This window comes from Equus quagga, chromosome 2 (assembly GCF_021613505.1).
Source record: "Equus quagga isolate Etosha38 chromosome 2, UCLA_HA_Equagga_1.0, whole genome shotgun sequence".
NCBI lineage: Eukaryota > Metazoa > Chordata > Mammalia > Perissodactyla > Equidae > Equus > Equus quagga.
Window position 1 is genome coordinate 19473629 of NC_060268.1, and position 72089 is coordinate 19545717.

Here is a 72089-nt window from a genome sequence, read left to right on the forward strand (position 1 = left end):
AATCATTCATTAGCAAATATTTTTGTCTTCAATAGCCAGGCACTGTTCTAAGATAAAACAGTAAAAGAAGTGTCAAATATTCTTGCCCTCATGGAGTTTACGTTCTCATATGGGAATGCAGACACACTCCAGATAAATAAGCAACATATATGTTATGTTAGATATTTATAAGTTATAAAAATACAAATAAAACAGAGAAGAGAGACTGTAAATGTTGGTGTGAGTTGAGATTTTAGATAGGATTGCCTGAGAAGTCCTAACTGAGAAAGTGTCATTAGAGCAAAGTTCTAACGGAAGTAAGAGTGTGAACTCTAGATATCTGGGGAAGAACATTCCAGGTAGGGGGAACAGGACTTTTCCTGAGATAGGAGAATGACTGATGTGTTCAGGAAATAAGCAATCCAGTATGAACAGAGCAAGCAAAAGAAAAATTAGCAGAAGAAGTTGAAAAGAAACATGAGTCTGTTCATGTCAGCCACGTAAAGACACTAGCTTTGACTCAGATGAAGAGCCATTGAAGAGTTTTGTGAGAGGAATGGCATGATCTGACATATTCTAGCAAGATCACATTTGCTGTTGTGTTGAGAATAGACTAAAGGAGTGCAACTGTGGAAGAGGAAGACAAGTGTCGAGTGAGAGGTTCTCGTCACTAAGACAAGGGTGGTAGTGATGGAGGAAGTAACACACGGTTATATTCTTGGGTATATTTTGAAGGTAGCGCCTACAGAATGTCATGTCAAATAGAATGAAGACTTTAAATGTATACTGGTTCTGCAAGAAAGCTACTGGTGTGATATCCTGTTAGATCTCAATATTATTTTAAACCCTTCTAATTTGAAGCACAAAGTAGTTGGCTCAAAGTGGAAGGATATATCACATTAGTTCTGCAATCATGTGTCATGATACAGAGAAATTGCTCTCCAGATTATTCCACCATTTACTGGAAAAATATTATTAGCTGCCAAGTGATGTATTGTATAAAAATTTCTTATGTGCATAGAAATTGCTTTATCCTTGCTCAGATTCCATCTCTTTGACATCTGTAATGACTTCTTCTGTATGTACTAAAAGTTTGTACATACCTCTATTTTCAATTATATCATTGTAGCTATTTCTTGACATGCATTTTGCCTGCATCTCACTGTGAATATTACATCATTCATTTTCATGATTTCCTGACCCTAATCCACTGTTTCGCCCTAGATATTGTTTGGTTAATTTTCAACTGACTGAGCCAGTTTTTGAAACATTTAACATTAGGGTAATTCAGTCCATATACTATTTTAAAACTTAAACTAGAACTCAGAGAAGATCTAGTTTGATGATTTTCAATGCCCTAGCGCTGTCACTCTCAAATTCTAGTTTGCATCAGAATACTTTGGAGAGCTTGCTAAAAAGACAGATTTTTGGATCTCATTCACAGAATTTATGATTCAATTGATTCAGTGGGTATGGGGTTGGTCTTAAGAATTTGTACTTCTGACACATTTTCAGGTGATGTTGATGTGGCTGTTCCAGAAGCCGTACTTTAAGGACCACTGCCCTAAGGGGTTCCATAGGACTGTTTCTGGAATAAGAATTGGAATAGTGAGTGAGCAGAATTATGCCAAATGAAGTGTCACTATTTTCAATTTCCTGATTTATAGGCACCACTAAGGTTTTCTGTGTTAAATGGCTTTGATCGTGAGAGAAAAGATAATCATATAGGTTATGCTAGGAAGAAAAAAGTTAACTGTAATAAGTTATTACTTGTGTATTTTAGAACAGGAGAGGTAGTGAGATTCATGGCAGCCCAAGAAACTGCTCTTTCCTTCTCTCTTTTGCTTTCCCTTGATCTACTAGTCACTTTTTCATAAACCATTCTGTCTTTTATTTGATTCTTGATTCATTCTCCCTATACTGTTTGTCCATTTATCTTTGTCTTCTCCAGTCCAAATCCAAGAGACATATTGTCTAATTAGCTCAGCTTATTGTCATCAAATGACCAGAGAGGTTCTTTCCATAGGCAACATCAGGGCTGGGCAAGTGGAGCCCTGTTGATCCATGCATAAAGTCTCACCTTGCTCCTTCCCTGAGCAGAGGTCCACAGGCAGGGCCATACCTGCTAAAAAGAATGTTGGGCATTTTGGAGCTTGTGGCAGACATGTCCAGTGGAGTCTTACTAAAATCCAGATTTTAGGGAGAAAGAAAAGCAAGCAGGAAGCTTCTTGTCCAATTAATGAGAGATGTGGATCTGAAAAGAGATGTCACAGTTCTTGGAAAAGGGATAAAAAAAACAAAAGATGTTCAACTTTATAGTATTTCCTAGTCTTGACGATCACAATTTTCTCTGACTCTATTTACAACATAAATGACATTGGAGTACAGAGGCAGCCTGTGGATCTTTTGAACTCACTTGAAAGTCACATGAGGAAGCACTAGTAATGTGAAGGAAAAAGAAACTTATGAGGAGCCAGATGCTGTTGGAGGATGTATTTGCCTAGTGGGACTTCAGAATGTGGACCCCTAGCAAACTTGGCTCTAGAATGTTAGTCTCTTTTTCTTTGCAAGTGTAAATCATGCTTATGATTCCTGCTGAGAAAAACTGACTGTGATTAGTTGATCTCTTTCTTTAAAAAAGGAAAAATATTTAAGGACAGAAAATAAGTTTCTGCTGTCTTTGTAGGTGGGCTATTACAGATTCCATTGTGTGTTAGGATGCTGGGAAAGAGAGCTGATTATACTCATTATGGATATTTTTTTTCATAGGAGACAGCTGCAAGAGGACAGGTGGCAGTCTGCTAAGGGAGCTCTAGCATATTTTTCTGTTTTTTAGAAAGATAGCGGTTGGTTATTTTAAAACATTCTGTGTACTATACTCTTAGCCAAGTCTGTGATCAGATTTGAACTTAGTGTCCACTACTTGAATAGAACAGGACTTTTGATTTTCTTTCACCTGTCTGAATAGTTTTGATTTAATGTCGAGAATAAAAGACAAATTGAATGAATCTTGCTGCTTCTCTCTCTTGGAATCAATTACCTCTGCTCAAATAACTTACTTCAGGAAGCTTTAGGGCATCTGGTAAATTCATTTACATACTCTCAAGAAATGATTAGCATCCTGGTGGAGTAATGGAGCACAGATGACTGATTTACCTCACTGTTTCTTTCCTTGTGGCTATTTGACCAAATATAAGAGTTCATATATGTCGAACTGGGACCACTGGTCTCTTGCGGTATGTGGAAAGAAAACTTGCTGAGTTAATGAACTGTGGCTAAGCAGCAAAGACAATAAGGCTGGCATAATGAATGAAGCTACGAATCTTTATTCCTCTCTTTAAGTCACCTCTTTACCCTGAGACCACTCAGACTCATCTAGGCCAGGACCCAGAGAGAGTACACTGCTTCTGTTTAATTAGTATAGGTCAGGCTCATAGTATTTTCTTTTGAACCTGTGGCTCCTCATGAAAAGATGAGCTGACCACAGTGTAGCCCTCTGGATATGAAATAGAGCATAATTATTTCAGATATTCCAAACATGTGCAACTTCTGCTTTGATTTTACACTTACTTTGTCCTTTTTTTCCACTTAATTTTCTAGTACACTGCACAGCTATGCTAATTTGGCACGGATGCTAAATATAAGGTCAGAGCATCTCACTTTGGTCTTTACTTGATTGCTTATCACCTTTCCTGAATGCCATTTCTATTTACTCTGTGCATCTGATCTCATGTCGGCACTGCATCCCCTTGGCAGGCTGGTGTTCTTGTTTTTCTCTCTTTCCAAGCAGCTGTTCAATAATTTCACATGACATAATGTAAATGTATTTTCTATTCATGAGGGAAGAAAGTGAGTCCCCATAATCTCAGACCATCTTCCATCACAGATTTCTTTTATCCAAAGATCAGAACAGGTTCTGTAGTTTTTGCATTTATAATCAGTTATATAAGCATTTTAAGGAGAATTATGCAAATATTTATATTCTCTTTTTTTCATCACATGGTAAACTCACAATATATTTTACAAGTCATTTCAATATTTATTATAAACCAATGGACCCATTCCCTGGCTTCTCATTCATTGACACCTGCAAATAATCAGTGAAGATAATTAGGCACATGAATAGACATAGTGCTACAGAAATTAGTTTGGAAGCATCCTTCTATGGGGTAGACTTGGAATAATTATGTTTCTATGCGTAACTTTTATGTGAAGGGAAAAAACCTCCCTGGCTCTTAATACAATTCTTGGTTTGTGCAGTTGATTAAAAAAAATAGAGTAAAAGTCAACTATTAAGATGCTTTGGCTTCAGTTTTTGGCACACAAAGAAATCTCCATGGTCCCCGAATGGAGAACAACATTAACCAGCATGCTCTGATTCTGTCTATACAATTTCTAACACTACTTTGACTTGAGGTTTTAAATACCATATGGCAAATTCATAAACACTCTGAGTGAGCAGGTTTTTCTGAGAAATAATATGAGATTACCACCTACCTGAGACTTAGGGAAATCAAAAAAAACATGCATTTTCTGAATGCCTGGATTCTGTTAGTGATTTTAGGAAATTCTGCCAGGAGCTATTTAAGAATTCTCACATTGGTGCCTGGTAAACAAGAACCATACAGAATGTGGGCAATATATGTTTCCTAAAGAAGTAATATATAATTCTAAGGATGGATTTGATAATTTTATTTATTACTTTCTATTAAGTTAAGAAAAAATATCATAAATCTATTGAAATGATAATCTATTAATTGTACTATTTTCAGAGTTGTATTTCTAGAATACAATTATGATCTGGTAACATCTCTGATTAAAACATAATTTCCTACACAGAAAATTCTAATCTCTTTTCTTGCCATCCAGTTCTTAATGTCCTGGTCCCAAACCATTTTAGAATTTTGTTTTCTATATTTTATCTGGTTTTGGTCATATATCTTATATTACAAATTATTTTCTAGTCCCTAAGGTGGTCATTATCATTGTGGTTTCTTTTCTCTTTCCTCAATCTGGATCTCATATTTATAATTATAGCCCAGTTAAAAACAACACAACAAAAACTATCGAAATATCTTTCATCCACCTCCTAAACTATGAGTTATACACTTAAAGATAATTAATATATTATGTCTTTAAATCCATCTACCAGTGCTCTCCAAGATTCAGGCACATAGTAGAATCTCAATATACGGCTGCTTGACAAAGAATAAATGGATGAATTAATGGTATTTAGCCTAGTCTTCATGTGTAGACATTTCATTTCCAGAGAAAAGTTTGTCAAACGCTAAATAATTTCCAAATACACTAACTTCTGACTTACTCAGAGGTCAGATTTTGAGTAATCCCCCAGGAGCATCTAACATTATGAAACTATTTTTGCACTAGCATTATCTTATATGCCTTAAAAGAAACCCTTATACTTTTAACCCAGAGCTAAATTTACTTTTATTTAGTATACATGACATCAAACATTTGGATGTAGTTTTCATAGTCCAACGTATATACAAAGCCAGCAAACTTGAACGACAGAGCAGGGACAAATGAAGAGGGATTAAAAAATGACAGCTGAGACTATTAAAGCAAAGCATGCTTTGTTTAAAATATACATTTTAGAGCAATAATTAAAATTCACAATGGATGTTCTGAGTCATCGAGAAAAACCTTGTGTAGATCCTTCATTTAGGGAGGAAAGAAACAAATACATTATAAAACTGTACCATAATTATGGTTAAGGTAAGCAAAGTCGGCATGCCTGAATTTTAAATTTTAAATGCTTTTCTCGACAATTTATGTGAAATATCTCATTGTTCAAAGATACCAGAGATGTTGGGAAAATATAAACTGGGAGTTGCAGAAATGACTAACCAGGTATTGCTGGAATGTCCTGAAGCACAGATGCTTCTGAACTTTTATTGGATTCAAGAAGCCACAGGAACTCTGAACTTATAATGGATCCAGAAAGCTGGTAAGGCAGATTTGTGAAAGTTTTCAACTCAGAACCAGGTTTAACTACTGCGTGAGCTAATAAAGCTCAATATGGAAAAAATCCTAGCTCTGGCCATGATATGACAGAAAAAACAATTACGTGAATGCAGATGGCTCCGTCAATAGGACTATGGCACAAAGCTCTGTAACAGTGAAGCAATGGAAATATCTTTATGAATAACTACATACATAACTTGAAATGCGCATTTTTGTGTTCTCTAACTGGATCTGAGGCACTTTAGGGGCAAGACTTCTGTACCATTTGTTCAGTGCAATGCAGACCTAATGCCAAGCACAGGACCTTGCACAAGGTAGGTTCTAAGTAAATATCTGTTGAGTGAATAAATAAATGAATGACTTATACAAATATGTTAAAGTTATACATTGTTTTTACTGTAAACTGTTTTATCACTGATGGTATTATAAACTCAAAACACATTGTTCAAAGACAATTTTACTCTGTTAGACTAATGAAAGATAAGTATAAAGATGAGAAGAGTTTGTGAGCTTAATTGGAGCTCACATTTGTTTAAGTTATTTCCATAAGCAATCTTTTCTTTTTTCTTAATAAGATAACTTTAAAAAAGGAGAAATAGCCATTTACATCTTTTTTTTTACATCTGTATAATAATACAAATAGCAAAAGGCATATTTAGAGATGTTTGTAGGGTTATAGAAGCCAAAATGGCAAAGACTGAAGGTAGTAATTTACTCCATTACTGGAGGAGTAATTTGCTCCAGGGTTACTATCAGAACTATTACAGAGCTTTTGCTGCATTAGCGCAACATTTCCCTAATAAAGAACCCTTTTACAGAAGCTGAAGTTTCAAAGCATTCTGTTAGCAAATCCAATTACTTTATTCAAAAGAGAAGCTCACTGTACACTTAAAAAATTAGTCATCCGTGTTTCTCAGAGAAAATTTTGAAAATGATGAAAAACGGGAGACATTACCATAAACCTGCTACTTAAACACTACTATTATCACATTGCAGTATATTTTCTTTCTTATCTTTATCTTTCTCTATCCGCATGTAAGCATGTGTTTCTTGATTTTTGTACTTTTTAGTACAGTCATGCATTGCTTAATGATAGGATACGTTCTGAGAAATGTGTCATTAGGCAATTTCATCATTGTACGAACATCATGGAGTGTACTTACGCAAACTTAGATGGTATAGCCTAGTACACACCTGGGCTATATGGTGCTAATCTTATGGGACCACTGTTGTATAGGCAGTCTGTCATTGACTGAGACCTCATTATGTGATGCATGACTGTATATTAACAGATTTTTTCTTGCCTGTATATAATCAGTTACTTAAAGAGTTGTTTAACAGTGACTCTGCTTCTGGCCAAAATGGAGTAACAGGACTAGATACACCATCCCTCCCAAAACAATAAAAAAAAGGACACAATGTATTGAACAGTGATTTTCAAGACACAGGACTTAGGCAATAAAAGACAGTTATTTGTGAGAGACTGGAAACAAATGAGATAATCTCGAAGATTTCTTTACCTTACTGCCTTGAGAAAACTTCCTGTCTGTGGCACAGGGAGGGAGAAACACACAGATCCTGGCTGACTCCCTGACTTGAGGAGATGGACCACAGAGACTGGGAAGACCAAATGCAGCTAGAGTTCTCAGGCAAAAGTAGCAGATAGGAGAGAGCTTCAGAGATAGCACTGCAGAGTGCAGAGAGCTACAGAGTATTCTTGTTAAATATTTAACTAAGTGCTGATCAGTACATGTGTGAGGGACATGTGTTAGGAGATCACATGTGTGAGCTTAGAGAAAGAACCACCCAAAAGCTTTAGAGGAGAAAAATCAACCAATTAAAACTGACCCAGAACTGAAAGAAATGTTAGAATTAGCAACATATTGACCCCTTTATTATGTTCTAGCATATTCCTTTTGTTCTAAAAATTGAGGGACATATATATATATATAATCTCTGTCTATATATACAACTGGATAGACCTCTAAAGATGAAAACATCAAAGTCTGAGATGAAAAAATACAGTGGATGAATAACAGCAGATCAGACAAGGCAGAAGAAAATATTAGTGAATTTGAAGACATAGTAATAGAAACTACCCAAAATGAAACACCAAAGGGAAAAGATTGAAAAAATAAAGAGAAGATTGGTAAGCTGAGGAGACAACTCTAAGTAACCCAGTATACATGGAATTGGAGTCCCAAATGAACAAAAAACAGAGAGGAGGTCATAAAAATATATTTAAAGACATAATGGCTAAAAAAATTTCCAAATTTGATTAAAAGTATACCCCAGTTCTAAGATGGCTAATAAACCCCAATCATAAGAAAAATAAAGAAAACTAGATCGTCACATTATAATCAATATATCCACAATGAGTAATAAGGAAAAATTTTTAATAAGAGACAGAGAAAAAACAATTTATGTTACACACAAAGGAGCAAAGATAGGTCTCTCAGCAGATATCTCATTGAAAAGAATGGAGCAAACAGCATCTTTAAATTACTAGGAAAAATTGTTATTGTAGAGTTCTTTAATCAGCAAAAATGGAGAGAAAATAAATATGTTTTCAGATACACAAAAGGCAAGAAAATTGATACTCAAAGACCACACTATAAGATATATTAAGAACATTCATCAGGCAATAGAAAAATAATTCTAGATGGAAATATGGACCATCATAAAGAACAAAGAGTCTCAGAAACGGTAACTACATATTTAAATATGAAGGATATATTTATTATTTTTTAAAGTTTTTTAAAAGATAATGGACTATTTAGAGTGATACCCTCAATAAAAGTACACTCAACAAAAGGAAAAAATAGGTAAATTGAGATATATGCATAACAGGATTAGTGTCCTTATGAGAAGAGGAAGAGAAACCAGAGACGTATCTCTCTCTCCATGCAAGCACAGAGGAAAGGCCATGTGAGGATATGGAAAGAAGCTGTCTACAAGCCAGGAAGAGAATCTTCACTAGATACTGAGTTTGCTACCACCTTGATTGAGGACTTATAGCCTCCAGAACTGTGAGGACATAAACATGTGTTGTTTAACCCACCCAGGCTGTGGTATTTGTAATGGCTGCCTTAGCAGAATAATACACTCCCTAAAATCAAGAACAATACCAGAATGTCTGCTCTTGCCACTTCTATTCAAGATTATACTGGAAGTTTTAGCCAGAAAAATTAGGCAAGAAAAGAAATAAAAGGCATCTGGATTGAACAGGAAGAAGCAAAACTATCTCTATTCACAGATGACACGATCTCATAGATAGAAAACCCTAAAAAGAAATGCCAAAAATCCTATTAGAGCTAATAAACAACATCAGCAAGATTGCAGGATACAATATCAAAATAGAAAAATTAATTGAATTTCTGTACATTTTCAATGAACAATCCTAAAATGAAACTGAGAGCCACTAAAATTAATGAAACATTTCTAACAGCATCAAAAAGAATAAAATAATTAACAATTTAACCAATCAAGTGCAAGACTTGCACACTGAGCACTACAAAATATTGTTGTGTGAAATTAAAGAAGATCTAAATGAATAGAAAGACATACAGTGTTCATGGACCGGAAAACAAAATTGTTAAGATGGCAAGACTACCCAATGCAATGTGAAGATTCAATGCAGTCTCTATGCAAATTCCAACTGTCTTTTTTTGGAGAAGTGAACAAGCCGATTCCAAAATTTATATAAAATGACAAGGGAGCATGAACAGTAAAACAACCTTGGAAAAGGAGAGCAAATGTGGAATAGTCAAACTTCCTGATTTTAAACTGACTACAGATCTACAGTAATCAACACATTGTGGTACTGGTATAAGATAGACATAGAGATCAATGGAATAGAATTAGAGTACAGTATAAATCCATATATAATAATTATATATATTATATACTATATATAGCCTGCTTTTTCAGTTTAGAAAGCACAAGAAGATGATAAATAAAAGGTAAATGAGGGGCTGGCCCCATGGCCTATTGGTTAAGGTCAGCATGCTCTGCTTCAGTGGCCTGGGTTCATGGGTTCAGATCCCAGGTGTGGACCTACACCACGCATCAGCCATGCTGTGGTAGTGACCCATATATAAAATAGAGGATTGGCACAGACGTTAGCTCAAGGCTAATCTTCCTCAGCAAAAGCAAAATGCAATTAACTCATGTCTGGGAGCACTGTGAAAGTGGAAGGGCTGACAACAAAAAGTAAAGAAGTAGAGAAGCTTAGAAATATAACACTATTCTTATAAATTCCACAGAGTATTTAACTATGCAGCATATTTCTAAGGAACCTGTTCCATTTTATGCTTAGAATATTTTGTGGTAGCAGGATGCAGCAATCGAACATCTATCTTACGAAAGTGGCATGCCTGCTAGGTGGTGAGACAGTGGTAGCTCATTTAAAAAAAGAAAAGAAAAGTAGGAGAAAACTGACTTTTCTACAGGAATATAGATATTTGAAAGCTATCAAAACAGCTAAGCTTTTAATGTGGGTGGGAATAAGGAGATAAAATAGTTGGTCTGAGATACTTACACTCCCTTTACTGGAGGCATGCCTCAGGGAAAAGAAAAGAAGGTATGTGACCTAGCAATTTTTCTTGTCAATTGGATGTCTGGGTAAATAGATGACTGATATTTTGAAGAAGCAAGAGAGCTTATCTCTGAATGCCCTTAGAAATATGTGTAATAAATAGAACCAAGGATCTGTGATGCATAGCTATGTGGAGAATGTTTAAGCTTTATAACATTCTGAGGGTATAGAATGAGGAAGCTGCTTATGCAACTGCTCCCATTGAGTTAGGCAGTTCCATGAAGATGTGTGTCTGACGATGGAAGATGGGACCTGGGATGTTCTCTTCAGTGGTCCAGACCTTTCTCTGTTTTGTCAGTGCCTACGGACTGTCTGTATTCTTGAAATTATTAGTAGAGCTTGATACTGGGTCAGAACTCTGATTCATGTGAGTCTGACATGCCAATTCGATCCTGGGGTAGGTCAGGTGAAAGAACAACAAAAATGTATAATTGGACTTTTAATTCTATGTACTGTAGGTTTATTTTCAAGGTCATTTTCTCATAGGAAAATCACATTAGATTAGTCGAACTTCAGAAACATCTTTTTATTTTAACTTTTTCCTAAATTTTTACTTATTTATTTATTCATTCATTATTTCAAAAAAATAACAAACAAAAAATGACACTAATTTCTCCTTCAAGGATCTCATAAGTGTGAAAAATAAATTAATGAACAATTTTATATTTTGATAAGTTCTTGATTGTGAGGTATGTATTGTACAAACTATTATTCACATGTAGTTATCTACTCTTCAGAGTGGTAATCATCAAAAAGAATTGCCTAGCCGCTTCTGTATCCAACAGGCAATCTTAATTCTTGGAGAAATTAAGAATTCATTCAGAAAAACAAAAATGAAGACTGCTTTTTCAAAATATCTGTGGATCCCATGATTATAACTAATCAGTGAAATATGCTCTCAAAAAAGTTGAAGATTTTTAATGTGTTTTAACATGTTGTCATTAGAAAATAGCATCCAGGGAGATCTCGTCAAGATGGCGCTGTGAGCAGATGTTGAACTTGCCTCCTCCCATAAACACAACCAGGTTACAACAATTTTGGGAAGAATCACCCTGGATTGAAAACTGAAAACTGGAAAAAAAGAACCCCCACGACAAGGGGCAATCCTGATGAAAGCAGAAGAGGCAGTAAGTCCAGCTGGAGAGGAAAAAAGCCACCTTTGGAAGCAGTGGAGCTTCTCAGCTGGCCAGGCAGGAGCCATTCTAAGGTACGAGCCCTCCCTGGAGGAGTGAGGTCCGGAGCAGGGGCAATACTGCTATAGCCATCCTTCGGACTCAGCCCAACTGAGGTGTGGGTCTTACTGTCTGGCTTTGCTGGCTATTAACTGCAGTGAGGACACCCCCAGAAAAGCTATTGGCAGAAAGCCAAAAAGATCCACGTCTTAAAGGGCCCACGCACAAACTCACTCATTGCAGCAACCTAAAATCACCAGAGAGAAGGCTGACTGTCCTTTGGTGAAACAAGACTCACCTGGTGGGCTGTGGGGGCATCTTGGTGAGAGGAGGGTCCTCCCCAGAGACTGAGACATGGGTGGGGGCCATTGTTCTGAGCTGGTCCAGGCGTGCTGATATGGACACCCAAGGGTGAAGGCCATTGAGGTGCATCCCTTGGGCTGTTAGCCCAGGGGTCTGCCACACCCACTAGAGCACAGATTTAATCCAGTTCAGCCAGGGCAGGCAACCCTCCCTAGGGACTGGCCCCACCTAACAGCAAGCCCTCAGGCTACTTTTCAGCCTGCATTGACTGAGTGCCTTGATCCTCTACAGGAAGGCAAGGGTGTCTGCCTCTGTGGCGCAGGGCCTGTGTGAGGAGCAGGTGAACTGTGGGGGGTATTGGGGCAGAGGTGGAGGCCTCTGCAGTGTGGTGTTGGGGTATGCTCCAGGGGGTTGAGAAGTGTGCACGGACCAGGACTATGTTGACAGTCTATGTGGTCTAGTGGGGAGTGAGGCTTATCAGTGCAGAAGACTTGTGCTTCACAAATAGCCATAAAAAGGATCAGCCCCACCTTCCAAAGCCTGAAACAATTGAGTGCCCCCATGCCAAGGGCTAGCCTCACTCAGCTGCACTCCTAAGAGAACTGACATCAGCCTTGTTGGCCTCAGGCCTATCACAACTGTATGCCCCTGAGCCTAGCAACCAGCCACACTGGGAACCAACCCAATTAAGAGGACAATTGCAATAAGAGTGTGTTGATAGACTTTGTAGCCAACACTGCTGAGGCCCCCCCAAACCGGATTTGCAAACAGCTGGCCAGGGAAGGAAAGATCAGACTCCCTGTGTACCTGCAGTGGGAGCAACCCTGCCACAACAGAAGAGCACAAGTAGCCCACAAAGGGGTCATTCCTGGTTCTTATGGTCTGGTGATGAGAGGGAGCACACTGCTGGGCCTCATAAGGCATCTCATACATAAGGCCACTTCTCCAAGATCAGGAGACATAGCCGACTCACCTAGTACAGAGAAAATAGCACAGAGAAAGAGCCATAATGAGGAGGCAAAGGAATATTTTTGAAGCAAGGGAACAGTACAAAATCCCAGAAAAAGAACCAAGTGAAACAGAAATGAGTGACTTCCTTGACAAAGAATTCAAACAAAATAGAAGGAGGATGCTCACAGATATGCAGAGAAGAATGGATGAACACAGTGAGCACATCAGCAAAGAACTGGAAGATATAAAAAAGAACCAATCAGAAATGAAGAATACAATACTTGAAATGAGAAATTCACTATAGGGACTCAATAGCAGAGTAGAGGAAGCAGAAGAATGGATCAGCGAGCTAGACGAAAGACTAGAGGAAATCACCCAAGCAGAACAGAAAAGAGAAAAAAGAATTAGAATGAGAACAGTGTAAGGGAACTCTGGGACAATATCAAGCATGTTAACATTCGGATTATAGGGGTCCCAGAAGGAGAAGAGAGAGACAAAGGGGCAGAAAATTTATTTGTCGAAATAATAAAGGAAAATTTTTCTAACCTGAGGAAGGAAACAGACATCCGTGTTCAGGAAGCACAGAGAGCTCCAAACAAGAGAAGCCCAAAGAGGCCCACACCAAGACATATTATAATCAAAATGTCTAAAATTAAAGACAAAGAGAGAATCCTAAAAGCAGCAAGAGAAAGGCCACAAGTGACAGATAAAGGGAAGCCCATCAGGCTATCAGTGGACTTCTCAGTCGAGACTCTACAGGCGAGAAGAGAATGGCATGACATATTTAAAGTGCTAAAAGGAAAAAACCTACAACCAAGAATACTCTATCCATCAAGGCTGTCATTCAGAATGGAAGGAGAGATAAAGAGCTTCCCAGACAAGCAAAAATTAAAGGAGTTTATCACCAAGAAACCAGTTCTATAAGAAATGCTGAAGGGACTTATTTAAGTGGGAAAGCAATGACCACAAATAGAGTTAAAAAATTATCAAAAAACCCCAAAACAACAACAACAACAACAACAAAAAACAGGCAATAAAATCACTTGTAAGGTAAAAGTATAATAAAGGCAGCAGATCAACTACCTGTGAAGATAATATGAAGGTTAAAAGACAGATGTACTAAAATCACCTATTTCAATGATAAGAGGGTAATGGATAGACACACACTAAACAAAAGACTATATATGATGTGAAAAACATATAATGTGGGAGGAGGGGAGTGAAAAAGTAGAGCTTTTAGAAAGAGGTCAAGCTAAAGAGTCTATCTACTCAGTATAGACTGTTATATGCATAGTATATTAAATAGGATCCTCATGGTAACCACAAACCAGAAACCTATAACAAGCAGGAAAAAAAGTAAGACAAAAGAAATCAAACATATTACTAAAGATAGCCATCAAACCACAAGGGAAGAGAGAAAGAGAAAAAGAAAGGAACTGAGAAGAACTACTAAAACACCTCAAAAAAAGAAAAAGTGACAAAATGCCAATAAATACATATTTATCAATAGCTACTTTAAATGTCAATGGACTAAATGCTCCAATCAAATGCCGTAGGGTGGCCAACTGGATAAAAAAACAAGATCCATGTATGTGCTGCATGCAAGAGACACACTTCAGACCTACAGACACTCACAAACTGAAAGTGAAAGTATGGAAAAAGATATTCCATGCAAATGGCAAAGAAAAGAAAGCGGGGGTAGCAAGACTTATATCAGACAAAATAGACTTTAAATCAAAAGCTGTAATAAGAGACAAAGATAGGTACTACATAATGATAAAGGGAACAATCCAACAAGAAAATATAACACTCGTAAATATCTACGCACCCAACATAGGAGCACCTAAATATATAAAGCAATTATTAACATACATAAGAGGAGAAATAGACAGTAACACAATAATAGTAGGGGACTTTAACACTCCACTTACACCAATGGATAGATGATCCAAACAGAAGATCAATAAGGAAACACTCACCTTAAAGGACACATTAGACCAGATGGACTTGGTAGATATATACAGAACATTCCATCCAAAAACCACAGAATACACATTCTTTTCAAATGCCTGTGGAACATTCTCCAGGGATTGATCACACATTAGGCCACAGAACAGGTCTCAATAAATTTAAGAAGATCGAAATAATACCATGCATCTTTTCTGGCCACAAAGGTATGAAACTGGAAATCAGCTACAGAAAGAAAACCAGAAAAGCCACAAAAATGTGGAGATTGAACAAAATGCTACTGAACAATGATTGGGTCAATGAAGAAATCAAAGAAGAAATAAAAAAATTCCTGGAGACAAATGAAAATGAAAACACGACATGCCAAAATCTGTGGGATACAGCAAAGCGGTTCCACTAGGGAAGTTTATAGAAATTCAGGCCTACCTCAACAAAGAAGAAAAATCCCAAATAGACAATCTAAAAGTGCACCTAAAGGTACTGGAAAAAGAACAACAAAGTCCCAAATCAGCAGAAGGAAGGAAGTAATAAAAATCAGAGAAGAAATAAACGAAATCAAGACTAAAAAAAAAAATAGAAAAAATTAATGAAACCAAGAGCTGGTTCTTCGAAAAGATAAACAAAATTGACAAACCCTTAGCTAGACTCACCAAGAAAAAAAAGACAGAAGGCTCAAAGAAATAAAATCGGAAATGAAAGAGGAGAGATTACAACAGACACCTCAGAAATACAAAAGATAATAGAATACTATGAAAAGCTATACGCCAACAAATTGGATAATCTAGAAGAAATGGATAAATTCTTAGAAACATACAACCTTCCAAAACTAGACGAAGAAGATGTAGAAAATTTGAATAGACCCATCACCAGTAAGGAGATCGAAACAGCAATCAAAAACCTCCCAAAAAATACAAGTCCAGGACCAGATGGCTTCCCTGGTGAATTCTACCAAACATTCAAAGAAGACTTAATAGCTATCCTTCTCAAACTCTTCCAAAAAATTGAAGAGGAGGGGAGGCTTCCTAACTCCTTCTATGAAGCAAACATTATCCTGATACCAAAACCAGACAAGGACAACACAAAAAAAGAAAATTACAAGCCAATATCACTGATGAACATCGATGCAAAAATCCTCAACAAAATGCTAGCAAATCGAATACAACAATACGTTAAAATGACCATACAACATGATCAAGTGGTTTTCATTCTAGGGATGTGGGGATGGTTCAACATCCGCAAATGTATCAATGTGATACACCACATTAACAAAATGAAGAATAAAAATCACATGATCATCTCAACAGATGCAGAGAAAGCATTTGACAAGATACAGCATCCATTTATGATAAAAAGTCTAAAAAAATGGGTATAGAAGGAAAATACCTCAACATAATAAAGGCCATATATGACAAACCCACAGCAAATATCATTCTCAATGGAGAAAAACTGAAAGCTATCCCTCTAAGAACAGGAAACAGACAAGGATGCCCACTGTCACCACTCTTATTTAACATAGTATTGGAAGTCCTAGCCAGAGCAATCAGGCAAGAAAAAGAAATAAAAGGGATCCACATTGGAAAAGAAGAAGTGAAACTGTCACACTTTGCAGACGACATGATTTTATATCTAGAAAACCCTAAAGAGTCCACTAAAAGACTTTTAGAACTAATAAAGGAATACAGTCAAGTCGCGGGATACAAAACCAATGTACAAAAATTGGTTGCGTTTCTATACACTAACAACGAAGTAGCAGAAAGAGAAATTAAGAATACAATCCCATTTACCATTGCAACAAAAAGAATAAAATACCTAGGAATAAACTGAATGAAAGAGGTGAAAGATCTGTACACCGAAAACTATAAAACATTGTTGAAAGAAATCGAAGAAGACATAAAGAAATGGAAAGATATTCCGTGCTCTTGGATTGGAAGAATTAACACTGTTAAAATGTCCATACTTCCTAAAGCAATCTATAGATTCAACGCAATCCCTATCAAAGCTCCAACAACATTTTTTACAGAAATAGAACAAAGAATCCTAAAATTTATATGGAACAACAAAAGACCCCGAATAGCCAAAGGATTCCTGAGAAAAAGAACAAAGCTGGAGTTATCACACTCCCTGATTTCAAATTATACTACAAAGCCATAGTAACCAAAACAGCATGGTACTGGCACAAAAACAGACACACAGATCAATGGAACAAAATTGAGAGCCGAGAAGTAAACCCACACGTTTATGGACAGCTAATATTCGACACGGGAGCCAAGAGCATACGATGGAAAAAGGAGAGTCTCTTCAATAAATGGTGTTGGGAAAACTGGACAGCCACATGCAAAAGAATGAAAGTAGACCATTCCCTTACACCATGCACAAAAATCAACTCAAAATAGATTAAAGACTTGAATGTAAGACCTGAAACCATGAGACTTCTAGAAGAAAACATAGGCAGTATGCTCTATGACATCGGTCTGAGCAGCATATTTTCAAGTCCCATGTCTGACCGGGCAAGGGAAACAAAAGAAAAAATGAACAAATGGGACTACATCAAACTAAAAAGCTTCTGCACAGCAAAGGAAACCATCAACAAAATGAAAAGAAAACCTAACAATTGGGAGAAGATATTTGCAAACCACATGTCAGATAAGGGGTTAATATCCAAAATATACAAAGAACTCATACAGCTCAACAGCAAAAAAAACCAGCAATCCAATTAGAAAATGGGCAAAAGATCTGAACAGAGGTTTCTCCAAAGAAGATATACAGATGGCCAACAGGGATATGAAGATGCTCTACATCATTAGCTATCAGGGAAATGCAAATCAAAACTACAATGAGGTATCACCTCACTCCAGTTTGATTGGCTATAATTAACAAGACAGGAAACAATAAATGTTGGAGAGGGTGTGGAGAGAAGGGAACCCTTGTCCACTGCTGGTGGCAGTGCAAACTGGTGCAGCCACTATGTAAAGCAGTATGGAGTATCCTCAGAAAATTAAGGATAGATCTACCATATGATCCAGCTATTCCACTGCGGGGTATTTATCCAAAGACCTTGAAAACACAAAGGCATAAAGATATTTGCACCCCTGTGTTCATTGTGGCATTATACACAGTAGCCAAGACTTGGAATCAACTTTGGTGCCCATCAAGGGACGAATGGATAAAGAAGATGTGGTATTTATACACCATGGACTGCTACTCAGCCATGAGAAATGACGAAATCCGGCCATTTGCGACAACATGGATGGACCTTGAGGGTATTATGCTGAGTGAAATAAGTCAGAAGGAGAATGTCAAATACCATATGTTCTCACTCATAAGTAGAAGATAAAAATGACGAAAAAAACCCCACATAGCATTGGAGATTGGACTGGTGGTTACCATTGGGGAAGGAGGAAGCGGGGAGGGCAAAAGGGGTGATTAGGATCAATGTGAGGGGATGCACTATAATTAGTGTTCATGCGGTGAACATGATGTAATGTATACAGAATTCGAAATATGATGTACATCCGAAAAAAATAGCAATTTAAAAAAGAAATAATAATAAATAAATAAATAAAAAAGAAAATAGCATCCAGTTTGTTTATCTCTTCAATAAATATTTATTGAGGAGCTACATATGTGCAGTGATTCACTAAACAAATGCAGTCATTCACTAAAGGAGAAATGATAAATACATTGCACTCAAATTGTAGCTATTCTCCTGAGAAGTAAAGTTGGAAGGTAAAGCAGACTATGGGTGGTTCTTAATCTAAGGTTTAACCATTGAAATTAATGTTTACTATTTTACTTTTCTTTTAAGTGTACGGTATGCTATTCAGTTATGTATAACTGAATTATGAAGTCAAATATATTCAAAGGGCCTGGCTCATATTTATAGTATTCTTAAATTGTTTTCATTATTAAGGAACATTAATTTCCCCAAGACTGATTTATGATAAAAAGAAAAACATTATGTAAAATTTCACTTGAGATTTTTCAAATATCATCTTGTATGGTCTCAGAACCTCACTGAATCCACGGATTAATCATAAATTTTTATATTTCTCTATTAATTTATCACTCTTTTTACTGATTCTTACATGCAGCATTTTCCATAGTGCCCTTGTATTTTTGTTCAGTCTGTCCCTCTCATCTTCATAGTTGCTCAGCAGATCGAGAGATCATCTATTCTTTCAGGTTGAGGGCATAGATGCCACATGGTTTACAAATATTGCTTTAAAATCCAGCCCATATTGATCAATTTGTATCTTGAACTCCCATTTTTACAGTGAAAATCATGGTCAAACAATTAATAATCTTCTAATAATTTTACATTAAAGATTGGATAACTCAACCACATTGTAAATATTGATTTATCCACAGAACAGTAAAAAAATATTATTACTTATTAAATATGTATTAACTTATTTCCATGTCAATTTATACTTCAGTTTTCTTTATTGATACTAATGATGATCTTTTGGATTTTTCTGTATTCCAAGAAAGAGCACAATTATTTTAAAATTATTTTAACTCCTTCAGTTTTACTTTGAAAAATGAGAATAAATCTCAGTATTATTCCTTTAGCAGTAAACAACAAATGTCTACAATATATGATTATTAATGACAGGTTTCAGATCGTAGCTTGTGTTAATCCAGTGACATGACTAATGAAACTGTCAACTTCTAATGTTAAAAGTTTGTGAGCCAGTTGAACTATTGGTGGTTGAATTGAAAGCTGATTTAGTACAATCTTGGTACAGGAAAAAGGAATATAAATGCAAATTCAAAATATGAACTTCACATGTATGCACATTTACATATAGAGTGTAAATACAATTACACACGTATATCAAATCAAGCTTCAACACGCCCGACTGACTCAAAGACATACCATGTATGGATAAATTGCAAAGGATTAGTAAGTATATTGATCTTTTATTATAAAAGTGAATATGTTAATACTTATATCCTTATAAATTCAAAATCGCATGGGAATTTATTCCACAGTTATATACCACTTATAACAGAATAGTCTCTCATGGATGGATCTTTCTGGGAAATACTTCTCAGAATGTATGTATATTATCTCAGAAAAATTTATATTATTTATATCATATTAATTATAATGTTTTAATAGAAAGTTATAAAAATCCTCATCTTTTACATATGGATAAAAATTCCATATTTATTTTATAGCATATTGATAATATTTTATTATTAACAATCTTGTCCATAACTTGTGTTGGAAATATTTTTTTGTTCAAGCATCATTGTTCATGCAATAATATAGCAAATATTTATTCAGCACACAATGTGTACAAGAAACTCTGGTATAATAGAAATATAAGAAAATTATACACTTTGAGGGAAGATGAATATATTTTGGAAATCCAAGTAACACTACAAAATGAATTAAAACATAAATTTTCCCTAGTTCTGTTTATAACAATGTCTCCAGACTCAGACTGAAGTATTGTACTATTTCCATCATGTAAACATAAGCTTTCCAAATATAATAGAAAGCAGAAGATTTTACAATTAGTCTCAACAACTTCATACTTAAATATAATATTATCTTAATATAAGTTAAGCACAGTCTATGATATACTTTTAAAAAATTCTTCAAAAATTCTACATTTAAAGCATAAAAAACTGACTAATAAAATCAGTAGCTATTAAACTATAGTGCACATTGGTTCTCTATATTCTTAAATATTTAATACTGACAGTTATGTTTAGCAACAAGAAATCAAACTTGAGTTGCACTAAATATTTAGATTTCATCTCCACCAAATCATTTTTGAAAGTGAATGCAGAACTCTTTTGCAAAACATGGAGTGCTGTAAGACTTCAAAGGTATTTGAAAGTGAAAGAGACATTGAGAACAGCAGTTCAGCAATGAGTACATGATATGCTGTTCCCTGTGGTTCAATCAAATACTGGAGAAAGCCTGAAAGGCTGAGGTAAGATGTTTACTGCCTGGAGAACACTCTGATATTAAGCCCAATTATCAGCCTAGTTCTGTATTTTCTGCCTTCTTGCAAAGCTTGTGCAGTGCCAGTCACCATTAATCCTTTTGGAAACTCTGCGGAATCTGCTGAAAAATCCCAAAGAATATAAATTTCTTTGAAGAGATTGACAAGGCCATATCACATTATGATTTAGAGCCAAATGTTTTAAACCTTTGCATTTTCATGAACTTCTAGTGGTTGATGATGACACACTGAAATGATTGAAGTGTTGTGAGGGAAATAAAAATCTTGCAGTGCTAGAGGAGGAGTGATGTATGTATTAACTATTTCTTGGCTTTTACTACTATTGTAAAGATTTTGATCAACTTTAAAAAATAAATGAAGGCTGCTGATTTTCTTATCAGCAGCTCCTTTGACACCACTGCTCTTCTAGAAGTTGAAGGAGCAGTTTAGCCAGGCTCTTGATAATTGTGACTATTGGCTGGGGTGGGAGCACACATTTGACAATTTCCATGGAAATATTGAAGCAATGAATGGTGAAAACCTATGTAATTTCATCTAGTCATTACACAAGGTGGATAGAGTTTTTATAAGGTTGCTCTTCTGTTTCAGTATCAAAAAGAGCTAAGGTTGACTAGATGTCTTGTCCAGGACCAAAAGGTAGAATTTGTGCTTTGCCACCCTGTGGCTATTAGATGACTAAGCATAAAGTAAATTTATGCCTCTTTCAGTTAATGCCTAAAATCCTTTAGACCACTATAGACTTGGACTTCAACTACTTTTCTATAAACACAGCATGATGTCTTGACACAATCTTCCTCCCCAAATGTGAGCGGAACTCTAGACTTGACTGAGGTTAATTCTCAATCTTTTGTCTGACATTCATGTAAAATATTTTAATATTAGCATACTGGAAGTGTATCCATCAAATTTACTCAAAAAGCATCATTAAGAAATGATCATATGACAAATACTATGCTAAATACCAGAAATTCAAAGACGAAGTTATAGTGATGCCTCTGGAGGGTTCTATCTAATAAGAGAGAGAGAGATGCAATGATGTAAAGTATGAGAAAAGCACCTTGACAGATGCCAGCTAGGGGAGTATGATAAAGCATCATACAGGGGGGCTATCTGAGTTAAGTCTTAAGGAATAATTAGAAATATATTTGATGAAAGAGTTTCAAATGCATTTGCCAAAATATAGATACAACTTATAATTTAGTATACTCACTTATATAGCATATGTATAACATAGCAGGTGATTCCTGATCCTAGCTACAATTCTTACTGACAGATGTCGTTCAAATTTGTCTGTGATAATGATAAATTAAGGATCACATTCCAACCGGATAACATTACTACTAGATTATAAGCAAGTTAAGAAGAATTATTATACAATTTTCAATATGAATTAACGTCATACATTGGATAATGAATTTGGGAGAAGTAAATGGAAAATCTAGATAAAGATATGTTTTTTGGAAATTGAATCACTACGTATTACCTATTATTACTGACTGACATATAGCTTTGAAACCACATTACTACCAATATGTTCATAGAATTATGTTCACATTCATGAGTGTGTGTATGTATAAGCACACAAATGTATATTTACCATTTCACTATCTTTGACTTGAACATTAAGTTATTTGTTGTCCTTGGCATTTAAATTGAAGAAGCAGTCATTTTATTTTTGAGACATTTCATAATGAACTGTTAAAATGTCGATTTCTTTAATAACACAAGGCTAATGACAGAGCTTATTACAGCGTATGCTTGGGCCTATATTTATTCTGGAATTATTCCATTCAAAGCTATCTCTAGTTAAGAATTCTTAGAAGGTGTATATCTGATATAAAATTCTCCAGTGAATTCTAGTTCAGCCATGGTAAACACAGAGACTTCCTAAGCTTCAGGGCAAACATGAGATTCATGTGTTGATCAAAATTTACTGAATGTATATTTATATTTCCTATTTTTTCCAGATTCCCTCTCTCTCTTCCTTGCTTCATTATATTCTAGTGCAGCGCTTAACATTTAATTTTACAATCATATATTGAATGCCTATTCTTTGCTGGGCACTTTTTTGATGCTAGGAAACAATGTGAAAAGATATACCGGCCCCCTTTCCTTGGGAAACTTTAAGTTGCTCATGCTTTCAATGATAAGCACTCAAAAGAATAAGGTATTTAAGAATTAAAAAGTATGATATATGGAAAGATTGAACCATAGTGCCCCCAAAATACCCGTTTTTGAATATTTTCATTTCCTTCTTTGTTTTCCATTCCTTGATGTTATGTTAAGGCTTAGAAAAAAATTATTCCCAGTTTTTAAGGAGGCCTTCTATCATCTGCTCAGGTAAATAACATTATGAGTATTTGCATGGAAATAGGCAGGCACATGTTGAAGAAGCCCGAATTTTTTAACTGTAATAATTTGGATCTACACCTTATTATTTCTTGGAAACTAGCTCATCTTAGTACCAGCACCTCTACATCTGAATAATTTAGCAAATTACAAATTTACAAGGGTAATAGGGCTGCAGTTCTGGTTTGCAAGAGAACAGAAGGAAACTAAAAAAAAAAAAGAACTTAGCACAGCCCAGATTCTTCCATTTAGCTCTTTTATTTAATGTGGTAAAAAACACATAACATGAGATCTACTCTCTTAAAAAATATTTAAGTATATGCTACAGTATTGTTAACTATAAGCATAGTGTTCTACAGCAGATTATAACTTCTTCAACTTGCATGACTAAAACTCTATACCCACTGAATAGCAACACACCATATCTCCCTCTCCCCACAGTGCATTGCAACTATCATCCTACTTTCTGTTTCTGAGTTTGAGCACTTTACATGGCTAATATAAGTGGGATCATGCTATATTAGTCCTTCTGTGACTGGCTTATTTCACTTTAGCACAGTATCTTGAAGGATCATCTATGACATATGGATCATTTTCAGATGACAGGATTTCCCTTTTTTTATGGCTGAATAATATTCTGTTGTATGTATCTACCACATTTTCTTTATCCATTCATTCCTTGATGGACATTTAGGTTGTTTCCATTTCTTCCCTAACATGAATAATGTTGCAATGAACATAGGAGTACAAATATCTCTTTGACATCCTGATTTCAATTCTTTTGGATAAAGACACAAAAGTGGGATGTTGGGATCATATGGTAGTTCTATTTTTAATTTTTTGAATAATTTCCATAGGGTTTTCTGTAGTGGCTGCACCATTTTCATTCCCACCTACAGTGCATGAGAATTCCAAGTTCTCAGTGCCAGCCCAGTGGCGCAGCAGTTAAGTGCACATGTTCTGCTTCTCAGCGGCCCGGGGTTTGCCAGTTCCGATCCCAAATGTGGACATGGCACCACTTGGCACGTCGTGCTGTGGTAGGCACCCCACATATAAAGTAGAGGGAGATAGGTACAGATGTTAGCTCAGGGCCAGTCTTCCTCTGCAAAAAGTGGAGGATTGGCAGCAGTTAGCTCAGGGCTAATCTTCCTCAAAAGAAAAAAAAAAAATTCCAATTTCCTTACAACCTCATCAACATTTGCTATTTCCTGTTTTTTTGGGTTTTTAAATTATAACATACATCCTAACAAGTGTGAGTTGATACTTCATTGTGGCTTTGATTTGCATTTCATTTATGATTGGTGATTTTGACTACTTTTTCACATATCTGCTGGCCATTTAGATGTCTTCTTTAGAGAAATGTCTATTGCAGATCTTTGCCTAGTTCTAAACCAGGTTATTTGATTTTTGCTACTGAGTTGCAGGGGTTCCTTATTTTTTTGTATGTTAACCCCTTATCAGATACATGGTTTGCAAATATTTTCTTGCATCCAGTAGGTTGCCTTTAACACTGTTGATTGTTTCCTTTGCTGTGAAGAAGCTTTTTAGTTTGATATAGTCCCACTTATATATTTTTGTTTTTGTTGCCTGTGTTTTTGAGTCATATCCAAGGAATCATTGTCAACTCCAATGTTATGCATCTTTCCCCTATATTTTCTTCTAAGAGCTTTATATTTTTGAGTCTTATGTTTAAGTAATCTATTTTGAGTTGATTTTTGTGTATGGTGTAAGAGAGGGTCCCATTTAATTCTTCTGCATGTGAATATCCAGTTTTCCTAATACTATATGTTGAAGATACTATCCTTTGCTGTTGTGTAGTTTTGGCACCCTTGTCAAAATTCATTTGACTATATATTTAAAGATTTTATATCTAGGTTTTCTATTCTGTTCCACTGGTCTATATGTCTCCCTTAGTGCCATTAGTATGCTGTTTCGATTACTGTAACTTTGTAATATGTTTTGAAATCAGAAAATGTGAGGCCTCCAGCTTGGTTCTTCTTTTTCAAGATTATTTCAGCTATTTGGGATCCTTTATGGTTTCATGTAAATTTTAGGATTATTGTTTTTATTTCTGTAGGAAAAATGCCATTGGAATTTTGATAGGATTGCATTGAATCTGTAGGTCATTTTGGGTAGTGTGAACATTTTAAGAATAAGTCTTCCCATTCGTGAACATGGAGCGTCTTTCCATTCATTTATGTTTTCTTTTGTTTCTTTGATGAATGTTTTCATTGTACAAGGCTTCTATCTCTTTAGTTAAATTTATTCCAAGTATTTTATTCTCCTCGATACTACTCTACAGGAGATTGTTTTCTTAATTTCCTTTTTGGATTGTTCATTTTTAATGTGTAGAAGCGCAACTGATTTTTGTATGTTAATTTTGTATCCTGTAACTTTACTGAACTCATTTATTAGTTCTAACAGTTGTATGTGTGTGTGTGTGGAATCTAGGGTTTTCTAAATATAACATCATGTCATCTGCAAACAGAGACAATTTTAATTCTTCCTTTCCAATTTGGATGCCTTTTATTTCTTTGTCTTGCCTAATTTCTCCAGCTAAGACTCCTGGTATTATGCTAAATATAAAAGATGAGGTCATTCTTGTCTTGTTTCTGATCTGAGAGGAAAAGCTTTCAGTTTTTCACTGAGGAGTATAATATTAGCTATGGGCATGTTATAAATGGCCTTTATTATGCTGAGGTAATTTCATTCTATCCCTAGTTTGTTGAGTGCTTTTATCATGAAAGTCTTTAATTTTGTCAACTTTTTCTGCATCTATTGATATGAGTATGTGATTTTTATTTTTTATTCTGTAAATTCTGTTAATAATCAATCACAATGATTAATTTTCATATATTGAAAACACATTGCTTCCCAGGGAAACATCTCATTTGATCATGGGGTATCATCCTTTAACATGCTGTTAAATTTGTTTTGCTAGTATTTTGTGGAGGGTTTTTGTATCTATATTTATCAGGGATATTGGCCTGTAGTTTTCTTTTCCTGCAATATCTTATTCTAGCTTTGATATCAATGTAATGCTGGCCTCATAGAATGAGTTTGGAAGTATTCCCTCTGTCGGTGTCGCAATCCAATGTACACATCAGGATAGATGTGGAGAGGGCTGATGGCCACTCTGAGTTTATTATAACCAGCGTTTCAATATATACATAGCTTACATCTGTTAAACATACACAGGTGTTCTGGACAATGTAATTAGCGAATGCCAAGAATTCTTAGTGATTTCTCAAGGAACCTTCCCTTGGCCTCTGTTTTGATATTATCATGTTATTGCTGTGCTGGCACATTTTATCTCGGAGCAAGCAAGGCCTCCTAGGCAACGGCTCCTCCTGCTCCCGATATCCTGTCTCCATCTGTAGCACCGGGCGAGCGATCCCTGGCTTAGGTTGCCTCCCCTTGGAGGTCTTACCAGTCATTGGCTAACCGGCTTTCTCACCTCCGGGTCGGGTCACAGTTTGTTGGCAAGCCTTTTCCCATGATTATTAACCCTTCCTGTGTCAGGGGCGGCTACACCCTCCTCTTCAATTTTTTTGGAAAAGTTTGAGAAAGAATTGGTGTTAATTCTTCTTTACATGTTTTGTAGATTTCAATGAAGCCATCATCCTGGGTTTTTATTTGGGGGGAGGTTTTTGATTACTGCTTCAATCTCTTTACTTATTATTGATCTGTTCAGATTTTCTGTTTCTTCATGATTCAGTCTTGGTTGATTATATGTTTCTAGGATTTTATCCTTTTTTTCTAGGTTATCCTTTGTTGGCATCTAATTGTTAATATTAGTCTCATTTTATAATCCTTTATATTTCTGTAGCATCATTTGTAATGTCTCCTCTTTCATTTCTTATTTTATCTATTTGAATCTTCTCTCTTTTTTCTTAGTTAGTCCAGCTAACATTTTGTCAATTTGTTGATCTTTTCAAAACATAACTCTGAGTTTGTTGATTTTTTCCTATTGTTTTCTCTTTTCTATTTTATTTCTTCTCTAACCTTTGTTACTTTCTACCTTCTGCTAACTTTTGTCTTAGTTTCTTCTTTTCTACTTGCTTGAGGTATAAAGTTAGTTTTTTATTTGAGATCTTCCTTCTTTTCTAATGTAAGAGTTTATCCTTATAAATCTCCCTCTTAGTATTGATTTTGCTGTATCCCATAAGTTTTGCTAAGTTATGTTTTTGCCTGTCTCAAAATATTTTCGAATTCTATTTTAGATTTCTTCTTTGTCCTTTGGGTTGTTCAAGAATGTTTTGTTTAATTTCCACCTTTGTGAATTTTCCAGTTTTCCTTCTGCCAATAATTTTGTGTTTCGTTCCATTGTTTTTCGAAAATATACTTAGTATGATTTCAATCTTTTTAAGTGTTTTCAGAGGTTTTTTGTGACTTTTCATGTGATCTATACTGGAGAATGTTCCATGTGTGCTTGAGAAGAATGGATATTCTGTTGCTGTTCTGTGGAATGATCTGTATATGTCTAAGTCCAGTTAGTCTACAGTGCTGTTCAAGTCTACTATTTCCTATTGATCACCTATATGAATGTTCTATCCATTATTGAAAGTAAGGGCTAAAATCCCCTACTATCATTTTATTTCTGTCTATTCTCTCATCAGTTATGTCAATATTTGCTTCATATATTTGGGTGTTGTGATGTTGGGTGCATATGTATTTATAATTGTTAAATTCTCCTGTTATACTGACAGTTTTCTAAGTATGTAATGACTTTCTTCATCTTTTGTGGCAGTGTTTGACATAAAGTCTATTTTGTCTGATATAAGTATAGTTACCTGTACTTTTCTTTGGTTACCACTTGCATGGAATACTTTGTCCTATCCTTTGCTTTCAGCTTATGTATGTCCTTACATTTAAAATCCTTAAATTTAAGGTGAGTCTTTTGTAGACAGCATATGGTTGGATCTTATTTTTTCTTTCACATTAAGCCACTTTATGCCTTTTAACTGAGGAATTTAATCTATTTACATTTAAAGTAATTATTGATAGGTAAGGACTTACTGTTGGCATTTTGCTAATTGCTTTTTTCTTGTGGTTTTTGTAGTTATTTTTTCCTTCTTTTCTTCTCTTGCATTATTCCTTTCTGGTTTTTGTAGTGCCATGCTTTGCTTCCTCTCCCATTTTCTTTGTGTCTCTTCTATAGGCATTTTCTTTGGAGTTACCACAGGGCTTACTTAAAACATCTTATAGTTATTGCAATCTATCTTAAGCTGATAGAAACTTAACGTTATTCACATACAAATATTGTGCACTTTTATTCCTCCCACCACACTTTGTTGTTGATGTGGCCAATTCCATTTTTATATTTTGTGTATCTATTAACATGTTTTTATAGTTATAGCTATGTATATGCTTTTGCCTTTTAACTTATGTACCAGATTTAAAAGTTAATTGTACACCATCATTGCAATATTGCTAATTTGTATTTGCCTTTGTATTCACTTTACCAGCAAGGTTTATACTTTCATGTGCTTTTGTTTTTTTGTTCAGTGTCCTTTTTTTCAACTTCAAGGACTCCTTTTAGCATTTCTTCTAAGGCAAGTCTACTTGTGAACTCTCTCAGCTTTTGCCTGGGAAAGTCTTTACTTCAATTTAGAAAGATCATTTTGCCAGATATAGTCTTCTTGGCAGATTTTTTCTTCCAGCACTTTGGATGTATCAGTTTTCTTCCTGCTAGACTGCAAGATTTCTGTGGGGAAATATGTTTATAGTCTTAGGCTTCCCTTGTATGTGAGAAGGCACTTTTCTCTTGCTGCATTCAAAATTCTCTCTTTTTCTTCAAGTTCTGATGATTATTTCTTTAAGTAAGCTTTCTGTCATTTTTCTTTCTTCTCTCCTTCCGGAACTCTCATAATGTGAGTACTGATCTGTTCAATGGTGTTCCATAAGTTCGTTAGGATTTTTCACTCTTTTTGTTACTTACACTAGCTAATTCCTAATGACCTGTCTTCGAATTTGCTGATTTTATCTTCTGCTTAATCAAGTCTGCTCTTGAACTCCTTTGATGAATTTTTTGGTTCAGTTAGTATATTCTTTAGCTCAAAAATTTCTGTTTGGTTCATTTCTATATTTTCCATCTCTTTGTTTATATTCTTATTTTTGTTCATGAATCCTCTTCTTGAGTTTGTTGAACATCTTTTGATGGGGTTTTTGAATTGTTTGTCAGGTAGTTCACATACCTCCATGTCTTTAGGATCAATTTTTGCATATTTTTTTTGTTCCTTTTTTGAGCCATGTTTCTTAACGTGTCTCAAAATTACATGTTGGCTTCCATTCATTTGATGAAAAACCCACCTCTCCCAGTCTTTACGGATTGGCTTTGTACAGGGGAAGACCCTCACCAACCATCCTACCTCAAGATTTTTTGGGTCTCTGAAACTTTCTTTCCAGGATGGGGGGGAATGCAACTTCTCTTGGCCTGTGAATGCAATTTCTCAATTAGAGAGGCTTGCATGTCTCTTTTTCCAAGAGCTTGTAATCCTTGCTCCCTCTGGTGCCTGTCTTCAGCTCTGAAAGTCCTTTGGTTCTACAGCACTAAGCCACCACACTTTCCCTTGCTTCAGCGACTACCAACCATCCAAAATATGTTGACTTCTCATCAACACTCTGAATCAAGTAAGGTAGACACCAATTCCCCAGGCAACTCTCTAAAAACCTGGAAGCTGGGCACTACTCCAGCCCCAAGCCTTCTCCCCTGAGGGAGGGGCCTCAAAAGTGTGCTCCTTATCTTGATTGTGCCAAGGCTTGGTGGCCACAGCAACCTGCCCCCAATCTTCTTTTTTTCTCCAGACAGTCAAAGTATACTTGTTCCATCAGCACTATGAGTGGGGCAAGAGAGAATCCAGGCCTGCAGGCAGCCCTCTAAAAAGCCCAAATGTTGGATGCACTTTCTACTCTTCTCTTTTCCCCCAGGGAGAAGTGAAGAGCTGAGTGTTCTCTCTTGGCATTGAACTGTGCTGGCTTGGGGGAGGGATGGATGTGTGTAAAGTGAAATTGCATTTCTTAGAAATTTCAATGTGACTTTTCCAGGCTTCTGCTTGCCTGGAGTACCGTAACTTCTTAATTGGATTCTAGAATTCTCTTAAAGGTATTTTGATCTTTATGTTGTTGTTAAATCAATATTTTCATGGAGGAGAAAGATCCTGGACATCTTATTCTGGTATCTTGTTGATGTCACTTCTGCTTAGTTCTTAAATCTTGGTAATGACTATGGCATTTAGATACGCTTTAGGAGATGACAAATTAAGATTGCCATACTATTGATTTATTTAAGCTTTTCTTGTTGAGGTGATTACAAACGTGATAAGGGCAAAATTTTAGATTATAAATATGCCAAATCACTACAAGAAAAAACGGTTGCATAAGTTTAGGTTAAAAAAAACAAAGCAAAGCAAATCTTCTATACTATAAACTGTCCCAAATAAATAGCAAATAAATAAATTGTAGAGAAAATGCCATTGCCCAATGAGAAGCGTTGAAACTTTATGCTTCATATGTTGAAAAGTACCGTGCACATATCAAATAATTGGAACAAAATGAATTAGCAGGCCTTTAGAGTGTAATACACACATTCTCTTCTCGATAAAGTAGTGCAAATTAGGGGAAAATAGTAAAAGATAATATGAAAATCACCATTACTCTGATACGGAGAGAGTAGAACTACAGATTTATGCAAATCAGAGAAAAGATTCAGAATGTCTCTGTCCCATAGATTTCTTTCAAAACGTACAACACCCCTACAAAGAAAAATTATTCACCCAGATTTTCTTTCCTTTGGTAGCAAAGGAGGAAATCACATGGCTATGTAAAGCAAGGTTTAGCAGTAGCAAACAAAGTCTACTGAGTAAAGGGAAAATTACACACTGGTACAGCAACCCAAAAGCTTATGGTTTAATGGACCATACTTTAAGATGGTTTCTCACTGCAGTGATGATTTACCCTAAAAAAGGAGAAGAAAACTCAATCTTTGAACTCCACAAGAAAGTATAGGTCTCTAGTTGGTAATGCTAGACCCATTACAGAGGCGTTTATTAATTTATAAATTGAGTAGACCTGAAGTCCCTGTTTGTAGATGATGCTGTCTCTTTTCTAACCATACCAGCAGATAATAGCTGAAAAGAGAATTTAAAGCACCCAAATCCTATGTTCTAAATTGGAATTCATTTATTGCCTAGGTAAATATTAAATAGGTCAGTAAGAATTCACTCATCCTATTTTCAGTAAATGGCATGTGTTGAACTTAAATGAGACAAAACACTTTCTTCAAACCGATGAGTGCTATAACACGCTATTAGCAGATAGTTAAATATTGCTTCCTATGAGTCAGACATTGCTTTGCACTGTTTTACATTTATGAGCTCCCATAATCCTCAAAACAAGCTTGAGATAGGGAGTATTGTTAACATCCCCTTTCAAAGGTGAGGATAAGAATAACAGTGTTGTTCGTGAACATACTTTAAAGCCACAGAGCTTCAAAGTGACAAGACCACAATTTGAAAGCACTTAGTCTGGCTTAAAAGCAGCTTTATTATTATTAGTTTCCTTAGCTTAAGTATCTTAAAGTGATTGCAAATATCATAACATCTGATCCCTAGATCATTTAGTATTTATTTTCTAAAATATAGAGCCATTTCCTTCTTAGACAAAATGATATAATCACACCTACTTAGCAATAATTCCTTGATGTTATCTAGAAGCTAGTTCATGTCTCTAGTTATCTCCAAAATGTCCTTTACAGTGGGTTTTGCCAATCCAGCAGCATGAATTGTGCCTGGTTGTTATATTATTTAGATGTCTTTTAATTTAGAAAAGTCATTTATTAATGGCACTGATAAACTGTGGAGACCAGTTTAACAGAAAATCCATTTTTTTTATTTCTATAATTCTTTCCTCCTGAGATCATTTATCTTATCCCCTAAACCTCTACTATTTCCTGAAAACAGGAAGCTATACCTAAGACTTGGAAAGATTCAAGTTAAAATTGTTTGGCAACATTAAGTAATTAATGATATTGTACAGTTCACGTTGTATAGTTTATATCAGGATACTCATTCCATCTGGTTGTCTTACCATCAATAGTACTAAAGATTAACCAGTGATTCCAGGTAGGACCAATACCATCCTTCTTTTGTTATTGAATTGTTTATCTGAATATCCAATTCCACATCAACCATTCTCCTAATGATTTTAACATCAACTAATGAAACTTGTCTGAATGAATTTTCTTAGAGTTGTATATTAATAATTTTCTACTTTTATTGTTTCTTGCACATTTATTAGCTAGCAATTTTTATGTTTAAGTCTATTTTTCCTTTAACAGCTGGAAATATTTGCTCATCGTGAAGCACGATTCCTACTAGAAAGGAAACTGACTATGTTACATTTTTTCCCTTTTCTACTTTTTGAAATGAAACATGGGATATAAAACATTTTAGGTGATAAGAAAGATATTTTTCTGTTTTTCTCTTTTTGGAATACCATTTGAAACTTCTGGATATTCATAGAATTTAAAATTCTTCAATCAATTAAAATCCTTGTTCTTTTCTTTTTCAATTATTTTATTGAGGTCTTAATGGTTTATAACATTGTGTAATTTCAGGTGTACATTATTATTTATCAATTTCTGTACAGACTGCATCTTGCTCACCACCAGTAGTCTAATTTTTATCCATCACCATACATATGTGCCCCTTTACTCCCTCCAGCCACCCCCCAAGCCCCTTCCCCTCTGGCAACCACTAATCTGTTCTCTTTATCCATGTGTTTGTTTATCTTCCACATATAAGTGAAATCATGCAGTATTTGTCTTTCTTTGCCTGGTTTATTTCACTTATCATACCCTCAAGGTCCATCCATGTTGTTGCAAATGGGACGATTTTGTCTTTTTTAAGGCTGAGTAGTAGTCCATCGTGTACATATACCACATCTTCTTTACCCATTCATCATCTGATGGGCACTTGAGTTGTTTCCATGTCTTGGCTATTGTGAATAATGCTGAAATGAACATAGGGGTGCATAAATCTCTTTGAATTGTTGATTTCAAGTTCTTTGCATAAATACCCAGTAGTGGGATAGCTGGATTGTATGGTACTTCTATTCTTAATTTTTTGAGAAAACTACATATTATTTTCCATAGTGGCTGCATCAGTTTGCATTCCCACCAGCAGTGTATGAAGGTTCCCTTTTCTCCACATCATCTACAGCATTTGTTATTTTTTGTCTTGGTAATTATAGCTATTCTGACAGGTGTAGGTGATATCTCATTATAGTTTTGATTTGCATTTCCCTCATAATTAGTGATGTTGAACATCTCTTCATGTGACTGTTGGCCATCTGTATATCTTCTTTGGAAAAATGTTTGCTTATATCCTCTGCCCATTTTTTGACCAGGTTTTTTGTTTTGTTGTTGTTGAGTTGTATGAGTTCTTTATAGATTTTGGAAATTAATCCCTTGTCAGATATATGATTTGCAAATATTTTCTCCCAGTTAGTGGGTTCCCTTTTCATTTTGTTCATGGTTTCCTTAGCCTTGCAGAAGCTTTGTAGACTGAAGCAGTTCCATTTGTTTGTTTTTTCTCTTGTTTCCCTTGCCTGAGTATCCATGGTATTTGAAAAGATGCTGCTAAGACCAATGTCAAAGAGTGTACTGTGTATATTTTCTTCTAGGAGTTTCATGGTTTCAAGTCTTACATTCAAGTCTTTAATCGATTTTGAGTTAAATTTTGTGTATGGTGAAAGACAATAATCTACTTTCATTCTTTTTCTTTGGCTGTTCAGTTTTCCCAATACCATTTATTGAAGAGATTTCCCTTTCTCCATTGTATATTCTTGGCTCCTTTGTCAAAGATTAACTGTCCGTAGATGCATGGTTTTATTTCTAGGTTTTCAATTCTGTTCCATTGATCTGTGTGTCTGCTTTTGTGCCAGTACCATGCTGTTTTGATTACTATAGCTTTGCAGTATATTTTGAAGTCAGGGATTGTGATGCCTCCAGCTTTGTTCTTTTTTCTCAGGAATCCTTTGGCTATTCAAGGTCTTTTGTTGTTCCATGTAAACTTTAGGATTTTTTGTTCTATTTCCATGAAGAATGTCATTGGGATTCTGATTGAGATTTCATTGAGTTTGTAGTTTGCTTTGGGTAGTATGGACATTTTAACTATGTTTATTCTTTCAATCCATGAGCATGGAATATCTTTCCATTTCTTTATGTCTTCTTCAATTTCTTTCAATAATGTCTTACAGTTTTCAAGGTATAGGTCTTTCACTTTTTTGGTTAAGTTTATTCTTAGATATTTTATTCTTTTAGTTGTGATTGTAAATGGGATTGTATTCTTGACTTCCCTTTCTGCTAGTTCGTTATTGATGTACAAAAATGCAACTTATTTTTGTAAGTTGATTTTGTACCCTGAAAATTTTCTATAGTTGTTGATTATTTCTAGTAGGTTTCTGATGTATTCTTTAGGGTTTTCTACATATATAATTATGCCATCAGCAAAGAGCAAGTGTTTCATTTCTTCCTTTCTAATTTGAAATCATTTATTTCTTTTTCTTGTCTAATTGTTCTGGCCAAAGCTTCCAGTATGATGTTGAATAGGAGTGGTGAGAGTGGGAACCTTTGTCTTATTTCTGTTCTCAGAAGGATAAATTTTAGTTTTTCACCATTAAGTATGATGTCGACTAGGGGTGTGTCACATATGGCCTTTATTATGTTGAGGTATTTTCCTTCTTTCTACCAATTTTATTGAGAGTTTTTATCATAAATGGATGTTAAATCTTGCCAAATGCTTTTTCTTCATCTATTGAGATGATCATGTGAGTTTTATTCCTCATTTTGTTAATGTGGTGTGTCACATTGATTTATTTGCAGATGGTGAACCATCCCGAAGTCCCAGTATAAATCCCTCTTGATCATGATGTGTGATCCTTTTACTGTATTCCTGTATATGGCTTGCCAATATTTTGTTGAGGAATTTTGCATCTGCGTTCATCTGCAATATTGGCCTGTCATTTTCCTTCTTCATGTTATCTTTGCCTGGTTCTGGTATCAGGGTAATGGTGGCCTCATAGAATGAGTTAGGAAACATTCCTTCTTCTTCTATTTTTTGGAATAGTCTGAGAAGAATAGATATTAAATCTTCTTTGAATGTTTGTTAGAATTCTCCAGAGAAGCCATCTGGTCCTGGACTTTTGTATATTTGATTACCGTTTCAATCTCTTTACTTATGATGGGTCTATTCAGATTCTCTATTTCTTCTTGATTCAGTTTTGGGAGGTTTTATGAATCTAAGAATTTATCCATTTCTTGTAGCATATCCACTTTGTGGGCATATAATTTTTCATAGTATTCTCATATAATCTTTGGTATTTCTGTGGTATCCATTATAATTTCTCCTCTTTCATTTCTAATTTTATTTATTTGAACCTTCTCTATTTTTTTCTTAGTGAGTTTGGTGAAGGGTTTTTCAATTTTGTTTATCTTCTGAAAGAAACAGCTTTCAATTTCATTGATCCTTTCTCCTGTATTTTTAGTCTCTATTTCATTTACTTCTGCTCAATTTTTACTATTTCCTTCCTTCTGGTGACTTTTTTTCTGCTGGGCTTTTTTTGTTCTTCTTTTTTCAGGTTCTCTTAGATGTAGTTTAAGATTACTTATTTGAGATTTTTCTTGTTTGTTGAGGTCGTCCTGTATTGCTATGAATTTCCCTCTTATAACCACTTTTGCTGCATCCTATAAGAGTTAGTATGGTGCATTTTCATTTTAATTTGTCTCCAGGTATTTTTTAATTTCTCCTTTGGTTTCTTCTTGATCCAATTGTTGTTCAGTAGCATGTTGTTTAGTCTCCACATATTTGTGAACTTCCTAGCTTTTTTCTTTGAGTTGATTTCTAGTTTCGTAGCACTGTGGACAGAAAATATACTTGAGATGATTTCAATATTCTTAAATTTATTGAAACTTGCCTTGTTTCCAACATATGGTCTATCTTTGAGAATGTTCCATGTGCACTTGAGAAAAATGTATACTCTGCTGTTTTTGGATGGAATGTTATTTATCTATTTAGTCCATCTGGTCAACAGTTTCATTTAAATGTACTTTTTTCTTGTTGACTTTCTGTCTAGATGATCTATCTATTGATGTAAATAGGGTATTGATGACCCCTACCATTATTGTGTTGCTGTTAATTTCTCCCTTTAGGTCTGTTAATAGTTGCTTTATATAATTTGTTGTTCCTGTTTCAGTATAAATATATTCATAAGCGTTATGTCCTCTTGATGGAAAGTCCCTTCACTTATTATATTCCACCCCTCTTTGCCTCTCCTTGTCTTTTTTATCCTGAAGTCTACTTTGTCTGGTATGAGTATGACAATGCCTGCTTTCTTTTGTTTGCTGTTTGCTTGGAGTGTCATCTTCCATCCCTTCACTCTGAGCCTATGTTTGTCTTTAGAGCTGAGATGTGTTTCTGGAGGTGGCATATTGTTGCTTTTTGTTTTTTAATCCCTCCAGCAACCCTGTCTTTTGATTGGAAGTATCAATCCATTTACATTTAGAGTGATTATTGATATATGAGAGCTTAATACTGCCATTTTATCTCTTGTTTTCTGGTTGTTCTATATTTCCAATGTTTCTCCTCCTTTATATATATGACTGCCATTTCATTTTAGTGGTTTTCTGTGGTAGTTTTCTCATTTTTTTATGAATTGTGGTTCTGCGATGATTTTTTGCTTAGTGGTTACTGTGAGGTTTGTACAAAAGATCACAGAGATGATATAGTCCATTTTCTGATAGCCTCTTATCTCCATTAGCCTAAGGAAGTTCCATCCCCTCTCTCTTCCTCTTCTGAGTTATTGTTATCATAAATTATTCTATTTTTTGTTGTGAGGTTTGTGACTAAGTTGAAGTGCTTATAGTTACTTTTGATACTTTCCTTCCTTTTATCTTTTAAGTTATAATTAAGTATTTGCTGCCTTGTTCTGAAAGACAGATGCAGTTTTCTGATTTTGTCTGTCTATTTATCTCCTTGCTCAAAGCTTTGTAGACCTTTGTCTTTTTGTTTCAAGTATGAGGGCATCTTTGATCCTTTCCTGTAGGGGAGGTCTAGTCATGAGAAACTCCCTCATCTTTGGTTATCTAGGAAAGTTTTTATTTCTCCATTGTATTGGAAGGATAGTTTTGCTGGACAGAGTATTCTTGGCTGAAAATTTTGGTCTTTCAGTATTTTAAATATATCATTCCATTTTCTCCTCACCTGTAAAGTTTCTGCTGAGAAATCTTCTGAAAGCCTGACAGGGGTTTCTTTGTAGATTATTCTCTTCTGCCTTGCTGCCCTTAATATTTTTCTTTATTTTTGGCTTTTGCCAGTTTTACTATTGTATGCCTTGGAGATAGTCTTTTAGCGTTAATGTAATTAGGAGTTCTATTGGCTTCATGTATTTGTAAGTCTGGTTCTTTCCCCAGGTTTGCGAAGTTCTCAGCTATTATATTTTTGAACAAGCTCTCTGCTCCTTTCTACCTCTCTTCTCCCTCTGTGATACCAATAATCCTTATGTTGCTTTTCCTAATTGATTCAGATATGTCTCAAAGACTTCCTTCCTTTTTAAAAAATCCTAGTTCTCTCTCCTCATGCACCTGAAGCATTTCTATGTTTCTATTCTCTAAATAACTAATTATTTCCTCCATATTGTCAGCTCTATTTTTTAAGGATTCTAAATTATTTTTTATCTCATTAATTGTGTTGTTCATATTCAGAAGTTCTGCTTGGCTTTTATTTATAGTTTCAATCTCTTTGGTGAAGTAGTCCTTCTGCTCATCAATTTTATTCCTGAGCTCATTGAACCGTCTTTTTGAATTTTCTTGTAACTCATTGAGTTTCTTTATGACAGCTATTTTGAATTCTCTGTTGTTTAGATTGTAAATTTCTGTGACTTCAGGGTTAGTTTCTGGAGATGTGTCATTTTCCTTCTGCTCTGAATTGTTGCTGTAGTTTCTCATGGTGTTTGATGAATTAATCCTTTGCTGTTCATTTGTGATAGTATCAGGTCACAGATTCCACCTGCTACTGCTGGCAGGAAGCAGGAGATGTGTTTCTGATCCTGCCTCATGTGCTGGAAGTTGTGGAGTTATGGTGGGCATTCCCACCAGCAGGAAAGCATTCACATGTGAGCTCAGGGCTACCACTGCCTCTTCTTACAGTCAGGCTCAAGCACATTCCCACTTGTGGGGCTGCAGCAATATGATGGTTGCTCCTGCTGCCTGGGAAATTGTTCACTCATGCACATAGATCTGCTGCCACCTCTTAAGGTTGCACCAGCTGCTGTGTTTTGTGGGCATGGCTTCTTCTCAGGGTCCAAGCCTAGGTCACTTTTTTGGGACTGCAGAGGCATAATGAGTTCTCTTGATGGCTGAGAAAGTGTTTACACATGGGCTCAGGGCTGCTGCTACCTTTTCTTACAGTTGCACTGAGGTATATTCTCACTTGCAGGACCACAGTGGCACTATAGGTGCTCCCACTGGCTGGAAAAAAGTATTTGCATGTACCTACAGGGCTGCCAGGGAAGGGTAAGGAGTACTCATCTATCCCCACTACTTCCCAGGGGCCCAGTTCATCCACCTTCAGATGTATAGCTGTGTGGGTCTCTCAGGCATCCTGTTGTGCTGTGTGGGGATCCTCCACTGGTCAATGAATGTCTATTTAGTTGTAGTTCAAAGGGGGAAGAGATAAAGGGAACAGTTCACTCCACTATGCTGCTGACATCACTCCCAAATCCTTGTTCTTTTGATGATCAAATTGTCACATCTTTCTTCACTCTGCGTCCCTTGAATATGGCTTATGGATCCTTTTATCATGGTCCCATTAATCTTTTAAAAGGTCCCTTGTTTTCTGTGTCAATAAGATATCCCAAGCTGTTGTTCTTTTCCTTACAAAAACCTACTTATTTTTATCTGTAAATGGTTTTGAGGTCCAAAATATGACTTTTGATGTACTAATTCCAAAGGAATGTAGTTTCTAAGCCACTTTAATGTTCAAAGTAAGAAATATGTATAGTTAGAAATTATGTTTTTAATAATATTTTCAGTTTAGTTTTAGCACCCAGCATAACTACTTTGATTATATAATTTTTTTCTATTACTGAAAATATTGATTGACAGCATTAACTTATTTATTTTTTCCTAAAATGTAGAAAACATATCAATTTCTACATACCAATAAACTGGAAGTTAGAAATGCAGAATGACGTTTAAAAATTTTTGAGGATCATTTTTGTCCTTAGAATATATCTACATAAATATATACAACTATAGTACTGCCTCATTTACAAAGACTACTTTCTCTGGTTTAGTTTCTAATTTGATGCATAGTTAGCTTCATCCATTTGGGGGAATTCTTTTGTGCTTAAGGGATTTCTTTATGTTTGGATTTTGCCAGTTTAATAGTTGAGAAATGTTATCATAGTGCTTTTAATTTGTATTTCTTATGTGATGACTGAGTTTGAGCAACTTTTCATATGTTTAATATCATTTGTATCTCTTTCAATGAATTTCTGTAGATATCAATTATCTATATTTGTATTGGGATATTCAGAATTTCTGGCTTTTTTATTTTGGGGTGATTACCTTTGTCTGTGATGTAAATGGTAAATTGTTTCCAAGTTACTCATGTATCTTTTGACATATTAATATTTCATGCTTTTGGCAATGTAGAAATTTTGATTTTAGCTAGTCAAATTAATTTTTTTTCTCTTAATACGTTCTGAACTTCAAGTTAGAGAGACCATATACACTTCCAGGGTTTAAAGCAATTTATCTGTACTTTGTTTTACTAATGGTATGATGTTATTTGTTTATTTACTTATTTTACTATTTTTGGATCTGTATGGAATTTATCATATTATACAATATGTGGATCAAAATTTACGTTTTTCAAGATGGCTATAAAAGGTTGCAAAATTTTTTATTAAAAAGTTCATCTTTAACCCAGTGATTTGAGATGTATTGACCATGATCTTGACCAATATTCCATACTGACTATCATAATGAAGCTACAGTAGCCGTAAACTTTAATACTTGAAATTAAAAACCATTACCATTTTTAAGTCAAATTTCAGAATTACACCTGCAAATGGACAGATTCCCAACCGTAGTGGGAGATTTTTGACCTACTTCTTTCAGTCTTTAGATTTTCCAGTACACACACACTTAAGGACCTGAAACATTTAAAACACAAAAATATGTTCTAGAAGTGGACTACTTTGGATTATTTTTTTTCTCCATTATATATTTCTGGGCATAGTTTTATTCTTACAGACACAGGCAAGCATTTATATTTATATATTCACAAAATAAAGCTATTTATATTTAATATTATACACACATAACTTCTGATTTTAAATTATTATTATTATTATTATTATTTTGAGGAAGATTAGCCCTGAGCTAACTACTGCCAGTCCTCCTCTTTTTGCTGCGGAAGCCTGGCCCTGAGCTAACGTCCGTGCCCATCTTCCTCTACTTTCTATGTGGGATGCCTACCACAGCATGGCTTGACAAGTCGTGCCATGTCCACACCTGGGATCTGAACTGGACAACCCCAGGCCGCCAAAGCAGAATGTGCGCACTTAACCAATGCACCACCGGGCCGGCCCCTGATTTTAAATTATTTTATTGTCTAAAACCTTGGATCAAATATATAAAATTTTTCTTCTATGTGAAAATGACTAAGTAATTTTAATAGTAAATTGGAATCTGTGCCATACTTTGGTAAGCCAAAAACAAATGTTTCACGTCCAGAAAACTGTTAATTGAAAATATTTTAGTTTTAAGGAATAAATATAGATTAAAAATAAGATGCTCACACTTCATTAACTTGAACTGCACTAAGTTAAATTAGCCAAACACCTGAAGGACTTTATGAAAGTCAATTAATTCTTAGTCACCAATTGCTAAAATTAGGAGTCAAAGTAAATCATTTAAAACAGGGAACCTATATTCCCCCAAAATCTTATCAATGAAGAACTAGGTGACCTTGATGTCCAGTTTTCTTGTTTTTAATCAGTCAGTATTATATCTGGTGTTATGGGATAACTATTTTAACTTGTTCTTTTAGGTTTAGTATTTATAGTCTTAGTGAAATAGATCTCAACAGGAATGTAATCAAGTGTACCTTTTATTATTAAGGAATTAGTTCAGGATGAGTTATACATTTTTTTCTTGAGATTGAACAGAAAATGGTCAATTTCCAAAAGAATAAAGAGAAAAGAGCAGGCTGGAATGAAATGTGAATGCTATGCTTATTTGCGTACTGGAATTATAGACATAAGTAATATCTGTTTGCAAAAGGATGCATTGGAAGAATGCCCCTCTGAATTTTGCACTCAAGTTTATAGGAAATTTATGAGTAATAATTCTAAGTTGAAAAACTTATTAAAGAAAAAATTAAATCTATTTCTGTCATTTGAACAAGTATTCTGATAGAAAATCTAACACACATAGGAAATTGTGGGATTTATAGGGCATATTCACGAGTATAAGAAAATACTTGATCTTTGTTTTCTCTCATTCTGTAACTTTAAAAAGTAAACATGAATTTTTTTCTGTCTTCAAATATTAAATAAATAAATGATTTGTAGGTTCATGTGAGGTATAGCCCTCTAGGTTCATGAGAGATACAGTTTATCATTTCAAGTTTTAGAAGGTAAGGCAAGATTATAATGCAATTATTAAAAATCTTGTTTATTATGGTGAGTCAAAGGCAAATGTTATTATAAATATTTGCTAAGTTTTTTGACTTCGAGGCAATTTGAGGCAACAAGATAGATATGTACATAAATAATTGTAATTCATTGCAGAAAAAGAGAAAAACAATTGAATTGTGATCACAAAAAATGGAATATTTGATAATTGTTGTTGAATATAAGGAACATTTCTTAGAAATGACCTTTTACTTTGTCTGTGATGCATAAGTTGGATTTCAAAGCTGAAAATGAGACAGTGTGCATATTTATGAGAAAGGGGAAGAGTTGGGTTCTAGCATCAGAGATAAAGAGGATGTGTAGGAAAGGGAGAGTATTTCAATCTTAAAAACAGGTCAAGTAAATATATAGAGATAGGAAAGCTGAGGATGTAATTCCAAAAAAGTATGCTGTGCTTGTTATGACCATGAAACAGAGATATGGGGAAATCTTAGAGAATCTTTCAAGGCTAAAACTGAGGGTTAAATGGTCTTGAAAGTTGACTTTATTGTTATTAGATTATTATCGCAAATGAGAGATCTCAGAGTGTGTTAGTCATGGTTCTCCAGAGAAACAGAACCAATAAGATATATACAGAAAGAGACATTATAGGGGATTGGCTCACATGATTGTGAAGGCTTAGAAGTCCCACCATTGGCTGTTTCCAAGCTGGAGCCCCAGGAAAGCTGGTGGTGTAGTTCTAGTCCAAACCCGAAGGCCTGTGGACAAGGGCAGCCAGTGGTGTAAGTCCCAGTTTGAGTCTGAAGGCCTGAGAACCAAGAGTGCCGATGGCCAAGGGCAAAAGAAAGTCAGTGCCCCATCTCAGTCAGAGAGCAAATATGTCCTTCCTCCACCTTTTTCTTTTGTTTGGGCCCTCCATGGATCGGATGATGCCCACCAGCATTGGTGAGGGCAGTCTTCTTTACTCAGTCTACCAATTCAAATGTTGATCTCTTCCAAAAAGACTCTTACAGACACACCCAGAAATAATGTTTTACCAGCTATCCTGGCTTTACTTAGACTAGTCAAGTTAACATAAAATTAACCATCACACAGAGGCTTTTTTTTTTAAATTGTAGTAAAATATACATAACATAAAATTTACCATTTTCACCATTTTTAAGTGAAAAATTCAGTGGCATTAAGTACATTCATGACATACGATCATTACACAATCCATTAGGTGAATAATAGTGCTATTGTATATTTTAGATATTATTTATAATATTTCAAAACACTTTGATTATGTTTCTTATTCTCTCTCTACGTATGAAATTTATTTAGCTTATGGGATGTCTTCACATATATTTTAAGAAAAAGCAACACCAGATTTATTTTGAAGGCTGGAACCTAGGATGTTCCACATCCTCATACCTTCTGTGATCATGGATGAGCCATTAAACTTCTCTGGGTTCATGCTTCCCCATTTGTAAATTGGGAATATTAAAGTACATAATCAATAAAATTCAGTATATATACAAACAGAGCGTTTGACCTGTGCAGTCACAAAAGGCTATAAGCTTAGAAGGACCTTGCAGTTGGATTAATGCCACTTTAAAATTTTTAATAATTTTGAATAAGAGGTCTTGCATTTTTATTTTGCATTGGGCCCTGCAAATTCTGCAGTCAGTTCTTCACGAAAATAGGTATGAATTTTAGGATTAAATAAGATCCTTAACCTGGGTGAGATCTTTAAATATATCCTCCCTATTATCTTTACCATATAGAAAGAAAATTTTCTGAGGAAAGAAGTGAAAAGAAATAAAAATCTGAAAAATTCAGCTCCTGCACCTCTATTTCTACACACACAGCACTGTATTTAGGACTGAAATTATATCACTTTGATTGGCTGCTGAAAAAAGTGAAGCATTTTGATTTACCAGCCCAAGAGCTTTCTAAATGTTCTTTTCAAGCAGTATCTTTAAAAAGCAATACAGTTATGACAGGTTGGATTACAGCATTTAGCACATTTCCAGGAGTTTTTAGATTTTACATGCTTTCTGCCTTTCAGAAAGGTCTGTGCCAGACATCTCAGATATGAAATAAATATATTTTATTGTGTATTCTGGAGTGTGTGATGTCACCCAAGCATTGACGGCAAATCTATTTTCTCCTAGCAAGAAAACTTGAGTAGTCAAGTGATCTCGAAACATTCAATTCTCTCTACACATAACACTGTAAAATAATCAGTCTGAGAATGTATATTCATTGGCAGAATATGAGCATATACATAGTCTGTGTTTTGAAAGTTAGATTGAAAGAAGGCTTGTGATAATTTATATCTTGGAATTTGGTAATTAAAGAAACAGTGCTAAACTAATGTGCTAATGAGTAAATAATAGCTTTTGCATGCCTTAGTGAACAGGGAATTATCACGAGTTTCTGCTTGCGATATGAAAGCTGCAGATGGTTAATTACTATTAATACAGAAAGACTTGTTATAATAAATCTGTTATTTTAAATTTCACAAACTTCTTCCCACATTGCTATAGTCACAATGTTTTGAAATAAGTGAGATCTAAGAACATTCACAAATATGTTTCTACCAACTCTTGATATTTCCACCATTTTGAGCAATTTCTTCCCTCCCTCTCTTTCAAGACTACCAGAAATATAGAATAATCCAATATTATTACCACAACTCTTTAAATCACATCCTCCTCCTTAGAAAGCATGATCTCCTTAATGTTTGCAATCTAGCTTAACCATGATTTTCTCTATGACAAGAATGTTCTTTCATTATTTCTATAAAAATTTACTAGGCACTGACCATATGCCATATTTCATGCTAGATGTCAGAAAAATAATGTTGTACATTGTAATCATAGTCTGTGCTCTCAGGGAGCTCACAGTCTTGTTTAAGCATATACAAATCTTTCAAATAGTCCATGACATAATTGCCCTTTTGAAAACACTGTGCAAAAGTTCATGGTAAAATTCCATGTCTTCCAAAAACTTTGTGCATGAAATATTAATGTTCTTCCTAATTATTTTGTACATTCATAAGGATGTGCATTCTCTGAATTTAAAATCTTGTCCAGTACATTAAATATACTTATTGGTTGACTAATTAAAATTACATACAGGTTCAATATGGCAGAAAACAAGTACTTTGTGATATTTTCAGGTCAGTCTCACTTTAAATAGCTTCCCACTGTGATGGCAAAGTTAATTTATGACCAGTGCAGTATGACCTAGGCATGTCATAACTTCTTAAGACATGTTATACTTTCTCTTCTAAAAGAGTTTAATGGTTGCTGCTGGTCATGTGATCAGAGGGAAATTTTATAGTTTTCCCACAAATTAGATAATCTTGCTGATAGTATATTCTCTAAGGATATTTATTAATAAATATGTACATTATTCAGATATACCAGACATATTGTAATGAAAGAGTTAGAATGTAGATTTAAAACAGAACCAGTAAGTGAAAATGTATATATTGAATTATGTAAAACCTCAGCTCTACTTTTCCTCCCTGATCCCATCACATAACTTGCCAAGCATATGCTCCATTTTCTCCCACCTTCAGTTAAAGTATAGAATGATTCTCTTCTGGAGAAGTAGAATGACCTCAAAGAAAACTTATACACATCCTGTTAGCTAAGAGGGCTCTAATGAGAAAGTACATGATTACCCTATAATAAATCCCAGGAGTTGTCAAGCCTTACCGTGTATCTAGAACTCCCAATTATCTTTTTAATTCCCAACCACATTGGTGGAATTACCTCAAAATTTGTGATAGAAAAAGCTATTGTGAAATATTCAAAACTCAATTGTATATCATTTTATATATGTATAAAATTTGTATTAGTCAAAGAATATTAAAAGACTATTTGATTCCATCAAGTTAAATAGAAAATTAATTTACATATTTTAGGATATCATAGCATGCACAATTTTTTGCATCATTTGAAAAATATTTTATGTACCTAAAGAGCTGAAGAAATGCAAAAATCTAGTAAAGTAATCAGTCCGAGTGAGAACTTCAGGCTTCTTAAGTGGACAGAAGAATTGCGTATACAGTCATGCACTGCATAACGTATTTTGGCCAATGATGGACCACATATATGATGGTGGTCTTATTAGATTTGTACCATGTAACTTAGGTGTGCAGTAGGCCATACCATCTAGGTTTGTGGAAGTGCACTCTGTGATGTTCGCACAAGGACAAAATCACCAAATGATGCATTTCTCACACTCTATTCCATCATTAAACAATGCATGACTGTATATGAATGTAAAATTGCCTAATAACTATAGGGACGCCGATTTTATAAACTCCAAGACCAATCCCTCTTGAAATTTGGAAGCCTGAAACAAAGCAACCACAATTTAGAAAGCAATTTCAATTAACTGAGAACTGTTTTTGTTAGTATATAAAACCATGGTAAAGATACATTTGTGTTAATAAGGAAACTGTGCATTGATATTATTACTAAAGCCAATAAGGTTTATTGGAGTATTGTTTACATGCAGAGAACTCTGTAGCAAAGTGCACATGATTCTTTGAGTTCTCATTATCCCACAGAAAACCTTGCCTAAGCCTGTCAGAGAACGAATATGGAAGAGAAGCAATAAAGGGAGCCCATTCCTGTGTCCATGTGTATAATCCTAAGGGGACTGAAAAGGGCAGGGAACACCTAATTGGCTATACAAAAATAGGAGCTCCTTGATGGAGGAAATATCCTTGTTGGAAAGGTGGACATCTAAGGAAACTTGAGTTTTTCTACTGTGCTGCTTTAGACCTGCTGAGCTTTGTATTTGCAAAAATGCAGAAAGGGGAAAGGAAATGAGTCTCCTAGGCTATTTTGGTTTTAACTACATTTATGGTATTTTATGCACTTGTAATCATTAAGAGAATTTGGCCTAGTAGAGTGACAGCCTTCTAATTACTATAAAATAACTGATTTAATTTTTTTGATTTAAAGATGTAATCTTATTAAGTGTATACTCAGTGTTAAACTCTGAGATAATTTTAGATTAATCATATTCATAAGTTTACTTTATTAGATTTACGAATCATTTAAATACACACAGAGATTTTGTTGGAATCAGACAATTGAAGTAAATTAGAAGGAAATTGAAAATATTACATGTATAAATGCAATTTAAAGTTTACAGTTAACTTCATTTGAAATTGAACACATTATTCAAAGATTCCTTCTAAATTTATAATTGATCTATAAAATGTATTTAAAAACTTAAAGAAATTAAAATAACATTAATAAATTGAATATTAATTCTTAAAAATAAAATATTTTCCTTAATAGGCTTTTATGAATATAAAATAACCTCCACGTCATAAAATCCTCACGACCAGAAACATGGATAACAAGATATTTGAGGGACCCCTCCAACATGAAAATAGGCACAAAACAAGCAAGAAAACAAACAGAAAAAAAGAAAAGAGAGAGAAAATACAAGTAGCAGAATCACACCTTAAAGAAACCATAAATGAAATCATCATAAAGAAGAACAAGGTATTATGGGAAAGGAAAAAATAATGAATAGAATATGAGAGATCTTTGTGAATTTAAATATAATAGTCAAATTTTTTTACATACAGTTAAAATATAAAGCAGGACAATTAGACATAGAGATGAAAAACATGAGAAAAGCAGAAGTAAATCAAGGGAGTAATTATGAAAATATAAAAATTATATCCATAAGACTTCTACTTCTGGCAGACCTGTGGCACAAGAAGGAAGCAAAGGCTAAAGCAGACTTGTAAATGGCCTGGCTAAGCACTGAAGGATGCTCCAACGTAGAACCAATCTGCAAAGACAAGAAGAGACCTTTTTTTTTTTTTACTGTTTTTTAATTTTTGACTCCAGACATTCAAGAAAATCTCTCTCAAAACATTGGCTGACCACAAGCTAAAGGAACAAAGACTTCAGTGACAACTCATCACAATGAATACAGATTTTACAAAATAGTTTAGAAAAGTCATTAAACAAACTACTACAATCACAGCAAGCAACAAAACAAACCCAAAGAGGGGGAAGAATCTGATTTCTCTAGTTAGCATATTATAATATTAAAACTGTTCAGTTTTCAACAAAAAATTAAAAAGCATGCAAAAAAACAAGAATGTATAGCCAACTTATAAACAGCTTTATTGAGATATAATTGGCATATAACATTGTGTAAGTTTAAGGTGTGCAATGTGATGATTTGATACAGGTTTCTATTGCAAGATGCCTTGACTTCTGAAGGGATATAAATGCAGTTTTGCAAGCAAGATGCTAGTTGCATGTTAATTTCTCCAAGATCACAGGTATGACAGTACCTTGATAAGATCCTCCTCTGAAGAGTTTCAATTCACACACTTATTCAGAACATATGAATACTCACAAAGGAGCTCACAAAAAAGGAGATGCACCATTGGCTCACACATAATGCAAGCCTCTATCATCTAGGTTAAGTTTCTGAAAATTATTTGATAAACTGAGGGCATCTTCATCTCTGACACCATCAAGAAACAGTTTTGACCCTCTCAGCACGCACAACATCTTTTAAGCCTTTCTGGGTTTTGGAGGCAACATTTTCCACAATTATGTTTTACTTAAGCCATCTATGCTGTTGAGCCCAACTTGAATGGAACCCTCCAATAAAAGGCTCTAGAATCTGTCCAAATTGAAATACAACAGGCACACCTGATAGTGCCTGAAGGAATCCCAGATACTCCTTCATTTTAGAAGATTTAGTAACAACCTCTCATGCCTCCTGTAATCTCTGGACTTCTCATTATGACCGTAATTTGCCCATGGTTTTCTGAGGAAAGAAACTGTCCACATTTGTCCCATGCTATGTGCCATTAGAGTGGTAATTGCTGTGCATATAGTAGACTTTCCTGGAAATAGAAGCTCTCATAGATTCTAAGCCTGTGACTGTCCCCACCTAGCTGCCTATTACATGTTGGGTCATAGAAGCAGCACACTATAAGCTCAGCATGGCTACCAAGGCCTCTTCACTACATGATGGAGCCAAACCTGGGTGCTCTAGCATATCCCACCTGCAGGAGGGGACAGCTTCCCCTGTATTCAGTCCTTTGCCAGAAGCATTAGCACTGGAGGACTCTTTAGCTAAACAGACAACTCCTTGGGATTTACTGAGTAACTAGCAAGGGGAGTTCATGTACTTATACGTAGTATCATCACATGTGATGGAACTCAGTAGAGAGTTGCTGTTTTTCATCCCTAGGAGGTCCCTGATAAAGGATGAGACTCAAGGGGCAGTACGAATGGCCTAACTTCAGGCAATCATCTCAGCACTGAAAGTCCTGGCCGAGAAATAGGCCCCATATGTGAAGTTTTACACATATGGGACGTTACAAATAGTTTAGCTGTTGGGTCCAGCCAAATGCAGCAAAACAAATTCTTGTCTAAATTTTCCCTCTTTGGGGTAAAGAGTTTGGGAATTCCTTGCCTCACAGATACTCCAAATGTAAATCAAGGTCACACATGCCTCTCTATATATTAAAGCCATAATACAAGGTCTCACTAAGACATTCCTTATCCCCTTTGGGATTTCAGACATTAAGATCATGACCAAGGCACTCATTTCACTTCTCAGAATACATAATGTTGGGTGCTTGAACAAAGCCTTCAATGGAACTTTCACCTACTTTACAGGCTTCAGGCTGAAAGCCTCATAGAGCACCATAATGGCTTAAACAAGTTCAAATTTAATTAAATAAAACATGGCATATCTGGTCATCAGTAAACATCAGCAGTATAATAAAGAATCTGACTCCATAATTTAATGTTTGGCTGCTGACAGCTTTACTCTTCCCTCTTCACATTCTGCCCCACATCTAGACAAGATGACAAGAAAGGCTGCATGCTCACTCTTTTGGTATGAGCAGGAGATTCAAGCCATGCAAGCCCCTGCCCGCATGTGGGAACACTCACCCTGGCCTCACCCCCTAACTCAATAAAAACCCCAAGCAAGTCTCATTTCCTCACTCCCTCAAGCCATTATGGACGTGCTTGGGAAGCCTGATCTGATCTTCTCAGAAAGCATCATTATGCAAGTAATAAACCTTTTCATACACTCTTGTTATGTGTGTGACATCATAAGTGTTGCATGCAAAACCAAATTTTGGGTGTGGGTCCATTCTGCTTCTGCAGAGTGGCCCAAATACTTACCAACTATAAAGTTGTAGTATTTAAGTCAATGGCATTGGCAAACAGATGCAAAATTAGAGCAAATGAAATAATAGGAGACCTAGAAAGAGATCCACGTAGACATGAATACCTAACACCTCAGAGAGATAGTGCTGCAGATCAACGTGGGCAGGACAACGTTTTCAATAAATAAACCTGCCCTAAACCTCTTATCATAAATCAAAATCAATTTCAAGTAGATTGAAAATCTTAATTGTGAATGGAAAAACTAGAAAGCATTTAGAATGTGATATGGTTGAATAAATATATGAGAAGATGCTCAATTCATTTATAATCAGGTAAATGGAAATTAAAACACAATGAGATAGCATTACATACCCACCAGATTGGCAAAAATTAAAATATCTAAGAAAATTTAGTGTTGGCAAGATTGTGGAACATTGGATACTCAAACAGTTGACTTTAACACATCATTAAGATACACTTTGGCACTAGCTGGAAAAATTGAAGATTCACATCCTCAATACCCAGCAATTCCACTCCAAAGTTCTGCATATATTTAAGAGGATATATAACAAAATTATGTATAAAATCTTCTATCTAAAAATATATATTTATGTGTATATATATTATATATAAAATATGTGTGTGTGTGTGTATATATATACAAGAATATTTCTTCTATCACTATTTTTATGTGGAAAAAATAAAATCCCATCAGCAGTAGAATGAATAAAGAAATTGTGGTATATTAAAACATGTAATAATAAATAGCAATTAAAATGAACAGATTACAAGTACATACTTCAACATAGATAAATCTCCAAAACAAAACAATTTTGAGCAAAAGAGTAAAATATTCAAGTCACAAAAGACTAACATACTTTATGATTCCATTTTCAAAATGTGATAAAAAATTAAACTATAACTATAATGATTAGCAATACATACACGGATTGTAAGACAAAAGAAAATCAAGAAAGTGATTATGAAAAAATTTTATATAATGGTTACCTCCGGGGAAGGACTATACAGTAATTAGGGAAGGGCACATCACGATTTCTGGAGTGCCTGGTATTGAAGGGATTGTATAGGATGTGGCTCAGAGTAGGAACTCAACGAGCATTAAATGAATGAAACTGACTAGAAAGCTAAAGTGAAGGATGAGTTTAAAAGTGAGGAAAAAACAGACATTTAAAATGAAAACTTAGATTTTATTCGTCAGGAAAACAAATTGTGAAAAGATATTTCAAATCTTGATTTACATTTATAGAAAGATAGATGTCCTGCATCATAGGAATTCTACTGATTGTTTCTACTTCTTAACTATGATGACCTAAAACAAAGCTAAATGATGTTGAGTGTACTCCTGTTAACTCTAGATAAGAGGCAGTATGATGAAAAAGAATATCCTAAGTAACACCGAACCTCAGTTAAAATTCACTGAGATCTTAAAAACTTATTAACCGTGGCTAGGGCAGGGATTGTTCAAGGATATGGTCAAGATAAGGACATATTTTAGAAGGGTCCACTAATTATATAAAAGATAATTACTACTTATTTCTTGTCACACTTCCTAAAGGAGAAAAGTCATCTTTGAGTAGGGCAATAAGCAGAATATCAGGCAAATATTAATCAAGATATTTTCATAATATCTTGTTTCCTATCAAAGCAGGAAGACTTATTTGTTAGTACTTGTTTCTTTCTATTGGCTAATCAACATACAGGTGTAAGTTTGATTTAGTAACTTGAAAATAAAATTTATACAGAGTCACATTTTAAAATAGGGAAATATTAATTCGGCTTCAAGCCTGATTACAAACCTTACTCAAATTATATAGATTATGGCGTACCTTGGCTTTGACAGCTATTTTCAGGTATTCTAACATGTTTGTCCTTAATATTTTTATTCTCTAATAGGCTATCCCTACTGTGATTTTGTTGACAGAATAAATCAACATTATTTTTTTCTTCTCAATGGTTGGGAAATACACAACTTATTATGCATGATTGGTTCATTTATAGTTTTTGGGAACCCTGATTAAAGGAAACAACTTGCACTTGATTGAAAATGTAAATATACGTAGGAAGTGTGTCCTTTGCAGAAAAGGTGGAAGGGCATTTTATGATGGAATGGATGCAAAACTCTGAGAAGCCCTGTGGTGGCACACTGTGCTGTTTATCCAGTTGATAGGAATCACACACGGGAAATATTGGATTAAAGTATAAATTCAACATGTGGCCTAGGCCATTCCTTTTATAAGCAGATATCTTTGGCTTTTCGCTTTTTCCTTTATTTTAATGTCAATATTTCAAAGTCTCAAAGTTCAACTCAAGTTATACGATAACTTTTAGGTATATTTAGGGAACTAAATAACAAAAGACTTGAATTTTCATGCAGAAATTGAAAGAGTCTATATTTTAAATAAAACACAGTCAAATCAATGGCACAGCAAGTCTGCAGTACAAATCATCCATTATCTTGTCTTTTTCTTCTCCCATAAGGCTCCCTATCAACTCTAATTCTTTATCGAAGCCTATGCTTGAAAACTAAATACTGTCTTGGGCCCTAAAAGCCACTAAGTGGAAAAAATGTCTTGGAAGAGTGACAAGGTGATTGGCTACCTCGGATCCAAATTTTTGCCCATTAGAATCCTATTTCACCCTGTCTAGACCTTGCAATCTTGTTTCTAAAATAAACCTAAATACAGTCTATATATTTTCAGGATCTTGAAATTTGTATTATAAGATCTCCTGTCTATGGCAGCTTGCAATTTACCCAGCAATATAAAATGTTGGAAATCCATTTCCTAACATATTATTGTAATGAAATATAAAAAGTAACCAATAAATACATAACAAGTTGAACACATTCTAACCATCCTACAAAAACACATTCAGTAGCAATTGTAAAAACCTTGATGAGTAAACCTTCTTAAAGCTGCAAATCAGAAATATCTTTTTTACGTTGTCCTTGCCTTTTCTTTTTATGGACTCTTGGGTTACATATAAAATCTGTCTTCAGGTTTCAACCTATTCTGCATTCATATCACTGTTTTGATATAGTTCATGCTTAATCAAAATTATAAAATATTTAACTTGAGTTTCTTAAGTAGAAATCTTAGTTCATGTTTTGATTAATTTTATGCCTCCCCATACTCTTTCATTATCTATTGTCTTGTTTTACTTTTTACTCTGACTTTTAAAAATTCCATTATTTTGACTTGCTTTTCTAGCAGCTGACATCTGGCGCTGTCAGTATATCTGGAAATGGCCCAGAAAATGTAGCTGCTAGAAAAAATGGTATATAAGGACATTGTCTCTCTTTTGTAAAGGCTAGGTTCTGATCCTTTCCAAAACTAACTAACCTTTCTACTAGTCCCTTCTTAATAAAGTTATTTTATTGATAAAAATGGTCTGCCTTTAGGCTCCTGTAACTCTTAAAAAAATTGATAGAACATGCGTTTATTATCATTTATTTAATGTTATTAAGATTTAAAACATTATATATTGTTACATAAAAATCTATCCATATCTACGAATTTTATATTTAATGTCTGTTAAATTATGCACAACTAGTATATCCATCAGTAATGTCTGACTTCAGATTCTATGACACCTGTGATGATAGAAATAGAGAGGAATCTAAGGTAATTTCTTGCTATAATGACCCATCCATGACATTTCACTTTCAAAGCCAAAGTACTGAATAAAAAATGATTCTTTTAGGCCTTTCATAATAGTACTAAAATATATAAAAAATGAAAATACTTTAGAAAATGTCTTTAATTCTGCATAATCAGCAGAGACTCAAGAATTAAACTTGAGAAACTCTATAGCTGTCAGGGATCATTTCAGGAATCATTTCATGAATTGCTACCATTTTAAACAGAAAGTTATTTAATATAAAGAATTGAATGACTATAAAATAACTGGAGGAGTGGGAGGAGGCTCTAGATTGGTCCCCAAGAACATTCAGAAATGTATGCTGCATCTACCGTAGGAAGTGGAATCTGAGGCTAGTGCTGGAACCGATCAGTTCAAGAGTATCCCACCATAGCTACAATCCAAGTATTAGAAACCACCACCACCACTGCTGCAACTTCCTCTTGATACCTACATGGCCACTGACTGTTCATTAGGAGGCTGAATCCTGTCATCACTGCTGTTATACGTGCCTTTATTACCCATGAAGCTGAACACTGGAACATTGCAACACAACTGAACACATCCATGAACTAATTTAGTAATAGCAGTAGACGAAGTGGCAGGAAGTTAGCTCCCAACTTATTTTTACCTTCCAAATATTGTGTTCAGCTATTTAATTGGTGGGAACTAATTAGAATCCAGAAGTCTATCTGAAGAGGGTCTCAGAATTCTAAGCTTTCTAATGTTGGAACCACAGAAATTCAAACCGAAAGAAACCTGGGGTGAGAACTTGCAGAAGGACTGAAATGTGTTTCTGAGGTTCCAAGAAGGCAAATGGTAGCTTCCCAGAGGATCTTGCTGTAGAGCTAATTGATGCAGATTGTTTACAATTGCACCTTACAATTAACCGAAAGAAATTCTGTTATAAAGCACGTCAATAGATTAAAAGATCTTTCCATGTTAGATAAACATTGTGAGAACAAATCAAAGGTGTGATGTTCAAGCAAACTTGATTAGCCAGCCATTTGAAACAGAACTTTTTTCCTGTACTAAAATGATGTGTTTTATACCTGTAGTGGAAAAAAGTAAATTTATTTAACACCAGTTATGCAACAGGAACTGACGTTGTTTTTACCTTACTTCTCAGTACAGTGAGAAACAAGGCAGATTTCTAAATAAGCCAAAAAAAAAAAAAAAGAGACTCAATTACATTTATCATATGACAGCTACTAAGGTAGAAATATAAGCATCTAAAATAGATTTTTTTAAACCACAAATGTGGGGACAAAAAGTATTCTTAAAAATTCTTAAAAAGTTAGATGTGGATTTTGGGGGGAATGGTTAGAAATTTAATACTTAACCATCCTGTTCACCCATCTGGAGTTTAGAACCAACTGACAGAATTAGGAATCAGGCAAATAGAGATCAAATATACCTTTCTTATCAAAACTGTTTCTGGTGAACATGATTCAGGTTTGAAATTTTGTGTTTTTCTTTTTAACACAATGAGGGATCCCCATGGGCTTGCCGGGTGCCTGGTCGGGTTGATGGAGTGCGGGGTTTCCTAGAAAGGTAAATAGGGCCCAGGTGGAACCCATAGGGTGTGCTGTGTGACTTTGGGTGTGTTGGGGGAGCAGGTGCAGGTCCTGATGGAGTGGCAGTGTTACAGGCTCTTAGTTAATATCAGCCTTGATATTGGTTTCCCCAGAGTGAACCTGGCATGTATGGGGTTAAAACTAAAAGCATACATTCCCAGTTCCCTGGGTCTTTAGTTACAGTCATATGTAAATATTTGTTTCTTTAACCTCTGGCTCCCTGAGCTTTTCAACCAAATAGAAGTTACAAACTGTTAAAGCCTAGATGGCCTCAAACTGGGCTCCCACTAAAGTTATAGCTAGTCCCAGGACCTTGAAGTTCTTTTACAGAGAAACTAATGTCCAGAGAATATCAAGAAACTGAAGCTTTCCAGGCCCAACTCCTTGGCTTCCTTACATCAGAGTCTACCTTCCATCATGGAGATAAACAGCCCAGGACACTCATCTGAGAAATTCTTTGTCTCTTCCACTGGAAGCAGCCCCAGACACAGGCAGATGGGAAAATGCTGACCAAGAAAGCCCTGGACCCCCTGCCCTACCTAAAACCCCAAATAAAAACACCTACCCATTTCTCAATGGGGAAAAAGCTATTTGGGGAGCACTGGCCCTTGCTTTGCTCCCTCTGCCTGGCAAAGTAAAGCCCTTCCTTTGCACCAAGATTCTGTTCTCGTTGTTTGGATTGGCATTGGGATCAGAGACCGAACTTTCAGTAACAGCAGGAAGGGTAGGAGCTGGGAAGCACTGAGTGTCAAGGGTGGCTCAGAAAAGGGCAGAATCTGGCCTGAGGTGCTGTAGCTGCGACCTCTATTGCCAGAGGAAGCCTGATCTTGCAGGATCTTGGAAGATTACTCAGCCAGCAAGGGAGTCCAGGGATCAGAAACACTTGGGTGCTCTGGGTGTTGGAAGCCCCTGTTACAGACTTGTCAGTAAGGAGAATGGCTCACACTATCTATCATGCAAACCCCAGTTTTTGTGGATGCCTCGTCACAATCGTCAGAGTAGCAATGCAGATGGCAGAGGCACCTCAAGCAAAGGCCATGCCAGGTGCTAGCTCTGGCCCAAAGCTATTCAGAGGAGGAACTGCCTGAGGCCATGAATCATGGACACCAAATGGGTTTGCTAATCTTTCTGTCCCACAAATTTAGACCTTAAGGCAGCCAACCAAATGGAAAGATTGAGTGTGATACGTTATTGGTATAGTGGAAGAAATCGGTACTAAGCAAATCAAGAAGCACTCAGATATCACCAATCAGTCAGAAGGCAATAGAGAAATGAATTGAAGATAATTCTGGGAGTGGCTAAATTAAGTGGGACGTGTACTATATGAATTATGGTTTTCATCCATATTGAAATTGAATGTATCAATTAACTGTGTAGGAAAAGAAGGCTATAGTGTATAGGAAACAGCCGGTAAGACAAGAGAGTAGATGAGTGAATTTTAAATTGTGTAGTTTAAACCATGAAATAGATGAAATTTCAAATATAGGAGACATCACTTAAAAGTATAATAATACTGGATTATAATAGAGATAATTCAGTGACTATGTTAGATGCTTTCTACACCTTTTTCCTGTCATTAAAAACTACAGTAGTATTTTTAATTCTCATAATAATGCAGCTGTGAAGGAGTTTTTCTATCCTCATTTTTCAGGTGAAGAAACAGTACTAGGAATTGTAAATGAATTAGGAAATAATTTAAAGTGGTGATTAAAATCTCGTATGTAGAGTCAGACCACCTGGATTCACATCCCAGCTTTGTTATGGACTAATTGTGTCTCATTGGGAGACTTATTCACCTCTTTAGATCGCAGTTTCCTCATTTGTACAAGAGAGATCATAATCATAGTACCTATCTCATTAGTTTATTATGGGAATTAAATGATATAACCCTTAGCACATTGTCTGGTAATTAGTAAACCTTCAACAAATATTCATTATTATTCTTATTATTAGCAGAGCTCATGTAGCTAATGTGTTGAGGCATGGATTGAAGCCAAAATTTGTATCTACTACTTATGACCACATTGCTGTTATACAAACTTGCTTCAGTGTATGCCAGGTGATAGATGACCAATAAGTATTTCTTGAACTGTATTAAACTCTGGAGTTGCTGAGAACATCAGGTGAATGAGTCATTTCATTGCAGCACCTTTCCATACACTGTCAACGTAACTGAGGATACCCTCCATGTTAGGATGTCTTGCTCTGACGAGTAGTAGCTTTTTCTGAGTTGCATTATCTGTCACAAAATATATAACCCCATGTATGAGGGCAAAGAGGGCACAGAGGAACGATGTCTGATTTGCAGCAAATCTATGGACCATCCTCTTCCATCATCAACTCTATAGCAGTTTCTGTGGAGAAAAATCTGTTATAAAACTTAGTTTTATCCAATTGTGCACTTTTGCACTTTTTGGGACTTTTTCTTAAATATGAACCTTTGTTAAGCACGCCTTTCTTTTATCCCTAAGTTTTGCCCTGAGGCTGGTTTAAATTGCAGCTGTCACATTTACTTCCTTAAATGCCACAGCTCTATTAATACGTCTAGCAGTCTCATTGTCCTACTGCCACAGCCTCAGAGAATTTTGAAGAAAATGCCGAGGAGTTGCATTCTACTTAGACAGTGGCCCTTAGATACTGTTACTCTGTGACTTTGACCATATGTTCTGCCTCTAGCTATTGGTCCTTCTTCAAGACCGTGATGTCTCTACTACTCAAGGTCAATAGCCCTGTTTTATTGAATAAAAGCATGGATTTATATTTGGTCAAATTATCAATTACTATGATTATTTCACATTTATATCTAGTGAAATTATTTATTTTTATTTCTCTTTCCATGCACAAAATCTTTGAACATCCACCAGATAGAAGATACTGAGTTAGGCTTGGAGAGATGCACAGATTAATTTAAGACCCAGTTCCTGGTCCAGTGAAATCACAGAATTGTAGGGGAGGCTGAGAAAGATGCTTGGATACCTTACTTTGCACCATAAAATTTTCTCACCAAGTGTTTATTTAGTGCTAGCTTTACTGTAAGAAAGGAATTTAATGTAAGAAAAGTATTGAACATTCTCAGTGCATGCCAAAAAGTATTTAAAAATGTTGCAAAGGCTAACACTAGAAAGACAAGTTGTGCAAAGTTATGAAGGGCTATATTCCAAAGATATTGCTGTAGAGAGTTGTAAAAGAGAGTTGCCAAGAATTGTTCCAGAAAATTCAAGAAAATAAGAGCAGGTTCATTTTTTTTTAATTCAACAGCAGCAACATTTATCCATGTGTACATGCACTTACCATTCCATAAACATGGGATGAGCACCTACAAGCTGATGGGTATATAATGGTGGAAATAATAGATCTGACTCTGCACTTGTGGAATTTGTAATCTGATGACAGAGAAGAAAAAAAAAGTGAGATGAAGCAGAAAAGTTTTATCTCATCTATAAGTTGAATATCATTTTTGACTCCTTGTCAATTTAATCATCAAAAATTTAGGAGGAATGTTTTAATTTTGAGGCCTTGATATTTTATGAGAGTGTTTTTAGTGAAATTCTTCCTGATAGAGGCTGAGAGGTAAGCCTTGGGAAAGTCTGAAGGTTATCGTAAGAAACTGTTAGTTCTAGTCATGGTACCTGCTGCTTGGTGTCAGATGGGACAGGGGAATACTGACAGTTTAGAGTGCTCTGGACAACTGGATGAGAGCCCACTGTTCATCCCAGACTTCTTCAGTTGTATGTATTAAAGTCCTTCTTTGAGAAGCTTCAGCCCACCCAGTGCCTGGGTTAATGTAAACCAAATTCATACTATATCTGGACTTTCATACACCATTTGTAGGCATCACATGTACTTTGGAATTTGGTTTCTCAACCACACCAGTATTTCTGCACAGGCTCCTTGGAGCTGAGTACCTGTTTCCCAGTTCTGGATTTGCATCTAACTTACTGCTAAGCTAGGAGCTGTGCCATGAACTTTAGCCACATCTCTAAGACACTGACCACCAGCCAATTCCTTACTAGCTAACCTACAGGATTTAATTTTTTTGCTAAATGACCTATTTGGGTGTACATCTACTTCAGCTTGGAAGAATTCCTTAAAGCTGAAACAATCCCAGCCCCCCTGAGTGCTTACCTCCACTTCAGAGAGATTCTCTTTCCATGTCCCCATCCCACAGATTAGACCCTTTAGACATGAATTCTATCCCTGGTCATATACTCTCTTTACTTGGATATTGTAATGTGAACTGACCATGTCCTTGAGAATACATTACTCGTGGCTAGTGAATCTTGCACCAATTTTCCCAGTTTTTTCATGGTTGCCAATTGAGTTTTCATGAAGTTATCTGAACACCGATGAAGCTAAGGATTTGTATTTAGGAAACAAATAGGTCAGGCAATTTGTGGACTTTTATGTCAACCTTTGAGCCTTCTCAAAATTCTGGAGAAAATAATTAACATTCATTGAGCACAAGTGTGCCATTTGTCATTGGACTGAATTACCTCTTTTAATTTCCCTCAGATTTTTTTTTTTTGCAAGGCAGATAAACAAATGTAAAACAATAAAATCATCATAGGCATTTGAAACAACTTCTGAAGGTCATCTATCCCTTTTTACTCAATCTTTAAATAGTGTATTACTGAAGCCATCTGAAAAAAATATGGGTTTCTTTGAACCGCTGCAAAGTCTGATGTTTGAATATCAAGTTTAGTAAGCTATTTTAAATCAGCAAACATGTGATGTTTTGACCATGATTCCTCTTTGAAATAACTGCACTTGGTTCATTACCAGCGGATTTCAATTGACACTGTTTAAAAATTCAATTTTATATAAGAATATATATAATTCATGGAGATTTAATTTTGAAGTTATTTTCTCTGCTCAAGTCTCAAGGTTAAAGCTGCTGTTCCCAAGCAGTCTGATTCAATGAATACTGCTGTGTATAGTGTATGGTACGCAGTAGACCAATAAAAACAATCTGATTGATCTATCTCGTTATGGACTTGATGGCTTCCAAAGCACTAGCTATAAAATAAGCTAACTGGAAAATCAAAGCTTTAGTGACCTCAGAGGACTCTTCATCACGTAGCGCAGTTTAAATCATGTTACTTTAAATTTAGATATCACACGCACAACACATTTTATATAACAAACCAGAGAAAACTTGTAAACAGCATTTTATTTTCCACCTTTCCAGGCTGGAACACTTGCACTAGTAAATAGCTTTCCAAGTACCAATCTTCTCTATATGTTTAAACTTTAGTTTTGGCTGGATTTTCAGACTCTTGAGCCCAATTTTCCAGTACTTCTACTCTGCTTTAAATGCGTCACTCCAAAGAGAACCACTAGTCCTCTCTATATAGTGAGCTCTCTAGCCAATTTATTTAAATCTAAAAATCATTAGTCTAATTCCCAGATTCCAATTTGGCAAACATGACTGACAGATTTCTTTTCTTTACTATTTGTAACTGACTATCTATAGGCTAGTGGAACAAAGAAAACAGTTTAGTGTAGTGAGATGGCAGTGCCCAGTTGGTTTCATTTCCCAGGAAAGGTAGTTATTATTGTAACAACAATAGATAGTTATTAAGTTCTTAGTTGAATCCATTTGATCCTATCAGACAAAACCATGAAATTTACATCATCTCTTAGCATCTGATTTTTAAGGTATCTTTTTTGTCTCTCATAGTGTTCTCACCTCCATCTCCCTCCTCTGATATCCAGTGTCCTAATGGTGGTCTCTACATATGTAAGAACTGCCTTTGCCTATATTTCAACAACTGGGTAGATTCCCTATGCTTAGCGACTTTCTCATACTTCTCTTATTTTCAAAATTCCTCTATTATGTACCCCATTTTTAAGGACCACCTTATCTGCTAGATGGCCATGAAACTGAGTTGTAATGAAATAGCAATGAGTGATGGTGGTATTTATTCATTAATTTATTTTTTTAAATGATGTGTTATGAACCAATTGTTACATGAGGCACTGGGATGTAGAGATGAAAGACAGATTTCCTCCTTTTAAGGAATTCTTAATGTTAAGGGGGATATAAACAAGGGAACGTGATGATATAGAGGGAATTATTTTAATAGAGGAAGTCACAGACTGATAAGGCACTAATAGACACCAACATCAATTGGGAGATTTCCTAGAGGTAGACAAAATGGACTTTGACAGTCTTGAAGGGCAAATAAGCTGTAACTGGCTGACAAAGGGTAAGAGAGACATTACTGCTAGAGGGACCTCATGAAAATGGCATGAAAGATGAGCGCAAGATGTCAGCAAGAGACCTAAAATATATTTAACATAACCTGAGAGTGTGATATAAGAGAAATGTTTGAGAAATGAAGGCTGGGAAGATTTCAAGGGGCAAGACATGCAGAGACTCGTATGTTGTACTAATAAATTTGAATTTAGTGAGTGTTGACTCTGGAGTCAGATTAAATTTAAATCCTATCTCTGCCACATACTGGCTGTATACTTTGGGGCAAGTTACTCAAGCTCTCTGTGCACCAGTTATCTCATCTGTAAAGTGGAAGTAATATAACTTACCTCTTATAGTCAATATGAGAAATGGTTTAATGCATATACAACTCTTAGATCAAGAACCATCCTATAGCAATCATTCAATAAATCATCATCATCGACATGACAATTATTGCTATTACTATTATTAATCAACTTGGCAATGGAGACACATTGAAGGGAATTCCCCGTAATAAAATATGTCTAAGCATGAATCCTTTTTGATCAGATATGTTTTTGAAAGTTCATTGTGGCAGCAGTAAGGAAAATGGACTGTATGTGGCAGAGTGGAAACTAGAAATAGGAAAATCAGGGGCATTTGCAGTGTATCAGTTGAAAGATGATGATGGAAAGAGAGCCTGACCCAATGGTATAACAGTACAGGGAGAGGAAAGAGATGAATACAAGAGATTTTAATGAGGAAACTTTACGTGGTACAGTTACTGATTCAGGATATAGAGTAAGCAAGGCTACCTACAAGGTTGCTGACTAGATGGCGTATCATTCATTAAATCAGGGAATGTAGGAGGGAGAGTAGGTCTGAAGGAGAAGATAATGATCTGAGTCTATGCAGATATATAGTGACCGCTAGATAATGGGCTTGGAGCTCAGAAGAGATCCTGGGGAGTCATCAGTAAATATATGTTAGATGAAATCATAGGAATGGATTATTAAAGGAGAGCGTGTACTGCAAGAAGATTAGAGGGTCTACAATGGAAACCTTATGAAGCACCAGTAATGAAGACAAGGGCAAATAAATACTAAAATAATCATAATGTTAGGCCCATTTTCTAAAGGGACATGGGGAAGAGGAAGTGCCAGTTTCACCTTAAAAATGTGAATTAGAAAACCCCACTGGCTTTGATCAGGACACTCCAATAGCTTTCTATTATAATTGGCATAAAATCCACACTCTTTATGTTATCTTGCTTTCACCAAGCTACTCCTTGATCACTCTGCTTCAGTCACTCCATTCTTCTTTCTCTTCTCCAAACACATCAAGTTTGTTCGAAGTCGGGGCATTTGACCTTGTTGCTCCCTTTGCCAGAAGTGTCTTCTACTAGACTTTCTGCCATTTCTTAGTTCAATAGAATTAGAATAGAATAGAATAGACTAGCAAATAGAACCTTCTCAGAGCGGCCTTCTCTGACCTACCTATCTAAAATAACCCATACCATACTGGGAAATAGTCTTTCCCAGTCATTCTCTGTCAAGCTGCCTTGTTGTGTTATCATCATATTATTCAACACTTCCTGAAACTGACTTTTTTGCTTATCTGTTGCTTCATTGTTGTCTGTTTTCCCACACTTGAATGCAACCTTCATGAAAACAAGGACCTGCTCTATCTTGCTCACCACTGGATCTTCTGCCCCCTAGAAAGTATCTGGTGCACAAAAGAAATTCATTAAATATTTGATGAATAAATGTATGTTTGAAGTAGTGGGAAGGGTAGGCAGTAGATAGAGGAAAGCCAGGAAAAAGTTATATTACAACATTCAGAAGGAAGACTAATGGTGCAAAAAAACCATAGAAACAATAGTTTTTATTGAATTTAGCAAAAGGAGTCACAGGCAACACTTGTAGGAGTAGTTTCAGTAGAATATTAGAAGCAGAATTCAAATACATAGGCTTGAGGAATAATGGAAAACAGATGAGTGAAGAAAACAGATGGATTCTATCCTTTCAAGAAGTTGGACTGTACAGAAAGGAAGGAGATGAAGAAATATTTAGAAGGGTAGCTATTTAGAAGTAAATACAAATAAGCAAACAATCCAAAAACGACAGTCATAGTGTTAGAGGCACATTCTGAAAGGTATAAGGTCAATGTTTTTGTTTTGTTTTCTTTGAAACATTTTTGAACTTCAAAAATTGCAAGAATGTTTCAAAGAACTCCCATATATTCTTCAATTAGCATCCTCATTCAAGTTTCACCAATTATCCCACAGTCTTTACAGCAAAAGGATCCAATCCAGGATTTCATGTTATGCACAGTTGTCTTGTAATACTAGACTTTTTTTTTATGAAATAGTTCCTCAGTCTTTCCTTGACTTTTATCACTTCGGTATTTCTGAAAACTGCAGAACAGTCATTTTGTAGAATGTCCCACAAATTGGTTTATCTGCTGTTTCTTCATGACTAGACCCACACAGTACCGTCTGGCTGGAATATCACAGAAGTGATGCTGTCTTTTCCTCATTGCCTCCTATTGAGGGATATATGATATTGATTTAGCCAATTGCTGGTGATTTTAACTTTCATCATTTGACTTTGTAACTATAAAGTCACTTTTTACCCACTTTTGTGTCATGTTTAATTAGAAAACATTTCATGGGAAGGATCTTTGTAATTGTACAAAATTCTATTTCTCTTCCTACATTCACCCACTATTCTTAACATTTATTGGAATTTATTTCTTGAATTAATCATTATTTCAATGGTTGCCAAAAGGTGATTTTTCTAATTCAAACTTTCCTTCCTCATTTGTTAGCTGTCATTCTACTGTAAGGAAGAGCTGACTTCCTTCCATTTCTTTCTTTCTTTATATCAATGCACACAATTAATTGCTATTTCATTTGGTTGTAAATATTACTATCATTATTTATTTTGATGGTTAAATTGTCACAGATTTGGACATTGGGGTGATTTTTTAAAATAAATAGAGGAATAATTTTGAATGCTTTGTGTTTTGGGAAAATGAGCCAATTAGAGCAGTGATTTCAAATCTTGACTGCACATCAAAATCACCTGAAGAGCTTTTAAATATTCTGGTGCCCAGGCACACTTCCTACCAATTACATAAGAATGTTTGAAAGTGAAACCTAGCAATAACTGTCTCTTAAGCTCTCCAAGTGATTCCAATTGTAAGTCAAGTTTGAGAGCCACTGCAGGAGAAAGTGGCATGTTAGGAATTCGGGAGAGATAAGAGATAACTGATAAATGAAATGTCTGTGAAAGTTGGAGAAAACGAAATTCATATGACAGGAGGAAAAATTTGCCCTGAAAAAGAGGCTATAAGGACATAAATATAAGAGAAGTTTCCAATTGGTTTTCAGTAGAGCGACATTAGGAAGTTGAGGGATATCCCACCTAGTAGCTTCTATTTTCCTGAAGAAGCAGGTGAAATTGTATGATAAGATTTAAAGTTAATGATGATGGAGACTGGTGAGGCTTGAAATAGCTGTTGTGAGGAATTAGAAAATAATATGACCACACCACGGTGGGATCCTATTGAGATGTTGGAGAGCCTTTCTTGGGAGCTAACACAAAATTACTGATACTTTTGCCTTGAATTTGCATTTAGTTAAGTAGATGCAGAATGATAAGAGATCCAGAAACCAAAGGGCTATGTTGACTTACAGGCACTAAGATTCACAGAGAGGAAGTGAGTATAGGAAGACTCAGTGTGGGAATATAGGCAATGTCAAGAACATGGACATCTAAACGTGTTTAACAAGAATGGTTGGATTTTCACGCATTGTGACAGGAATTGGATTTTGGGCTACAAGAGTTATTTTCAGCAGCTTTGAGTCACCTTTCTCTTCAATAGACTGAAAGTGGAAAAGAGGTCAGTGTTATCCCATTTGCATATGCTGTGTTCAGGGATCTGCCATGTTTAGAACATCTGAGGTATGCCATAGGCTTTACCTGGCCTTCTGCCTGTATGACTTGTGATTTCATATTTTTGACATCTAAGATTTCTTAGCTTTATCCTTTTATAGTTCCAGCTGGCCCTAATCTGGTTATTCAGCTTTTTGAATTCAGTGTGTCTTTGTTTTTATCATGAGTAGGTATATACTGCCTAAACCTTTCCTGGTAGGTAAACTCCATGGGTAGGCTATTTTAGGAAAACTGCTATGCAACCAACTCTAATGACAATCCAATTGAACAAAAAATATTCTTTTTAATTATTCTTTTTTTAATAAGCTTGTCATGAGAAGACTGACTTTATTTTCTTAGTAGAAAATAAACATTACAGTCAAGGTCTGGGCCACAGTCTGCAGATATAAGATTTCCAGTGTGAGTAGAGCCATCACACTAGAATTTTTAAATATTTCTTTACGATTTTGTATTATTTATGGATGTCTTGTAAAAAGATAACAGTTCTATTCTGGCTAAATAGAATTGTTTTATGGTCAAAACAAAATCACTTTTTAGCTGCTTTTTAAAATTTTTAAAGCAATTGGTGAGGAGAAATAAACATGAATAATCACATATATAACTATTTAAACAAAGGAAAATTTATTAAGATCGATATTGGAGAAAACTTCTAAAACTTAGTATCCAAGAATGTGATGAAAAATTACTGTGGCAATGAAGCCACAATATTACTACTGTAGGTAGTTATAGTGCTTCTGTACTACACATAGCTCTGGCTGCTTTGACTTGAGAGGGCAAGGGTACAAACCAAGCTGGACTCTTGAGAGTTTAAAGGATGGAGAATTGCAGAAAGACATGAGCAGCCAGAAAAGACATTGTCCAACTAATGAGGTTGTACAATTAAAGCAGCTGGTTGCCCCAGGGCAAAGAGTCTAGAAATGCTGCTATTGATCTGTACACATAAATCTTTTAGAGTGAGTTTTTTTTAAATAATGCCATTTTTCTATTCTCCTTACATTTGACTCTTTTCTTTGGCATTTCATCTGTCAAACATCAAGCAGACTTATCTCAGGAAAATTATAACTGTCATTGGTGAAAATCCAACCTGACCAGATTTTGTAATTTTCTTTTCTGGGTATACGTGGAGTGGTAATTGGGAAGGTAAGAGTATCAGTTATTCTGTAACCATTTTCTGTATTTTGGAAGTAGGACAATGGATAGTCAAGTGTACTCCTATTTTAACATAGTAATGCAAATATCAAATGATGATAAATAGTGGTAGGGCATTTTTCCCTACTAGAGATTCAATCATATATAAACAAAGATTTTGGACAAAAGATCTTGCTCTGTTGCCCAATTTTTCTCCTTTGTAACCCATCATTTTAATGAACTTCATAGAAATGTCTTTATTATTTTATCCTTTGATCAATAACATCAATAATGGATATGGAAAAAATTTTACCTCCTTAATGTACCAGATCTTATAATAGTAGCTAATACTAATATCATTTACTATGTGATATGCAGTATTCTAAGTGTTTGACGTATGTTCACTCACTTAATCCTCACTAGAATCCAACGAATTATTATTATCTCCATTTTACGAATAAGAAATTGAAGAATAGAGAGGTTAAGTAATTTTCTTATGATCACAGAGCCCAGACTATATTTTATATGAGATTCTACCAATGGGCTACACGTTGAATAGGATTAACCAATATTGAAAAAGTATCAGATCATGTTTTCATTCTATAAGAGATGTGCTTGCTTTTGATTAATTGGTATTTAATGATGTGTAACTTAGACACAGAGCTTTGAATTGGTGCTTAAATTATTAACTGACGTGAAATATAATATTCATATCCACTTAATATAGTGTGCACAGCTTTCCTCAACGCCTTTTTTTTTTTTTTTGCCAAGGAATATTCACCCTGACCTAACATCCACTGCCAATCTTCCTCTTTTCGTATGTGAGGTGCTGCCACATACGGCCACTGACAGATGAGCAGTGTAGGTCCGTGCTCAGGAACCACACCTGGGCTGCTGAAGTGGAGAACCCTGAACTCAATCACGAGGCCACTGGGGCTGGTCCCTCAAGGCCTTTTCGTTCTCCCTTTACTCCCTTCAATCCAGTTATTGCTGTAAATTGTACCCCTCATCCAAATAGAACAGATAATAGTTGATTTGAACTCAGCATATGGAGAACAAGACCCTTACCTAGTTCCAAGATTAGTTCCCACAAAGAATAAAATGAGCTAACCAGCTTCACAATGATAGAAGACTTCTGAATAAAGAAAGCAGCATGTACAGCTGTAGCTAATTACAAATTTGGGCTTCACTTTTGTTAACAGCAGACTAATGTTTGCATACAAAGCACTTGTTGTAAATAAATAGCTTTAATAAGTGGGGAAAAAAGACAGTAAGCAATACAATGCCAGGGGTAATTACAGCTATGTTTGCAAAAGCCACAAATGCAGTATATAATTATCTTAGTAAGAAAAATGGAGATTATTTCATATTTTAAGCTCTTTATTAGCAATAATTCTAACATTTGAATATTTTAGTATTTGAACAGTTGTCTGATCCTGACAATTTTCTTGATATGCTACTTTATGTAACACCTAGGAACACAAAATAACATAGCTTTAATGAATAAATCCTTATTTATGAAATATGATATTTCAGGGCACATTTGATTGCATATTTACAGCTTTTAGTTTGATATGATTTAGTTTGCTATGATTTACACTTAACCCAATTAAGTGTAGTATTGAAAGGCTGTAGAGAGGTCATATAGCTCATCTCAAGTATCCCCTCCATTATTCTCCCCTCCCAAATAAAGGTAATGAACACTTTTTATTCTGTCATAATAATAGCAGTGTAGAGCTATTGCATTTCATTGCAAGACTGATAGGGAAACCAAAGACCGCACAATACCTGTGGAGTCAGAGAAAGGGATTCTGTAATCCTCTGAGTTAGCCTCTATCCTGAGAGCCAAACTAGAACTAATACAGAAGATAATTATACATTGACCATCATGTAATAGTAATCATAACTGAATTCGACATTCTGGTAAAAGAAGGAAAAACATATAAATCCAAAATTATTGGTAAAAAGCTTATGATTATCCACACAACAACCTCCACAGGAATATTTATAGCAGCTCTATTCATAATTTCCAAAATTTGGAAGCAACCAAGACGTCTCAAGAGGTGAAAGTGATAAAGAAATTTTGATACATCCTTACAATGGAAAACTATTCAACAATAAAAAGAAATGAGCTACTATCTAGCCAAGAAAAGACCTAGAGGAACCTTAAATGCACACTGCTAAGTCAAAGAAGTCAATAGAAGGCTACATAATGTATGATTCCAACTTACATGACATTTTGGAAAAGACAAAATTATGGAGACAGAGAAAGGTCACTGGTTGCCAGGGGTTCACGGAGAGGGAAAAAGGGATGAACAGATGAAGCACAGATGACTTTTAGGAAAATAAAACTATTCCGTATGATACTGTAATATTGGATACACATCATCCTGTGTTTGTCAAAGTCCGATAGAACATTCAACACAAAGAGTGAACCCTAATGTATTCTATGGATTTTAGTCAATAATAGTATATCAGTCTTGGCTCATCAGTCGTAACAAATGTGCCACACTAATGCAAGATGTTAATAATAGGGGAATCTGTGTGTGTGTGCAGGGGTGGGGAGGGTAAGTGTGTAAATATGAGAACTCGCTGTATTTCCACTCCACTTTTCTGTAAACCTAAAACTTCTCTAAAAAAATTGTCTATCAATTTAAAAAACTGTGACTAATATTTTAAAAGATGGAAAGAGATTGTTTAAAGCTCAACAACAGGAAGTCTGAAGTTACCTTATTATGTAAGGTAAAATTAATTTAAAATCATTTCTAGTGACAGTGCCTAACGTTTTCTCCTAAACTCACACTAAAATATTTTCAATAGAAAAAATATTAATGTATAAAACACTGAAAATGAGTATTGACTTCAATCAATGCTCTATTGATTCTGTTAATACTCATCTATTACCAGAAACTGTTATTACTTTTGTTTGTTTGTTTTGTTTTTTTTTTGTTTTTTGTTTTTTTTTGGAGGAAGATTAGCCCTCAGCTAACTACTGCCAGTCCTCCTCTTTTTGCTGAGGAAGCCTGGCTCTGAGCTAACATCCGTGCCCATCTTCCTCTAGTTTATACGTGGGACGCCTACCACAGCATGGCTGCCAAGCAGTGCCATGTCCGCACCCGGGATCCGAACCAGCGAACCCCGGGCCGCCGAGAAGCAGAACGTGCGAACTTAACCGCTGCGCCACCGGGCCGGCCCCAGAAACTGTTATTACTTTTTGTCAGGTATAAGTTCCATGGAACTGGAATGAGAAAAAATTGTACATTTATTATTTTTGCCTGGAAGCAGAGAGGCAAAGGGAAGAGGAAACTACTGATAAAACTAACGGATATATTTCAAATTAGACACACAAATCAAATAGTATTAAAAAATGCCTTTAAACAACAACAATTATATAAAAAACTAGATAATAAAGAGGAGAAAATTTAGACTTAGGGAAACAGAAATACCATTAAACAGAACTAAAGGTTTGCCTTAATTTTTAATAGGAATATGGTAAAGAAAAATTTCAGTTCAAAAGCAGCCTTTGAAACAAATAGGGTTGCAGCATTAGATCACAAATTAGTATACAGACTTGCTGTTCTAGGCCTAATTAGTAAACTAAATGAAGACAGATTACCTTTCTCAAAGCTTTAAAGGAAATCTTTTGTTTGATAATATAACATTATTCTCTAAAACAGCAAGAAGCACACTGGGCTACAGAATACCAATTTGTAGGGCTGCTAGATAAAATTCAGGATGACCAGCGAGATCTAATTTCAGATAAACACCATATATTTCTTTTTAATATAAATATATCTCATGAAATATTTAGGGGATTTTTATGCTAAAATTTATTCTTTATTTAAATTAAAATTTAGATGGATTTATTTTTATTTGTTAAATCTGACAACCCAATACTTTGCCAACCTTATACATTTGCAGTTCTTGAAGAAGGTACAATTTTACCATTTAGTCTCATTTGCGCACGTATTCATTTTTGGAATTGTCAAAAATAACGATAATGAAATACTTAAGCACTGATGTTTTGAATGCTTACTTGTTGTAAGATTGTGCATTAAGCTAGGTTGGTAAACAAAGATTCTGTCTCCATAGAGGATGTAAAGATGAAACACAGGAAGATGATTATAACAGACCTATTATTTTTAACTTGATGTAAAATTGCATATAAAGAGGAAACTATTGCATATGATTGATCCAGACTTTCAAGAAATCTTTGATAAATGTCTATAGCAAAGGCTATTTAAATAAAAATAGCTGTCAGAAGCTAGGGGAGAAAATCTCACCAAAAAGAATCAAATAGGATAAATAGACACTTCTCTGGCAGGAGCAACATAAATATCAACAGAGACATTCACCAGAGATAAGGATTTGGCCAGTTCCATTTAGCATTTATAGGCACTATCTGTTAGAGGAAATGCACAGTGAAATTCCCAACTTTGATTGAAATGCCAAGCTGAGTAGGATGAACAAGGTATTTTCAGGATACTGTTGAGTATAGTCAAAACATGTGGTAACTGAATTCCAGTGTTGGATATTTCAGTGCAATGCCTTATATAAACACAGATTTAAGTTGTATTTTTAGGTTGGTGCTCTCCAAATTACTTGTTTTGCAAGGTTGCTGGGGAAGAGTCATTGTGATTCCCTGAAAAAAATCAGACCTCTATGTCGCTGTGAACAGAAATGCCCAAGACAATTCTTAATACCATAAGGTGAGTTATTATAAAGAAAATTAAAAATATTATTCTACACTCACATTAATTCATAGTACATTTATCTCTGGATTTTGATTTAGACCAATGCATCCAAAGAAAGATTTAATAAGATTGGAGTTTGTCCAACAAATTGGGGATGGTCCAAGAACAGGATATTGTTATCACAAATGACAGGATTTCCTTCTTTTTCCAGGCTAATATTCCATTCCATTTTCTTTATCCATTCATCCCTTGATGGACAGTTAGGTGCTTCTGCGTCTTGGCTTTTATGAATAATGCTACAATGAACATGAGCGTTTGGATATCTTTTAAAAACCTTGATTTCAATTCTTCTGGATATACCTAGAAGTGAGATTGCTAGATGACATGGTAGTTCTGTTTTTAATGTTTTGAGGAACTTTCATACTGTTTTTCGTACACACCAATTTACACTCCCCCCAACAGTGTATAAGGGTTCTCTTTAGTCCACATTCTTGCCAACACTTCTCTTTTATCTATTTTTTTATAATAGCCATACCAGCAGATGTAAGGTGATATCTCACTGTGGTTTTGATTTGCATTTCCGTGAAGATAAGTGACATTGAGCATGTTTACAAACTCCTGTTGGCCGTTTGTATATCTTCGTTGGAAATGTCTGTTCAGGTCCTTTGCCCATTTTTTTTGAGTTATTGGGTGTTATTTTTTTGCTATTGAGTTGTGAGAGTTAAT